This window comes from Podarcis vaucheri, assembly GCF_965113315.1.
Source record: "Podarcis vaucheri genome assembly, chromosome: 13".
Lineage (NCBI taxonomy): Eukaryota > Metazoa > Chordata > Lepidosauria > Squamata > Lacertidae > Podarcis > Podarcis vaucheri.
This window is the reverse complement of record NC_138751.1, coordinates 31303150-31364097: the sequence shown is the minus strand read 5'-3', so window position 1 is coordinate 31364097 and position 60948 is coordinate 31303150. Positions and strand designations below refer to the sequence as shown.

At 48.4% G+C, this 60948-nt stretch overlaps 3 protein-coding genes across 4 annotated transcripts; all 3 read right to left on the bottom strand.

Annotated features, from left to right (window-relative positions):
• Positions 1-13849: 13849 nt before the first annotated feature.
• P3H4 (prolyl 3-hydroxylase family member 4 (inactive)) lies at positions 13850-30711 on the bottom strand. The gene is made up of 8 exons (XM_082197285.1): positions 29618-30711; positions 22137-22286; positions 21156-21327; positions 20173-20301; positions 18627-18772; positions 17004-17087; positions 15243-15387; positions 13850-14712 (listed from the first exon to the last, which is right to left on the bottom strand). Exons 1-8 carry the CDS (start codon positions 30560-30562, stop codon positions 14693-14695), a joined length of 1791 nt encoding a protein of 596 aa, XP_082053411.1. The 5' UTR covers positions 30563-30711; the 3' UTR covers positions 13850-14692.
• Positions 30712-48911: 18200 nt separating this feature from the next.
• LOC309517843 (uncharacterized protein) lies at positions 48912-52917 on the bottom strand. 2 transcript variants are annotated; one of them, XM_082197432.1, is made up of 3 exons: positions 52748-52917; positions 50449-50697; positions 48912-49143 (listed from the first exon to the last, which is right to left on the bottom strand). In XM_082197432.1, exons 2-3 carry the CDS (start codon positions 50687-50689, stop codon positions 49049-49051), a joined length of 336 nt encoding a protein of 111 aa, XP_082053558.1. In that variant the 5' UTR covers positions 50690-50697; positions 52748-52917; the 3' UTR covers positions 48912-49048. The 2 variants fall into 2 exon arrangements, with proteins under 2 accessions (XP_082053558.1, XP_082053559.1); XM_082197433.1 differs by lacking the exon at positions 52748-52917 and adding an exon at positions 51529-51697.
• A 4574-nt stretch (positions 52918-57491) lies between these two features.
• Positions 57492-60549, bottom strand: EIF1 (eukaryotic translation initiation factor 1). Its single transcript, XM_082196823.1, has 4 exons — positions 60206-60549; positions 58765-58928; positions 58477-58578; positions 57492-58203 (listed from the first exon to the last, which is right to left on the bottom strand). The coding sequence occupies exons 1-4, from the start codon at positions 60234-60236 to the stop codon at positions 58159-58161; spliced, it is 342 nt and encodes a 113-aa protein (XP_082052949.1). The 5' UTR covers positions 60237-60549; the 3' UTR covers positions 57492-58158.
• Between the last annotated feature and the right edge of the window lie 399 nt (positions 60550-60948).

The window sequence follows — 60948 nt, the reverse complement described above, 5'->3', positions numbered from 1 at the left end:
GAGTAGGGGTCAGCAAGGTTTATCTTGCCTGGGCTGGATTGGTCCATGGAGGTGCCTCCGTGGGCTGGATCGCGCGTGTGTGTGCACGTGCACCTGTGATTTTCGGCATCTGTGCAGACGCAATTTCTGGTGCCATGGAAGTGAGTCCCTGTGCCGCCCTCCACTGGTTTAGTGCAGTGTGCAAGCAGGCGGCTCGGTTCACGGGGCCGGTCCTTCACTGGCCACTTCTGACCCATGGGCTTTAGGTTGGTGACCCCTGCTCCAGAGCCTACCACAATTGTGTCTTGGGGGTAGATTTATTTCTATACTAGCCTTGTGTTGCCTGTGAATTCTAAGAAAGAAAGAAAGAGAGAGAGAGAGAGAGAGAGAGAGAGAGAGAGAGAGATCTTATCCAAAATTTCATTGAGTTATAGCCACACAAAGATGGAAACCTGTTCCTGGATGTCAGGAGCCACCACGCAAAATTTGGTGAAGGTTTACAAGAGGTTTATAAAAGCATAGCAAAGAGACTTTTTAAAAATTTAAAACATACTGGGCGATATCCGATTAAATAGATCTTCTTATGCAAAGACTTTGGGCTGTGCAAAGGACTTTCCTGTCCCGTACCCGGTGCACCCCCATACCCATTCCTCCTAAATCTTTTTTTTGGGGGGTGGGGTTCCTCCCAACCTTTGGAGCAGATTTGGGGAGGCTGCGTGAGGCACACGGGGAGAGGAAGAGGAAGCTGGTAGATCAGGTAGAATGCTGCTCCCAGCACGTTTGAACAAATTTAGGTACCACTTCATCATAAAAGATAATTAATGAAGTGGTGAATGACAAGGAAGGATAAAAGGCCTAGCGGAACTTGCTGCTTAGAGGGGGGCAAATACAAAGGGTCACGGACTTCCTGCACCTTTGGCAGTGAAGGAGGCATTTTCGGCAAGCATGGCTTCTCTTTCATTCCTCCATAATTAGTTTTGCATCCAACAACATCCTTTTCTGCACCCTTCTGGCCTCTACCTTTAGCCAACCTGATGCTGCTTTGGTTCCATTAATTCCAATAAATTAGTAAATTGTTCTTTTTGAGAATACCAGAAGTCTCAGTCTCTCTCTCTTTCTCTCTCTGTGCAAAGACTGTCCAAGAAGCTCATATTGTCGAACAAAGGAGGAAGCGGAACAGTATCTTAAGTGGAGCACGTTCACAATCGAAAGATGTGGCAGTAGCCACCCGATTGCATGGCTTTAAAAAGAAAGGGGGGGGAGTATTGGGCAAAGCTCAGGAAGAACATCTGTTTCCTCTAATAGTGAACTAAAGTGGTGAGTGCTGATGGGAATGGAACCAGCACAAGGCTGATGAGAAACAAGAGTCTCTATTAGCAGGTGGTGTGTGTGTGTCTGTGGACTGCTGGATCTGTAAGTGCTTTTTCAAAACACACACACACACACATGGGGGCCCCCCTAAGATGTGGCACCTCCCTTGGAGCCCAATGAGAACTGAGCATACTTGGTAGATGTTGAGAGTCGGCTGGAAAGAAGAATGGAAAACCTGAGGGTGGGGGAGCCCCAATGGAGCTGTGGATAGCTTGCAATAATACTAGTACTGTACATAGCAAGCTGGAAAGCTGAACACACTGCAACATTTTTTCGCAGGTCTCCATTCAGTTACATAATGAGTAGTATATCTGTATACCTGAAGAAGCGTCTCCACCCCCATCATCCAGCCTGGACACTGAGGTCCAGCTCCAAGGGCCTTCTGGCGGTTCCCTCGCTGCGAGAAGTGAAGTTACAGGCAACCAGGCAGAGGGCCTTCTCGGTAGTGGCGCCCGCCCTATGAAACACCCTCCCATCAGATGTCAAGGCAATAATCAACTATTTTACTTTTAAAAGACAACTGAAGGTGGACCTGTTTAGGGAAGTTTTTAATGTCTGGTGCTGTATTGTTTTTAATAATTCAGTTGGAACCCGCCCAGAGTGGCTGGGGAAACCCAGCCAGATGGGTGGGGTATAAATAACAAATTATTATTAGTATTGTAGTATCTGAATGGAATCTTTGTGTACACCTCTTTGAAGAAATCAGAGAGAGAGAGAGGAAGTCATCATCTTGATGGCCTTATTTTGAGCACCCAGCAGCTCACAAATGACAGAGGGTGAACTAGTTTAGGGGTGTGGAACCTGTAGCCCTTGGCCTAATGTCATGCAGGTGGCAAGGAGAGCAGAAGAAAAGTGGGCGGCCCTCCTCCTTGGGGCTGGTGCCCCTCCCTCCACTGGCATGTGGCTCCAGACAAATTGCATCGCTAAGAGAATGAGGTCCTTGGCAAAACAAAGAAACAAAATGTGTGTGTGTGTGTGAGCGCACACACGCCAGGTTCCCCACCCCTAGAGCGGAATCGTAAAATTGTAGAGTTGGAATGGACTCCAAGAATCATCTAGTCCAACTTTTATATTCTGATTTTGTCCTGTGAACTGCCCTGAGACCTTCGGGTATAGGGCGGTACATAAATTCAATTAAAACAACAACAACTCCCTGCAGCTAACAGAATCTGAAATATACTCGGAGTCGAGAGTGGATTTCATGCTCTTTATTCAGCTCATAGTGGTGAGGAGGAATGGAAGTTCCCCCAGAATGTCTGCTTTATATACATTATTTACACAATGCGCCCCACGTGATTGGCTAATAACGTGATTCTCCTGTAGGCCAATCAGGTTGGGGATTCACTTTCATCTGGAGCTGGATTGGGTGGCTCCTGTGGACCAATCAGACTGCTGCATTCTGGGTCCTATTGTTCTAGGACCAACCAGAGTGCTCCATTTTGGATCCTATTCAACTCAGTACTTAACAGAATCAGTAGATGGTCTGATTCAGCAAGAAAGCAGAAAAGTATTCTCAAAATCCCCCCACCCCCCTTTTATTGTTAAGTGGGCACCCAAATCTTTTTAGGGGGGGTTGGGCTTTGAGGACGCTCTCGCTTGTTTTCTTGCAACCAGTCCCTTCCCTTCCTAGTTTTGGCTTCTGATGCAGCAAGGCAATTCTTATATTTTTATGCGTACAGATACAGCTTTCGCGTAAGCGCTGGGCTTCTTTTTCCTTTCTTTTTTAAGAGCAAGCTGAGGTTCTCAGTAAGCTGATTTCTGCAGAATGCTGTAAGGATATAAAGGGAGACTGGTCAGGTCAGGTTAAAAGGTCTACCTAATCCAGCATCCTTTTCTCACAGTGGCCAAACAGAAGCCCAAAAGCAAGGCCTGAAATTCCTTTGGTCCTGGCAGAACCGCAGCATAAAACAGAGCACACTGTAGGATTGAGACTGGGGATCAAATCCCTGCTCAGCCACTCTCCCTTAGCTTCCTCCCTGAAGAATGAGAATAGCAACAATGCAAGTGTCCAAAATCACTGGGAATAAAAACAAAGCTATCTGTCAATCATTTTTACCTGTTAAAATGATGTAAAAGTAAGGGAAAGGAACCCCTGACCATTAGGTCCAGTCGCAGACGACTCTGGGGTTGCGGCGCTCATCTCACTCTATAGGCTGAGGGAGCTGGCGTTTGTCTGCACACAGCTTCTGGGTCATGTGGCTAGCATGACTAAGCCGCTTCTGGCGAACCAGAGCAGCGCATGGAAACACCGTTTACCTTCCCGCCGGAGCGGTACCTATTTATCTACTTGCACTTGAAGTGTTTTCAAACTGCTAGGTGGGCAGGAGCTGGGACAGAACAACAGGAGCTCACCCCATCGCGGGGATTCGAACTGCCAACCTTCCAGTCGGCAAGCCCTAGTCTCTGTGGTTTAGACCCGCGTCCCTTTTGATGTAAAAGTAAAACACCACAAAAGTCAATACAGTGGTACCTCGAGTTACATACGCTTCAGGTTACATACGCTTCAGGTTACAGCCTCTGCTAACCCAGAAATAGTGCTTCAGGTTAAGAACTTTGCTTCAGGGTGAGAACAGAAATCATGCTCCGGCGGCGCGGCAGCAGCAGGAGGCCCCATTTGCTAAAGTGGTGCCTCAGGTTAAGAACAGTTTCAGGTTAAGTACGGACCTTTGGAACAAATTAAGTACTTAACCCGAGGTACCACTGTACACACTCAACAGCCAGCGGTATACAATGTCCATTGCTACCACTGCAGAAAATCAACGCAAGGAAACATCACCAGTGCCAGATGTGGTTTATGGTCTTTGTCTTAGGTAGCATAAAAAAGGATTAGATAATTCTTCATTAGATTAGGCTAATCAACAGATTTTGGCTATGGAGCATCTAGATGCAGGGGCAGTCCAGCCCTGGATACGAGATGCTAGGGGTCAAAGAACAAGTTGCCTTCATGAGTTGCTTGTTGCAATCTACAACCAGCGGAGCTAATGGAAATGGGATCTTGGTCTGATCCAGCGCTGCAGTTCTGCTGGCACATGCATGCAAAAATTTCACATGTTGTTTTTATTAAGAAAAAATGCTGACTTTGATTCTGTATTCACCATCCCTAATAAGAAATATTCTCTTATCCACAAAATAATGAAAAGGAGCAGGACGAATGAAGAAAGAAACCCACCCAACACTATTTTAGTCCCATGGGGTGCAAGTACAGAGAGGCGTTTAAATTGCCTTAAATTGCTGCACTCAGCAACCTTGAGCGTGTACCCAGTGGCAACAGTGGCTGGATGGGGAGACCTACGCCTTTTTCTCCACTCCACAGCAAATATTTGGGATAAGGGTCTGTTTAGTCCAGACAGACCCCGGTGACACAAAGCCAAGGAAAAGATCCTTGATTTGGTAGTATCAAAACACCGACGCAGAAAATTCCTTTTCCCTCGGTTTCCAGCAAAGGAGCTACTGCCAGGGCAACAGAGAGCAGCCCGCCCCCTCGCACGAGAAAGAAAAACGCTGTCAAAATCTTTGCTGTATTATGTGTATGTCAAAACATAACCCTTTGCAGGTCAACGACGCTTCGCGGTATCTAAACCGATTTCCCAACGGGGGAGAAAACACAGAATTAAAATTCTGCTCACTATAAACATCATCGCTTCATCCAGTGCCCTCTTGCATTATTATTATTATTATTGAATCTGTTGTGCTGCCAAAGAGCCGCTGAATTTGGCTTGCTGGTGTATTGCAGGCTGGCTTTTCATCCGTGCTGGGGCTCAGCCTTGGAACCTGTTTTCCGTACCCGGGACATCTGACACGAGTAAAAGAAGTGGGCTTATAGTGAAGACGAGGGTATCCACAAGCATGGGCAGAGTGCTTTGTTCTCAGTGGTGTGTCATCACAGCACACATTCTCTCCCCCACCCCCACCTATTTAGGAAAGACTTTCAGGGCAGAAACGGTAGTTTTTGGCAGGTACTTCTCTTTCAAGTTGCAATTCAAGCAGTGGTGTAGTGTGGAAGGTGTTGCAGGGTGTGCCATGGCCCCGGGTGCAAAATTCTGAGGGGGCCCAACAAGGTGTCCCAAAGCAAGCGCTGGCTTCCATGGGGATCCCTGCCCCACCCAGCAGCACAGCTCAGGTCCACAGTGAGCAGGCACAGATGGAGGGAGGCGGGTAGGCAAAGGAGCGACCACGGCATGGCACTCTTTTCCATGGGCACCGAGGGGATTCACCTGCCAAGGGCCACATCAGCTGGCCAGGCCCCTCCCCCTGTGCGGGCACATGGTGTAGTGTAGCTCAGCATAGTCCTGCTTGGCTGTGTGTGTGTGTGTGTGTGTGTGTGTGGTCTGGTGGCGTCAGCAGCTTGCCCACCCCGGGCGCCAGCAACCCACGCTACACCACTGAATCCAATGAACAAGTGATTGGAAGTAAGTGGCAGTGAATTCAGTACCTCCGGAGTAGACAGGCATACAATTTCACTGTTAGTCAACTACAGGAGCGAGCTGATTTAATGGAGGAAATGGCTCTTCTACCTTTTGCAGTGGTGCCGGAGAGAGAATTTGGGCAGCTGTAACTTTTCATCTCCACAGGAAGGAAAACCCAGCATCTGCTGAAATAATGATTTGGAGAATAAGGGAGATAATCAAGGAAGGTTGCCACCCAGACAGAAATTGGTCTGGTCTGACCGGAATTATTTTTATTTTTTTTAATCTTCTGGGCCTGTTGCCAAAACCGGAGGATGAGCAATGTTAAGATGATGATGAAGAAAAAGCCAGCTGAGTCTGTGGCTGCCGTCGCAGCATGGGCACCTGTATGCTAAGGCAGTGTTTCCCAACCGGTGTTCCGCGGCACACTAGTGTGCCGTGAGACACCGGCTGGTGTGCCGTGGGAGGGAGGCGGGCGAGTCGGGCGGCGAGAGGCGGCGGCGGCGAGGATCCGCGTCGAGCCGGGGGCGGCTCCGCGGTGGTGGTGCCGAGCGGCGGGGCAGCGCGCGCAAAAGGGAGGAGCGCGAGACAGCGGAGGAGGAGGAGGCCGGCATGTCCGGGCAGCAGCAGCAACAGCAGCAGCAGCAACTCCCGGCGACGGCTCCTCCTCCGCCCGCTATCGCCGCCACCACCACAACAGCCGCCGCTGCCTCAGCTGCCGCCGTCCCTCAGTCCCTCGCTCTGCTGCCTCCTCCCACCCCGGCAAGGGGAAGGGAAAAAACGTTCACTTTTGTGCGTCCCTCCCGGCGTGGCGCTGCGCGCTGACGTCACGGGGCGGGGCTTTAATGGTGGTGTGCCGCGAGATTTTTTTCCGGTAAACAGGTGTGCCGTTGCCCAAAAACGTTTGGGAAACACTGTGCTAAGGTGTCACCCTGGAGCGATGGGCTGCATTTGTGTTGGAGTTGCCGGGTGTCATCCCATCCCAGGTCGCCCAAAAGCAGCACGACATCAGTCGACACAATTGTAGGCATGTAGGCTGGAGAAGAGGGAGGGTGCTAAATCCCACGACGCAGAAGAGCCATGTCGGATCCAGCAAGGGCCATTCCATCGTCACAAAGAAAAGATGTTCTGCACATGCTCAGAGGCACTTGGCTTGTGGGACACACACACGTATATACCGTATTTTTCGCTCTATAACACGCACCTGACCATAACACGCGCATAGTTTTTAGAGGAGGAAAACAAGAAAAAAAATATTCTAAACGAAACAGTGGATGTATGATTTTTGTGGTTCATGCTGTGGCCACAGACATGTGATCTGACAGTGAGTTTGAGGTAGCCCAATGCAAAAATCCTGAGGATCCATGTGAATCCGTGCTTTGTAACCATGTTTTAAGTGGGGAGGGAAGGAAAAGCACTCAAGGGACAAGGAGCATGTGTGGGGTGTGTGGAGAAGGATGCTGCTAATAATGCAGAAGAGGGGTATAAGGGGAGAAGGCTCCTCTCCTCTCCCGCTTTGCTTCTTTAAAACAAGCAGGCTCTGCTTCTCTCCCTCCTCCCCGGCTTAGAGAGCTGAAAAGTTTTGCTGCTATTTAGCGAGCTGAGTGGGGAGGAGAGAGGGACAGAGAGCACAGTTTAAAGCAGCCAACCAGACAGGAGCCGCTTACACCTGTGTAAGCGGCTCCTCTCCCGCTTTGCTGTTTCAAAGCGAGCCACGGAGGAGGGAAGGAAGGGGAACCATGGATCCTCTGCTCATGACTGCAGCAGATCCCCCCCACCACCACCCATAGGCATTCGCTCCATAACACGCACAGACATTTCCCCTTACTTTCTAGGAGGAAAAAAGTGAGTGTTATGGTGCAAAAAATACGGTAGTTCCTCTTTTCTTGCTGGCACTCTGCACATGCTAGGAGGCACACAGCCCTAGGTGTCAAGCCTACTAATTATAGGCATGTTGCCTTTGGTATGTTCCAGATACTGCTGGCTCCCATTGTCAAAGGCAACTGTGGTTTCTGGGAATTGCAACTGGAGAGGGCTGGTGCGCTCATGCCTTGCCTATGAGCCTCCCACAGGCATCTGTTTGGCCGCTGTGAAAACAGGATGCTGCCTTTGGCTTGCCCCAGCAGGGCTTGTGCATTCCAGACCCACCCCAAGTGTCCCTATTTTCCAGGGACAGTCCCAGACTTACAGAAGCCGTCCCAGTTTCTGATTTGATCTCAGAATGTCCCGCTTTTCCTTAGGATGTTCCTGTTTTCACTGGAGAAATGTTGGAGGGTATTGAGTTATGCAACCCCGAAGCCAAGGAGATGCAGTAGTACCTCGGGTTACAGACGCTTCAGGTTACAGACTCCGCTAATCCAGAAATAGTACCTCTGGTTAAGAACTTTGCTTCAGGATGAGAACAGAAATCGTGCTCTGGCGGCGCGGCAGCAGTGGGAGGCCCCATTAGCTAAAGTGGTGCTTCAGGTTAAGAACAGTTGCAGGTTAAGAACAGACCTCCAGAACGAATTAAGTTCTTAACCCGAGGTACCACTGTGTAAGTAACTCTACAACTTTTAGAAGGCATCTGGAGGCAGCCCTGTATGGGGAAGTTTTTTGTTTTTTTTTTTTAAAAAAACACGTTTTATGATGTTTCTATGCAGTGCTTTTTTTCCCTTAAAAAATGTTTAGGGGTACAGTACTCTCATTTTGACTCAAGAAAATCACCATTTCATAGTTCAAATCAGACGCGGGTGGCGCTGTGGGCTAAAAGCCTCAACGCCTAGGGCTTGCCGATCGAAAGGTCGGCGGTTCGAATCCCCGCGGCGGGGTGCGCTCCCGCTGTTCGGTCCCAGCGCCTGCCCACCTAGCAGTTCGAAAGCACCCCCGGGTGCAAGTAGATAAATAGGTACCGCTTACCAGCGGGAAGGTAAACGGCGTTCCGTGTGCGGCTCTGGCTCGCCAGAGCAGCGATGTCACGCTGGCCACGTGACCCGGAAGTGTCCCCGGACAGCGCTGGCCCCCGGCCAATAAATGTGAGATGGGCGCACAAACCCCACAGTCTGTCAAGACTGGCCCGTTCGGGCAGGGGTACCTTTACCTTTACCTTTACCTATGCAGTGCTTTTTTTCCCTTAAAAAATGTTTAGGGGTACAGTACTCTCATTTTGACTCAAGAAAATCACCATTTCATAGTTCAAATCAGGGAAAATAAATACAGTAAATGGACAAAAGGACAAAAATTCACAAAATGTTTAGGGGCATGCGTACCCCCTACGTCCCCCCAGAGAAAAAGCACTGTTTCTATATATGTTGGATGCTGCCCAGAGTGGCTGCGGCAACCCACTCAGATAGGCGGGGTATAAATATTGTTATTATTAGTATTAGTATTATGGAATAGAACGCCCCTATTTTCATTGGAGAAATGTTGGAGAGTATGGGACCCCCGATTGCCTTTGCAGCCTGAAGATCAGGGGTCAGCAAACCTTTTCAGCAGGGGGCCGGTCTACTGTCCCTCAGACCTTGTGGGGAGCCGGACTATATTTTGGGGGGAGAAATGAACGAATTCCTATGCCCCACAAATAACCCAGAGACACATTTTAAATAAAAGCACACATTCTACTCATGTAAAAACACCCTGCTTCCCAGACCATTTAGAAGGCGATTGGGCCGGATCCGGCCCCCGGACCTTAGTTTGCCTACCCATGCTGAAGATGCACCACTTTGCTGAAGTGCTGAAACAATGAACACTGACTTCACTTCCTTCCTCAGGCTGCTGACCACAGCCACCTGTCCACCTTTTTCCAGATACTGCCGGCTCCCATTATGAGGACGCAAGGAGCTATGCTGGGAGGTGTGGGAGCCGAAAACCATCTAAAAAATGATTTCATGGCTGGTGCTAGATGAAGTCATCAGCCCTCAGGAGAGGCCGGGATGTCGCAGGACGTAATGAGAACCCTGGGATGGTTATCCTCAGTGTACTTGAACCTGCGGAATGCTCATAAACCCGTTGCCAGGGAGTGGCGCACGGTTGCTAGGCGGGTGCTGGCCGCAGGTGGAGCCCCGCTGTCATGTGACTGGCGGTGAATAAGCCCAGCTTTTGTGCCAAAGGGCTTCAGGGAAGAGTTGAGCTGGGTGGGGCATCTGCTAGAAGAAACTGGAAGGGGGAAAGAGGAAGGAGGAGCTCACAATACTCAACATTACTCAGTGGAAATCTGGGAGGGGAGCACCCTGCAGATTTTATACCTTGCGCAGCAATCCAAGATGTGGCAGGGGCGGGGAGGCACAGAATTTACCCTTGCGTTACAGGGCTCACCCACAGTGGAGTTGAATGTGCATTTGAAGCCGACTGTGTCTCTTGTTGTTGTTGCATCCACTTCCCCCCTGCCAAATTTGGGTTTTCCCAATCCACAGATAATCGGTAAGGGAAAAAAAACATCCCACATAAAACCACACATGACCCAACTGTGGCTGTGCTGAAGTGCTGCATTGCGTGGGCATCGGGGCTTGTTCTTACAACTGTAATAACATTTCGCTGGGTGCTATATCTATTGCATCCCTTATCCTCCAAGGTGTACATTTTGTTCCCATCAGCCAAAAGGATGCAGCCTGCCTTTTTTGTACTGGCTGCTGCCAAAAGCACATCCATGGTATTTTCATTTTAAAAAACACTCCTTTGCACAGAACTCTTGGGCAAAGTGGCTAGTTCGAAATCTAAAATTTGGTCTTGCAGGTATAGGAGGAGGAGGAGAAGGAGAAGGAGAAGGAGGAAAAAGGAAGCAGCAACCTTTCATGTGCGCGGCTCCAAATCATTGCCCAGCTTTTAAAATTATTTTTGACTGCGCTTTTGTGCATGTCTGGTAGACTGAAAAATTTGTAGTTTGTTAAAAAAAATGTTAAAAGGTGCACAGGTAAACAAACACCTACCCACATGTAACAGGTTTCTGGCTCGTAAAAGACTCCTGGACGGTTAAGTCAAGTCAAAGGCAACTATGGGTTGCGGTGCTCATCTTGTTTTCCGGTCAAGGGAGCCGGCGTTTGTCCACAGACAGCTTTCCGGGTCATGTGGCCAGCATGACTAAACCGCTTCTGGCGCAATGGAACACCGTAATGGAAACCAGAGCGCACAGACACGCCGTTTACCTTCCCGCCACAGCGGTACCTATTTATCTACTTGCACTGGCATGCTTTCGAACTGCTGGGTTGGCAGGAGCTGGGACAGAGCAACGGGAGCTGACCCTGTCACAGGGATTCAAACTGCCGACCTTCTGATCAGTAAGCCCAAGAGGCTCAGTGGTTTAGACCACAGCGCCACCCTGTGGGGAAGGATAGCCCATACAGCACAAATAAATCCCAACAAGCACCGCCCACTAGTGTGGATGGGAAACACTGAGGCAGATTTCAAAGGCATAAAAAGCAGACCAAAGCACACAAAGGAACAGCAACCCACGTTTGCATTAGCGCCTTATGTGGACACAGTCAAAAGGTCAGGGGCAGATATTGGTCAATCCTCTTCCACAGTGTGGTTGCAGGCTTCATTATTGACAGCTGGATGTGCGAGCAGCCTCAAGGGAAAAGCAGTTTTTTGGGGGGAGGGGCATCCCTTTATACATGGGGAGGCAAGGTGAAATGAAATGCTGTGAGGGCAACTTCCATTCACACAAGCAAATTGCACCATTAAGCAATGAACGCACAGGTATGAATCAGCTCTGAGTTTCCCATTTGCATGGGTTTCTAGTACTGATACAAGCTTTTATTCACAAAACTATATGGTTGTGGCTTGGATCCAAAGTTAACTTAATGAAGTACACGAGAAGAAAGGTTTCAGTCTGCTCATCCCACCCATTATTGTTCTGTGAGGGCCCTCTGGAGAGGACGGGAAACCGTTTTCCTGTGAGTTCCCTTAAGGATCAAGCCATTGTATTCACCCTCAAAATGTCCCAGTAAGGTAATCCCACATCAAAGGCATGACTGAGGCTGAAATTTTAAAAAAGGAGAGAGATCTACCTGGGAATTTCATGATGAATAAGGATTTGAACCCAGAACTCCCTGGTTTAAACGTTCTATCCACTGAATAAAGAATATGCCTGGCTCACACCAAACAGTCTGAGACTCCTTCTTGCGCTCAAGTTGAAGGTCACCCACAAATGCAAAACTGGACCCTGTTCATCTAACAGCTGGGTGGTTTTAAGAGGTGGCACAAATATTTCGTAACAAGAACCACACAAACCTCTCTCTCAATCCTTGCAATTCCACCCTATTCACACAGAAGTCTGTAGTAAAGATCGTGGGGAGAGCATTTTGCTCCGAACTTGCCGGATACCTAGTGGAGAAACGTTTATCTCTCCACCATTACATACTGGAATAACACAATAATAAAATGTTTTGTTAAAAACAGTGCGCACAAGGACTGCTTCCAGAGCTGGTTTGCTCAAAGCTCAAAACTGCCACCTGGTGGAAAGCTGAAAGATTATGTTTCACCAGAGACAATGGCAGATCCTCTATTAAAACAGCTGATGGGGATTCAGCTGGGGTGCGAATGGGGTAATAGCTATACCTTTCTGGTTCAGGAGCAGACAGAAACCTGTCCAATGCATTTCCCATTTTTGAATGAAACCTGACAATCCTTTAATTTCTGAAAAGCACAACCACTCTTCTTCCTCCGGTTGTTGGTGTCTCCGCCCCACTCCAAGAGAAAGCTGGGCCTGTTATTTTGCCTTGCCCATTACAGCCGAAACATATCTGATAGCACTTGTTTTGTGGCACAGACCATTGATGCTTAGAGCCCTCCTACTGAAACAACAGGTAAACACTTTGTTACACATGCATGCATGACCTGACCCAAAGCCCACAACCAAATACAATGGTACGTCGGGTTACATACGATTCAGGTTACAGACGCTTCAGGTTACAGACTCCGCTAACCCAGAAATAGTACCTCAGGTTAAGAACTTTACCTCAGGATGAGAACAGAAATCGTGCTCTGGCGGTGTAGCAGCAGTGGGAGGCCCCATTAGCTAAAGTGGTACCTCAGGTTAAGAACAGTTTCAGGTTAAGAATGGACCTCCAGAACGAATTAAGTTCTTAACCCAAGGTACCACTGTAACAGAAGAAAATAACACAAATCCTTAGGGCTGGTTCACAAGTGTTAGTACATACCGGGGTCAGTATGTGGCCTTTTCGAGCAGTTGTTGGAAGCCATGGCCCAGTGCCCTGGCAGAGTCCACCACTGGGCGGATGTCATGCTCTGAAAATTGCCATTCGAATTTCCCACAATGCCCTGGAAACGGCGGCTGGGACATTAGGGGAAATATAATTGGCAGCTCTAACCTCCAAGCCATCCCGACTCCACCAGGTGAGGGTAGCTGATAGGTCTCAAAGCTTTGGTGAGTTAGTGACTTCACCTGCATGCAAAGACAGCCTCTGGTGGATTGAGTGGACTAGACCAATAGTGGGTCCAACAGTCAAGAACGCGGGTTCTGCAAGTGCCATAGAGGTGAGGGGCAGATGGGGCTCGTCAACCTGGGAAAGGAGCCCATCTAGGAGAAGGAAAACTCTGATCCTAAACCTCCAGCCATAAAGAAGGTTGATCGCCGAAAAATTGATGCTTTTGAATTATGGTGTTGGAGGAGACTCTTGAGAGTCCCATGGACTGCAAGAAGATCAAACCTCTCCATTCTTAAGGAAATCAGCCCTGAGTGCTCACTGGAAGGACAGATCCTGAAGCTGAGGCTCCAATACTTTGGCCACCTCATGAGAAGAGAAGACTCCCTGGAAAAGACCCTGATGTTGGGAAAGATGGAGGGCACAAGGAGAAGGGGACGACAGAGGACGAGATGGTTGGACAGTGTTCTTGAAGCTACCAGCATGAATTTGACCAAACTGTGGGAGGCAGTGAAAGACAGGAGTGCCTGCCGTGCTCTGGTCCATGGGGTCACGAAGAGTCGGACACGACTAAACGCCTAAACAACAACAACAACAAACCTCCACTGCCTTGCCACACAAAATAATTACAGAGGAAGCTCTTATCTAAGCCGTAAGACGGTAAAGGGTTGCAGATCTTGGATAACAGGTCTTTAAAAAAGAAAAAGAACCAACACACTCAGAAGACAGTCATAAAAGAACTGGGAGGTATTTTATTAAAATCCAGCTAAAATTGTAACAAATCTGTACAATGCAAGAAAAAAACAAAACAAATTAAATTAACTGACAACAACATTACAAAGGCAACTCTGTGAGGTTTAAAAAGGCACTTGACAAGCCAATTTGAACGTACCTATCGCTCTGTTTTAGAACCATGTCAGAAGGGAGCCAGCGCCTGCTGAGGTCTAGCGCACCATCTGAACAGTCAGTACCTGGCAAAACCAGAGCAATGCATGCTGGGAGCCTGGTTTTTAAGAGAGCCAATGTTCTGTGAGGAAAGGGTCAATGGCTTAAATTTGGTCCCATTGGGAAATCAGCGCACTAAAAACCCCAGTTGAATAGCTCACTATCGTGTGTGTGTGTGTGTGTTTGCCTGAATAGCCAAAGTCACTGGCTCCCAGCATATCTGAGGTCACACTGGCAGAGCCCAGGGTGAAATCAGAAGCAGACGCAGTGCCGGTCACCTCTCCCACTTTTGCATGGAGGTTTGTTACGAAGCAGGGCTCTCCTAGAAGCGAAGTACCATGGGGGGAAAACACAGCACCTTGGATTGGCTCAGAGGCACCCCATGCTCAGCCAATTGCATTTGGGGTGGACTGGAAAATTCTATGCAGGAGGTACTGGGAGGTAGAAGACCCCCAGCCTTGGAAGAATCTTAAACAAGGGCCAGGAGGGTGAGGTTCCCAAGGCAGGGATCTTGTTGGATCACCATCAGGGGCGCATCTGCCGGTTCCAGACAGCCCACTTCAACCCTGGTGGGTGCAAGGAATCAGAGCACACACCCCTCACCTACAGAGGATGCAGGGACCACACCGCTCATTCGAGCCCCTCTGTCTCTGTGAACAAAGAACACAGTGCATTAAAGGAGTCCGTCCTCAGCCTTCGCAGGTGCAGGTCTACTTGCCAAAATGCTGCTTGCACTCTCCAGAGAAGTCATGCCATGATGCGCGTGCTACCTGCTGCCCCCTCCAGGATCCATGCAGCATGCACAAGAGTCCACCTGCCAGCTTCGGAACTCGGAAGCAAGAGGAAGGGGCCCGCGGGGCATGCAGGAGAATTGGCACAAACCCACCGGGGAGCCACGACAGCTCTCTCCTTTCCTATCCTACTAATGCTCTTTGCAATGCCTTCTGGGAGCTGCCCGGGCTCCGGAGCCAAGCTTAGCGTCGTCGGCAGGCGAACGGCTGGACAGACACACATGGATGGGAGCAGAGGCGGCACATTGGAGACACAGAGAGGAGGGGAGGCACAATGCCAAACAGGAAGGGGTGTGAAGGAATCCAGGAGGGAGGGTAGGAGTGTGGACACAGGACCAAGCCACACAGTAGGGAGAAAGGTCCGGCCTTTCAACGTTGCTATTAATAACCTTGGTCGGCCTTGTCGCCTTTCGATTTCGGCTCCTGCCACCACTGGGACAAAAACCCTTCTTCATAGTCACCCATGCCCTCGAACTCGGCATCCGATGGCAGAGCCGGATCCTTCGCTCTCTCCTCACCATCGCTCACCTCCGCCTGAGGGAGGAAAGGAGAACATGTCACACAAAAGCAGAACAGTTTGAGAGGGCAGAGTGTGTGCTGCTTCCACAGAACGAGGAAACTGGGCGTGGAATCCCATATCAAAAGATTACCAAGTTTCCAGTCCACATGACTGTCAAAATGTCATCAAATCACATGGATAATGCCTGATGTAATCTCAAGAAGCTGTGGCAAGGTGGAGGTCGATTGGAACTGAGCTGACGCCTCCTAGTACAGTCGTACCTTGGATCCCGAACGCCTTGCGAGTTGAACGTTTTGGCTCCTGAATGCCGAAAACCCGGAAGTGAGTGTTCCGGTTTGCGAACGTTCTTTGGAACCCGAACGTCTGACGAGGCTTCTGATTGGCTGCAGGAGCTTCCTGCAACCAATCAGAAGCCACACCTTTGTTTCCGAACATTTTGGAAGTCGAATGGACTTCTGGAACGGATTCCGTTCGACTTCCAAGGTACCACTGTATAGGTGAGCGGTGTGATATATTTTTAGCAAAGCATTATCTACGAATCAAGGTTGCCAACCTTTTTCTTTCTTTTTTTTAGAAAAAAAGGTAGCATCGTACCAAGCTATGATCAATTAGAAAACAAAATGATGTTCCTACCATTTCCTGTATGTAAAGTAAGAACTCCATAAATCACCTAAGATCGTTTACAGATGTTTGTGAGATGAGCAAGACACAAAGGAACTCAAAGGAGTCGGCTTCTCTGGATGCTCGGGCAGTGAAATCATGATTGCGTCTGTATCCTTTATGCTAATAGTGAACTCATTCTCCAAGTGCTGATACTCAGGTGGCCATCAAGCCTCAAGAGAGGTATCAGCTGCCTTTGGAAAACCCCAATTAGAAGAAACATGGAGAATTTGTGTGTGAGAGAGAAGAAGAAGAGAAGGAGGAGAAAGGGAATAACTTAGAAAAGGCATGGCTGTCTTCCTGAACGGTACTTCACACTATGACATTCTGTTGCAGGCCACATTAGTTTTGTATGTATATTCCCACGTGTAAATAATATCCAACACCCTGGTAGATCTGATGGGACCATTGCCACAATAAATCTGCAAACTTTGCTGGTGCTGCAGGACTTGTTTTTGCTATGCCTTCTCCCGTTTAGGAATAAGATAACTGAATGCCTGCTTCTATTTCACGTTTTATAGTGCTGGGCTAGATTCTGCATGATTTCAAACCATATTTAATTTTATTTTTTGATAGACCACCTGAATGAAGCTCATGGACCCCTAGTGGTCTGCGAACCGTAGCTCAGGAATGCCTGGCCTATCACCTTCCTATCCCCACTGCTCTTCCTGTGGCGTAGGTTAGGTCAGTTGATCGGCGGTTCCTGCAGCTACCTTTTTGACCCAGCCTTTACCTGCCTCTCGCCTCTGACAGGTAGGTGTGGTTTGGTCAAAATAGCCTGGAGGGTAAAATGGGGAGGCCCTAAGGGCTGGAGGTTGCCCTTCCGTGGGTTCGCATTAGAGGGAGACCAAGTGTGTGTGTGTTTCTGGCCCCAAGCCACCCAGGAAGCCAGGATATGAGCTTGGGCCTCTCTCATAAAGCATTCTGGCAGCCGCCACGTCATCCTGCCTCTGGCCTCATGGCCTCTCACCTCATCGTCTGGCTGGAGATACTGCCTGGCAAACTCCAACAGTTTCTTCTGCGCAGATGTCTGGTTGTGGTAGCGCAAGGCCTCCTGTGAATGAGACAGAAGTCAGTCGCTGGAGGACGGTAGGGTAGGAAGGGAGGCCCACCAAGGAGATAAGCTCCATAGGCAGAGCATGAGATCTCAGGGCTGTGGGTTCGAGTCCGACTCTGGGGAAAAGATCCCTGTGCTGGAAGGGGTTCCCATCCAACTCTACAATTCTAAGTATGAAAACACTTTCCCAGCTGCTCTGTTGATCCAGCTCTGGGCACTGCAAATCTGAGCACAGAACCCCGGATCTTAGCTTTCATTTTAAAAGGAAGGAAGCTTCAAGACTGAATGGCTTGAAAGTCTGGAGACGACAGCTGCTGAAATCTCCAAAGGGGCTTGCGAGGTTTCCAGTGGTCATGGGGCTGATCTTTGGCCCTCCCCGTGACAAGAGGAAGCAGGAAAAAAATGGGCAGAATGTGTGTAAGATGCACAATGAGATACTCTGCACAATAGGTTGCACAATTTCTAATTTAATATAGGATCATAATTTTATTATTTATACCCCGTCCATCTGGCTGGGTTGCCTCAACCACTCTGTATTTTTAATGCCAAGGGACAGCGTTCTCTGGGATGTTGGAAACTTAATGTACCGTATTTTTCGCTCTATAAGACGCGCTTTCCCCCTCCTAAAAAGTAAGGGGAAATGTGTGTGTCTTATGGAGCGAATGCAGCCTGAGGCACTGCTTAGCGCTCCCTTTAAAGAGTCACGTGGAGCGTGTGTGCAGCTCTTGGGGGCTTTACCCTGAAGAGGGAGAAGGGCAGCCCCTCAGTCCCTTCTCACTCCTTGGGGAAAAGCCCCCAAGAGCCACACACACTCTCCATGCACTCTTTAAAGGGAGCACAGCTCTTGGGGGAGCCTTCTGCCTTAGCTGCGCGCAGCCTCTTCTAGGCAGGGGAAGCCTTTATCCCGCTGCCCGGGAGAGGCTGCACACGGCTATCCCATAAGCCAGGACAGCAAGAGGCTATCCCAGAAGCCAGATCCCTCTTGTTGTTCTGGCTTCTGGGATTCAGGATATTTTTTTTCTTGTTTTCCTCCTCATAAAACTAGGTGCGTCTTATGGTCTGGTGCGTCTTATAGAGCGAAAAATACGGTACATTTGGTTTTGCTGCAATGTTGTTGTTTAGTCATTTAGTCGTGTCCGACTCTTCGTGACCCCATGGACCAGAGCACGCCAGGCACTCCTGTCTTCCACTGCCTCCCGCAGTTTCGTCAAACTCATGTTAGTAGCTTCGAGAACACTGTCCAACCATCTCGCCCTCTGTTGTCCCCTTCTCCTTGTGCCCTTCATCTTTCCCAACATCAGTGTCTTTTCCAGGGAGTCTTCTCTTCTCATGAGGTGGCCAAAGTATTGGAGCCTCAGCTTCAGGATCTGTCCTTCCAGTGAGCACTCAGGGCTGATTTCCTTCAGAATGGAGAGGTTTGATCTTCTTGCAGTCCATGGGACTCTCAAGAGTCTCCTCCAGCACCATAATTCAAAAGCATCAATTCTTTGCAGCAATAGGCTACTCCTTAAGCCAGCCCCCTAGTCACGCCCTTACCAGCCGTGGGTTGAAGTCGCCTTCCTCCAGGTGCCAGCGCTCCCGATAGAAGCGGTAATAGACCAGGTTCTGCTGCATGACCTCATCCCCGGGGTCAAAGAGCATATAGCTGGCCACACTCTGTACGGCATTCTTGATATCATTCACTGTGCAGAGAGAGAGAGAGACACACACACACACACCAAATTAGTGGGAGAAGCACTTCATTCACCCATTGTCTGTTGGCGAGAGCATGAACGCAGCTCCCACCTTCATATCAAGGATGACTGATGGGCAACATTTGGTGATTTTGCTATATTATATTGTTTTGATTGGTTTGCTTTTTTTTTGCAGAAATGTGCTGGTCTTTGGGGGGTTTTGGCCCAAAACGCAGTTTATAAATAAGTCATAATGTAACATACACATCGTTTGGGAGCGAGGTAAAAGGGGGTAAGGGAGAAGAGAAAGACAGGGATAAAAATGTCCTCTAGGCCAGCTGGCATGTTGTGAGCCAGATCTAGCCCCCAAAGTAATTTTAGCCCCACCTGGCCCTACTGACAGGTTACTCTGGGTGTTCTAATCTCGCCCACCCCACCCCCTGACACCATCTCAGTCTATGACGTCACCTAGATGCAACTGTGGATATATCGGCAACATACGTTTAAAGCACTATTATACCACTTTAACAGCCAAAACCTTCTGGGAACTGGAGTTTGTTAACGGTGCTGAGAGCTGTCAGGAGAACCTATTTCTATCACAAGAACTACACTTCCCAGAGTTCCATGGATACAGGGATCGACTGTCAAACCACTCTGGGAATTGCAAAAACATCAGAGAGATTGGGATGCCATAATGAGTGGAGGAATAGAAAACTCTAATTCTCTTAAGATGTTAGGAATCTGATAAACCTGGTGGACTATTTTTATCTTCTGTTATGCTGGTGGCATTCTGCAGCTTGGGTGATTTTTCATTTTTTCTTAAACATTTTTTTTTAAAAAAAATATGCTGCTTGATTGCAGTAAAGCCTCTAAGCAGCTTACAAGAAAGATTACAATAATAAAAAGCCAGTTAATGCGACAGAAGGAATTCTCATATAAGCATTTAATGTAGGTGAAAATATTTTCTTGATTGTTTCTTGTTGTTTTTGTTTTGATGGAAAAATCACTTAAAAAAATAAAAGCCAGGTTTTAAATATATATATTTAAAAATACATTTAAAGATAAGCTTAATTAACAGTAAAAAAGAAAGAAAAGAAACACGCATGTCAACATCTAAGGCACAGTGAAGGTGTCAAGTGGCAGGGAGTTCCACAGTGTAGATGCTGCCACACTGAAAAGATCGATTACTTACAAGTGCAGAATGAGCATTTTGGTACTTGGAACAGTGCCAGTTCCGCAGATTGAAATGGAGTGTGTGGGGCACAGGACAAGAAAGCTCTGCCCTGGGATAGGGGCGAGGAGAAGAGGGAATGCTGGCCAGATCCTAAACTAGAGAATTCCACAATAATCTGCTAGTTACCCAACCAACCCTCCCCAAAGCAACATTCCTCCCCACCCTGAGGACTCACACTTGTAATACGCAAACTGAAGGTAGTGATACATCGTGGCCACAAACTTCTCCACAAAGTAGCCGCCTACATTTGGGATCAAGTCAGTTTCGCAGTCTACTTTGCACTGCAGGACATCGACAAAGTGATCTGGAGGGAGGGTGGGTAGAGGAAGGAAGGAATCCACAAGGTTAAACATATATATCAACTGATGGTTGCCAGGTAGCTCCAGAGATTTTATCACCTTTTAACCATTTATGGAATTGTCTTCTGCAGCTAACTTTTAATTTGCTCAACAGGCAAATGTATGCAGCTGTAACAGCCTCCCCACTTTTCCAGAAACCCAGGTATACTTCCCCATACCTACCCCCAAAGTTTCCACTTTCCTTGGATATGTCTGGGTTTGGCTCCCATTTAGCTCTCTCAAAGGAGTGAGCCAAGTTGAGACCTTGGACCAAGTCATAGTTTACCATGACAAGAATGGATGATCACACATAAGTTTGTGGATGCCTGTAAAAGGTAAAGGACCCCTGGATGGTTAAGTCCAGTCAAAGGCGACTATGGGGTTGCGGCGCTCATCTCACTTTCAGGCCGAGGGACTAAACAGCTTCTGGTGCAACAGAACATCATGACGGAAACCAGAGTGCATGGAAACGCCGTTTACCTTCCCGCCACAGCAGTACCTATTTATCTACTTGCACTGGTGTGCTTTCGAATTGCTAGGTTGGCAGGAGCTGGGACAGAGCAATGGGAGCTCACCCGGTTGCGGGGATTCGAACCGCCAACCTTCCAATCAGCAAGCCCAAGAGGCTCAGTGGTTTAGACCACCGCACCACACTGGACACCACCAGAAACAACCACCAGGCTAATGAGAGCTCAGAATAGATCAAGGACAGACTGCCATGCCTACCTGAGTTGACCTTCCCTCAGTGGCCTTCCTTTGTTGTGATGGCAGCCATCACTGCCCTTACCTTTAATGGCTGCCCCTTCCCCAGTGCCCTCACCTGCAATGGCGGGGTAGAAATCCTTAAATTCACGGAGTTCGTAGCTGCCTTCGCAGCCAGTCAAGCAGTTCTCGTAGGTCTTGTAGTACTGGGACAGGGCGTGCTCCATGTCGGCAATGCTGCTCCGGAAATCTCCAGCGTTGTAAAGTTTCACCGCTCGCACAAAAACAGTCTGAAAACAGGGAGGAGGGAGACTGGCAGGTCAGGTTGAACAAAGAAGCCCACAGACCTGGAACTTAACAAGGAATGGCCATAAAAGGGTGAAGCCCCATTGAGCCTTCTTTTTCTTCTCTTAATTTAAAACAGGTTTAGGCTGTCATTTTTAAGTCCAAAGGCCTTCCAAGGCGGACTGCACAAGATAAAAACATACATATATATTATTATTCTTTATTCATTCATTGACTTTGTATGCAACACAGTTTTTGACCAAACTGAATAAACACAGCCAAGTCCACTATCATATTAAACTGGGAGAGGAATCCATTTATTGAATGAACCATCATTTTCCAATATCAAATTGCCTTCCTGAGGTTCTGCCACTTGTTGGCGGAGGGGAAATGTTCTCTTGGTTCTTTACACACCCAACTCTATCCAGCTCCCTATTTTGTTCATTTTCCAGCCAGATAAGCACTACAGATTGGTTCAGTTTTCTTTTTGGCCCACAGAGGCTTGCAGAAACCAGCAGGCCCACCCTCCACAACAATGGACACCTTTCGCCTGCCACAAAAACCCTGATTCTTTGCCCCCTTGTACATCCAAGCCCTTGAAGGCAGGGATGGGGAATAAGAGGCCATCTGGACGTTGTTGGGACTCCAGTTCCCATCAGCCTCAGCCAGCGTGGCCAATGGCCAGGGATGATGGCAGCTGGAGTCCAGGAGACTTTCAGAGCTCTCCTATAAGGCTTCCGACTGTGGTCCCACTCCAGGAAATCAGCTCCCTCTTTCCCCAGCCACCCCTGAAAACCTCCCTTGCTCCATTCACCTCATAGGGCTGTGCTTCCAAGTCTATGAGGTACTCGTCCACATCGACCATAGTTTTGTAATAGTTCATGTACTTTTGGGTCATCTCGTGCTTGGGGTTCTTCTGAAGGAACGTATGAGCGGCTGACACGGCTTTTTCAATCTTATTTGCCTAGGGAAAACAATGGAAAGTAGTTCAAGCAGAGGGTTTCATGCTTTCCAGACCCAGGGCCCTAGCCTGCATTTGGTGGGTCCACTTCCAAATTTATTTTACCATATATGGCAATGCTGCTGTTTAATTGGCTATTTCTGCATATATTTGGCTATTTCTGCATTCTCCCACTCTTCTACTATTGGCAATTGTTGTTGTTTCCAGTTCGACAACAGGGCGATGAAACATTCCAAAAAGAATGGGAAAAATTTATGTTATACATAGGATAAGGTGAAATCGTGAAATCAGTAGAATGGAAATAAATCTCATAATGGGAACTTAGAAGAAACTTTATTGGATGTTAAATGACAATATGAATTAAAATGTAAAATAAAATCAAGGTAACGAATTGTATCTGTAAATGAATATAGACAAACAACAAGACATGTATATACAGAAAGATTTATTTGTATATAGACACTGTACGGATAAAGTTGAAAGAAGAAGAACAACAATATACAAAATCGATAAAGACAATGCGAAAAACTTAGAGACGACTATAAAAAAGCCAGAAGAAGGAAGGAGGGGGGTCAACTCTTAGGAGTAAATGTAAATGAAAAGTAATGTGTATATGTATAATATGTAATCACAAAATCAATAAAGATTATCTTTAAAAAAAAATGCTGCTGTTGCGATCAGGATTAGATCAGGTCGTCATTCAGTGAGAGGTGCTAACCTACCACCTGAAGACATATGCAGTGGTGCCTCGCAAGACGAAACTAATTCATTCCGCGAGTTTTGTCGTCTTGCGATTTTTTTCGTCTTGCGAAGCACGGTGTCGGGAAAGTTTTGGAAAAGCTTCAAAAATCACCAAAGTCTTTAAAAACCTCAAAAAAGGCTATGAGTTGCTCCTCCAAGTCAAGTCGCAACTGTATTAGCAGTGTTAAGAAAAAGGAAACAAACTTGCAAGACGTTTCCGTCTTGCGAAGCAAGCCCATAGGGAAAATCGTCTTGCGAAGCAGCTCAAAAAACAAAAAACCCTTTCGTCTAGCGAGTTTTTTGTCTTGCGAGGCATTCGTCTTGCGAAGTACCACTGTGGTTTAAGGCCCTCCAGATGTTATTGGGCTCCAGTTCCCATCAGCCCCTGCTGGCAGGACCTATGCAAAGGCAATTGCAGTTCTTAAGACTGGGGACTGGAACAAAGTTTTGAAAATTTTCACTAAATATTACGCAGTTTGCACCCTCTTTGAAACAAGCGCAGACTGCAAGGGATTGTGTGTGCACTTGTGGGATTGCATTGCCCCAGATCCTTAATTTTCTGAAATTGACCTAAATGTTTTCGAAACAATTGGTCCCCTTTTTATTTTTTCCATACAAAATACTGTCGCTAGCTTCAGAACACAACTAATCTCCATTCCTTTCTGAAGGGGAGGTTGGGCTGTTTTTGGTCTAGAAGCAAATACAGTTGTACCTTGGAAATTGAACAGAATCTATTCCGGAAGTCCATTTGACTTCTGAAACGTTCGGAAACCAAAGTGCAGCTTCTGATTGGAAACTCCTGCAGCCAACTGGAAGCTGCGGAAGCACTGTCAGACATTTGGCTTCCAAAAGAACGTTCGCAAACACTCACTTCCGGGTTTGCGGTATTTGGGAGCCAGAATATTTGACTCCCAAGGTCTTCAGGAGCTGAGGTAGGCCTGTACCAAGCAATGGCTTTGTTTGCATCTTACGGCTTAGAAATGGGCTCTTTCCTTCTTGGGCAGGGGAAGAGGAAAAAAAGAAAGAAAGAATGTCATGCTCTTCATGAAATACTAATGGAGTGTGATCCCATAGCAGAGCCATTATCTGGAACGAAAGTGTCCCCTCTGAGATCATGCAGGCGAATAAAAGGACGGTGAAACCTGAGAGACAACATAAAAAAATAAGTTATAGAAAAAGAGATAATGGCTTGCATACCTATGTGCTCAGAGGAAAGCAATCCCTACAAACTGGGAGTTTTAAAAAGCAGACTTCCGTACCCATTAAACTAAAAGCCCCTGAGTCAGCAGCACAGAACTGCCAGGCTGCCATCCAGTGCCAACATTTGAAGTTAAAAAACACATTTGCCACCAACAATGGCATTCTCTCTCTCTCTCTCTCTCATCTGAAAAGTTCCACGAAGTTCATGCCTGCTGTTCTCATCAGGGTGTCAAATGCCAGGATGGTGACGTGGGAAGGAAGGCTCACCACTGGGAGCATCTCATCTGTTCCAGAGGGAAGAAAGGAGCTACTGTATTCAGGGTGTGGGATAGTACAGGGACTACCTACTATCTCTGGTTTTCTTGGATTCTCCTCCAGGCCATTTGGTGGCACCGGGAAGAGACATGCAGATTTTCAAAACCTTTTTCTTTTCTTTTGCCCTCACCTGTCTAAAACAGCCCTCTCTTTAGCCAATTCTGCCCTCGCATTTTTTTAAAAAAATGTATCTCTGCAAATTTTCCGGGGCAAGATTATTTGTTTTTGTTTTTTTTGAGAAAAAGTTTCTAATGAGGTCTGGAAACTGGGTTGTTGTTTTTTTTAAAGTAAAGTATTAAAAACCTAAGTTATTTCCAATAGTAGTAAACCTGGCTTTACAAAGGCCATATACGACTTGGTTTTAAAAAGTCCCATTTGTGCCTGCATGTACTTCTTGACAATACAGCCGTACCTTGGTTTTCAAACAGCTTAGTTCTCGAACATTTTGGCTCCTGAACGCTGCAAACCTGGAAGTGACTGTTTGGGTTAGCGAACTATTTTTGGAAGTCGAACGTCCTATGGGGCTTCCGACTGGCTGCGGGAGCTTCCTGCAGCCAATCAGAAGCTGCGCTTTTGGAAGTTGAATGGACTTCTGGAATGGATTCCATTTGACTTCCAAGGTACGACTGTACTGGCAATGAGGCTGGGAATACAATGGAGAAGGGGCCCCACCCACAGTACCCTGCCCTTCCACCAGAAACGGAACCCAGGACCTTCTGCATGCAAATCTCTATCCCTGAGCTACAGTCCTTCCCAAAGGCAGCAAAGAGGCGAGAGCAGTGCTAGAAACTCAGATATATAAGCTAATTGCCAAATGGCACCTTAAACATAGGTTGCCTTCCTTCGGTTCCTTCGAAGGAATTGAAAAGACTGTTTATGTGCACTACTAGAGCTGCAAGGATCTGCCTGCCCGGAGTTGGAAAGGTGACAAGATGCCTATGAAGATGGACTGGCAGATGAAATTAATGGACTATGCAGAGGTGGCAAGACTGAACGGGAAAATCAGAAATCGGGAGGATCAAAACTTCAGCAGAGAATGGGACAAATATAGATTGTATTTAAAAGAACACTGTAAACACTTTAACTCTTTGGCAGGCTTTAAATAACCCTTGCAATGTTACAAAGACTTTGGACACAATGGGAGATTGCAATTTGGATGAATTTATAATATGCTGTTGACAAAGGTATTGAAAGAACCCATGGAATGGAGGGGGGAAGCCCTAAGATTCAGAAGAATCTTGTTTTAATTTTAATATCCACAAGAATTTCAGTTGTGTGAATGAATTTGTAAAACCAAATAAAAATTATTTTAAAAAATGAATAAACCTAGGTTGCGGTCGCCACAGCAGAATGCCTAGGCGCCTTTTTTGCATTGCGATGATGATGATGATTTTCTATACCACTTTATATTTTAAAGGAAAAAAATCTCAAAGCAGTTTACAACACATTAAAACCTCAAATAAAACAATCCAGAATAAAACAAATTCAAGCTTCAAAGAAAAAAATAATTCAGAGCCTTCTCCTTTTGCTTACTCCATATTTATTCTCACCTACTTACTTTATATAGCTGCCCCATAGCAGAACTACTCTAGGAAGCCAGTGTGGTGTAGTGGTTGGAGTGTCAGACCAGAACCTAGGAGATCAGGGTTCAAATCCCCACTTCAGTCATGAAGCTCACTGGGTAAGCTTGGGCCAGTCACTGCCTCTTAGCTTCTTAACCTACCTCACAGGTTGTTGTATGAATTAACTGGGGGGGTGGTGTAAACTATGTACTCCATGGAGAAAAGGGTGGGATATAAATGCAATAAATAAGCTCTTCTGCTTACTTGCTTAAGAGAGCTGGAGAAGCCAGCTAGATGGAGATGTCAATTGCTAACCTGGCATCCAAAGATTTCCACAGGGTTGCAACTGGACCTGCGCCAGTCACTAGTTTCTAATACCAGGCAAGAGAAACACAATTCAACACCCACCCGCCCCGTCTGTGTGCTTTCCAGCAGGTGCTGGAGAACCTGGATAGGAGAGACAGTGTGGAACCCCCCCCCAGCAACCCACAATGAGGCCTACTGCCCTCCTGAAACCAGCCCACCACATCTTCAGGCTCCTCTAGACCAGGCTTCTTCAACCTCGGCCCTCCAGATGTTTTTGGCCTACAACTCCCATGATCCCTAGTTAGCAGGACCAGTGGTCAGGGATGATGGGAATTGTAGTCTCAAAACATCTGGAGGGCTGAGGTTGAGGAAGCCTGCTCTAGACCATGGGTAGGCAAACTAAGGCCCAGGGGCTGGATCTGGCCCAATCGCCTTCTAAATCCGGCCCACGGGCGGTCGGGGAATCAGCATGTTTTTACATGAGTAGAATGTGTGCTTTTATTTAAAATGCATCTCTGGGTTATTTGTGGGGCATAGGAATTAGTTCACCCCCCCAAAAAAAATATATAGTCTGCCCCCCCCCCACAAGGTCTGAAGGAGAGTGGATCGGCCCCCTGCTGAAAAAGTTTGCTGACCCCTGCTCTGTTTCATGTGATGTACATTGCAGAGCACACCCCCAGGCCCAAAAGTGCACCAAAATCTGGCATCTTCCCAAAAGTCTAGCCGCTTTCCCAGCATGATTTTGGTACACGGACAAAGGGTTAAACAGCCTGGAAACTCCAGCCAAGGAACAACAAGTCCCGGGAAGATCAGAAGTGAATCTGATCATCTCTCGGAAACTGTGTCCACCTCATCCAGGAGTCTGAAAGCTGTGGGACGTGGCATCTGAAATGCCTCTGGTCCAGGAAAGCCAGGGGAGGCTACCTCATTGGTGAAGGAGATTTGCGGGGTGGGGGGAGAAAGAGAAGGGGAGGAGAGACCAGAAGCTGCTGGCAAAAGGCACTGCTTTGCTCATCCAACGCTCCTCCTGGAGGCCCAGATTTAAAGAGCCAGGCTGTCTGGATTAAGCTACTTAAAAGGGAAAGGGGGGGGGGGAGAAGGAAAAAGAGGCAAAGCAAAGGAGGAAGTGAACAGTTTCCTCACTCTCAATGTAGCACCTTTCAGGTTTGGAAAGGCAGGGATGGGGAATAAGATGCAAGCAGCACACTGTTCAACAGTTCACAAAAATCCCAGCACGGAAAGCGCATAGGAATGAGCACAAACTCCTCATCTGCAGATTGTCACGTCCGAGGCTGTTGCGAAGCCTCCCAAATAGAAGGCTGTCAGGGGAGGTGACTGTTTCACGCTAATACCAAGTGACGGGGGCTTTGAACGGGATACATGTGAAACTTGAACGAAGGATGACTTGGGAGTGCTGAGAGCAGTGGGGCTGGTGGGGGGGGGGCTTGCTTGAGGCAGGTCTGTCTCCCGCTCTTGACTTGCTCAAAGGGCCCCAAGCAAAGGAATGTCTTCAGAGGGAAACAGCACAGATCTTGAACTTCCATATTAGAAATACTGAACCTTGGTTCTCGAACTTAATCTGTTCCAGGAGTCTGTTCGACTCCTGAAATGGTTCGAAAACCAAGGCGCGGCTTCTGATTGGCTGCAGGAGCTTCCTGCATTCAAGCGGAAGTTGGAGGTTTGGCTTCCGAAAAACGTTTGCACACCAGAACACCTACTTCTGGGTTTGCAGTGTTCGGGAGCCGATTTGCTCAACCACTAAGCCGTTCGGGAACCAAGGTACCACTGTACTGTGTGCCTGTACTGTTTCATTGTAACACATGATCATTCATTTGGCAGTGTGTGTACACGTGTTGAGGAATCATAGCCTGCGAAGACCATGAAGTGTGGTGCTCTGGGAGGGGAATCTACATGAAACTAATCACACAAGTGGGTTTTTCATTCAGGGGACAGGAACTGGCTATGGTTCCTTTACACAGTAACCTTTCCACATGTAGGATTCAGTATCACTGCAGAGCAGAAAGCACCTTCCCTGAAAGCTGGATAGCTCAGTTGGTTGGAGTGCGGGAAGGAAGGCCATAATACGAGAAGCAACCCATAGATAAGGTCCCCTGATGTGCATTGAAGGGGCCAGCAGAAGTAACACGCCTTGGGTGTTTTCTACTGGTGACTCTGATCCCCAGATCTGAAGAAGCTATGGAAACATTAGCTGAGAAAGAGGCTCCGGTGCAAACCTAGGGGGCGAACAGGAGCTTATTTTGCTCTTAGAAATATTGAAGGGGTTCTGGGAACACAAGAGTACTGAGAAGGCCCTTAGATCCTCTGTGGTGGCATCTTTTAATGAAATGCACAGTCTCCAGAGGAAGAGATGTGAAAACCCACCTCTGGAAAGAAATCCCTTTGTCTAGAAACTTTTTCTGCCTAATATCTGATGGTTGGGAATTCTCTGTAGCCAACAGGGAAAGAAAAGCGCATTGTTTCATCTCAGGACTATTCCAATCAGTTCTTCTTTCCTGTATTTCAGGGATAAGATCTGCCCACTGAAAACAGATGTCCTGCCTCTGCTTTTACTAAAACACACCGGACAGTCAACCACCTCTGGGGACCATCAATACTTCTTACAACGCTTACAGCAGGGGTCAGCAAACTTTTTCAGCAGGGGGCCGGTCCACTGTCCCTTAGACCTTGTGGGGGGCCGGACTATGTTTTGAAAAAAATAAATAAAATGAATGAATTCCTACGCCGCACAAATAACCCAGAGATGCATCTTAAATAAAAGGACACATTCTACTCATGTAAAAACATGATGATTCCCGGACCGTCCGTGGGCCTGACTTAGAAGGCAATTGGGCCAGAACCGGCCCCTAGTTTGCCTACCCATGGCTTACAATATTTAGATCTTAAAATTGTATGGCTGGAAGGGATCTTGGGGATCATCTAGTGAGTCCAACCCTCTGCAATGCAGGAATATACAGCTGTCCCATAGGGGAGGATCGAAACTGCAACCATGGCATTATCAGCCCTGTGCCCAAACCAACTGAGCTACCCAGACTGTCTACCATATGCTTTGAATATTATTTTTGTATGTCGCTTAGATGTTGTTTAGAAGTGATTTTAATTAACTAATTGATTGAAACGCAATTAATTGACATGGTTTCCGAGGAAGCCTCGAGACGCCCCCCCCCCTGCGCGCGCTCCCCATTTGCTCACCTTGAAGAGCGCGTAGTGCAGGTACTGGTAAGGGGTGCGGCGCTGGAAGTCGCGCAGGGTATCTGCGGGCGGGTAGCTGAGCTGGAAGGCGGGCAGGCTGCGCTTGCACCTCCGCAGGCACGAGGCGCGCTGCAGGACGAGCCCGAAAAGCTCCATCTCCCGGCGCCACTCATCCGCCGCGCCCCCGGCCGGCTCTCCAAACTCCGCGCCGGGCCGTGCGCCCTCGCCGAGCGCAGCGGTGGCGGCGCCTTTCGCATCTTCTTCATGCGCCGGGGCGCCCTGGACGCCCTCTGCAGGCTCTCCAAAAACGGCACCCTCTCCAAACTTCTCGCTGGCGGCGCACTCCTTGTGGCAGTGCGCCTCGCTGTCCCGGAGCAGGCGATGGAGGCGCAGGCTCGCCTCCAGGTAGCGGACGCTCTCCCGCCAGTTCTCGGCCTCGTACTGCTCCAGCGCGTAAGCGTAGGCGCTCTGCAGAGGCATCAGCTCGGCTTCGGGGAAGCCGCGGAAGCTGTACTTCTCATACTGCGCGCCGCCTTCAGGCGCCGCCGTGGCCAGGAGCACGAAAGCCAGCAGGAGCCCCCGGCTTCGCCGCTCCATGCCGCCCGCACAGCCGGCGGCTCGGTGCTCGAGAGCTGCTGCCCAGCCGCTTGGAGGCCCATCGGGAGTCTCCGGGAAGCAGGGGGAAGGAAGGAAGGCGGCGCGGGACAGCCCAGGCGGATTCCGCAGGGTCTTAGCGCGGCCCGGGATAAGTTGGGGGCTCCGCCCACCAGTTTCTTCCTCCATGAGTAGGGCTGGAGTTCTGGAAAAAGTGAGGCCGATCAACACTATATGATCCCGCGCCCTGAACTGAGGCATCCCAGAAGCTACCGAGTTGACGTTGCTTGTTGTGGGAGAGACCAAGGTTCTCTTCTCCCAAGACCTTATCTTGCTGCCTGCTGGCATCATTCATGACGGATCGATAGATCATATTTGTACCCCAATCCATTCAGAACAATGTGTATGAATGACAAAAAAGAAATGCAATGCAAAGTTACATCACAGCCTAACACAACAAGCAAGCTAAAAACAGTCAGGGAAAAGCAGGTCAACAGCAATGTTGTCAACCCAAAGTCTAAAGGAAGAGGCCTACAAACAGATAAAGAACTATATGACTTTGAGAAGCCCTGTAGGAAGCCCTGTATAGGGAAGTTTTTAATGTTTGATGTTTTATTGTGTTTTTATGTTTTACTGGAAGCTGCCCAGAGTGGCTGGGGAAAACCCAGTCAGATGGGCGACATATATTTAAACAAAATGGTAGCAGCTCTGTGAGGGGAAAACTGCAGTTCCCAGGGTTCTTGGGGGGAGTCGGGCACACTGAATGCACTTTAAATGTATGGTGTGGATGTGCCCAGCGGCGTAGCGTGAGTTGTCAGCACCCGGGGCAACACAAGTAATTTGCGCCCCCTAACCCGGGGCAAGGCAAGTAATTTGCGCCCCCCAACCCCTAACCTGCGAGTTGCCGCTGGCGCTGCCGCGCAAACAACGCTGCTTGCCCGGAGGAGGATGGAGGCAGAAGCAGCCGCCGCCTGTGGCTGGGCCGAGGGGATGGCGGCGGCGGCAGGGTGCAGAGGCTGCCCGTGCCCGGCCAGGCGTCGGTGGCGGCGTCGGTGCTGCTGCAGCGGCTGCTCCTCCTGCGAGCAGTGAGCGGAGCGCAGCCACAGCGACGGCGGGGGGCGCGCGCGCTAGGGCGCAAGGCTGGCGGTGGCGGCGGGGAGCCCGGCGGAGGAAGGAACTTGTCCCTTCCCTCTGGACTCGCGCCCCCCAGATGTTGCGCCCGGTGCGGCTGGCACCCCTGGCACCCCCCACGCTACGCCACTGGATGTGCCCTGCGATTGGTGGGGCAGTGCCCCTTTTTGCACAATTGACTAGCCCCCACTGCACCCCATAGGCAAGCCAGGCACTTCCAAACTGTGGCTGTTTTGCAGGTGGGATTCACTCGCAAACCCAGGCTGCACCAGTAAACTGGACCTAGTGCTCTTCTGCACCACAGACACAGCAAGCAACTAATAAAAGAAGAATGATGTGTGGGTGGTATAATAATCATCATCATCATAATAGTAATAGTAATAATTTATACCCATCTGGGCAGTATACCACTCTGGATGGCTTCCAACAATATATTAGAAATACATTAAATACATTCATATACATCTGCAACTAATGCACTATGATTGATCCATGATGTGTTGCAAAACATATCTGCCCCTGTTAACGGAAAATCAAGGGTCCTCTTGGGCAAATGAAGACACCGACCAGAGCAAGTCAGAGCAAAACAGCAGCCAGTAGGCTCGGTCTTTATTCAAGAAAGACTGTCGCGACAGGACTCCCACCGCCCACGATGTGAAGCAAGATGGAAGCCCCGAACAAAGGGAGACCCTAACTTTTATTAGTTGCTAATCCCCTTAGCTACACCCTCAGAATTACATCATATTTACATCATGATTATATTAAAAATAGGAGGAGTTGGGGAGGAGCTGCACAGGTAACTCGAGTGTCCTGACACCTGGCCGGAGCCTCCTTCCCCCTCCCTACATGAGTCATATTCAAGAACAAAGGGAAAGGGTGAAGTTTCCTGCCCCCTGAGGGGAATCCGGTCACAGTCCTTTGTAAGAGTCCGCGCGGAATACACTATGATATGCAGTTCATTATGTCCCTGATAGCCTTCTGTCTGAGCCCATCACCGATGGCTATCAAGGTTGTCACGTACACTAGGAAGGAACACAGAGTACGTGACTGCTCGGTAAAGGGATTATGGCCGCTTGATATCAGGCCACCCCCCTTTGATAGTCCTTGCAGTATGCAGTAGAATAAAAGTGGTCCGGTGAAAATCCGAAGTACGGTTGATTTTTAGTGGATTTATAAAGAATATTGTCCTTGAAGTTCAAAGCACTTTCGCCTTCAGGAAGTGGCTTGCTACATTTTGATTAAATCAGTCACGGTCAATTGAACCCGGAAACTTTGTATTAAGAGCTGTCAAAGGTAGGGAAGAGAGCGGCAGTAGCCTGCAGTACCTGCGTGGCCGCCGCAAGAGGCGCTGTTCGGTAACACTGATTGGCTGAGGCGGCCGCCGATTGACAGCAGAGCTCGGTCGGCCGGTCTACTCGCAATAAAAATAGGGCTATGTGGAGCGCCATGGCGGGAAGCTGTCAAGCCAGCGCTTCCTTATCTACGGAAGGCTTTAGGGATGGCCCTCTAAAAGGGACATCTCCAGGGTCAGGGAGGGGAGTTGTGTGCGTGTGTGAGTGTGGTGCTTGTGTAACACGTGTCAGTGAGTTGGGGGGGGGGTTTCCGGCGACAGTTCCCCCCTTCGGAGATAAGATTGCGAAGGTAGGGAAACCACGCAATCCTTTTCTCCGCATAATCAATAGAGGCTTGACATGTCATACCTAGAGTCCAGGGTCCGGAGGTGGTGCAAGGGTCCCATCTCGATGGGAGTGGACTGGATTTCTGATGTCGGTGGTCGGTAGATGGTGGTCGATCGCGGACGTAGGATAGAAAGACAAGAGCCGCAGGTTTGACAGCACATCGGGAAACAGTGGATCATGCAGCAGAAGAAAATAACGCAGATGGCAACAGTGATCAATATTAAGAGACCGTTCCCCAGAAGTTGTTTTATCCAAGTCGACCCAGGTAGCCAGTTCCAGAATTGAGTGTCCGACAGACCTTCATGTTGGATTTCCCTAAGTTTATCGGTCAGTTTGTAGATGTTATTAAGGTGTCCTGTGATGTTCAAGGTCTGGTCAGTGACGTGCGTGCAGCATTCGGTTCCTATGAGGGCACAAACCCCTCCAGTTGAGGCGAGTACGTAGTCCAAAGCAAGGCGGTTCTGGATCGAATTCTGCCTGACCTCCGTTAATTCAGTTAAGATGGATTGGGTAGCTGCGTTGGATTCTTCCATAAAGTTTAGCAGTATGTCGGTCAGCTTGAGGATATCGACGTGGTTGGAGCCAGCCCCATATGCGGGAAAGAGGGCCCGGCCGTAAGTTTCCCCGTTGGCTGCAACATCGGAGAGTTCTGCCAAATTTTTCGCTCTCTTGTTGCGCCTCTTTCCGGGGGGGAGTTCTCGGGTAACGCGGACCCCAGGTAAAATTAGTCCGAGGTAACAGGTGCCACGGGAGTGGGGGCTGGCCCATGTATAGCCGCGGTGGCCGCAAATCCAGAACAGCCCCTGCAGGCACGAGTCTATGCGCCCAGTATGGAAGGTGCGGAAGAAACACTGGGAAATCGGGGAAGGGTCCCAGGGGTCAGGCAAGTTCATCACACGTTTCCATGCGGACAATAGGGTAGGGTGGGTGGAGGGTTTGCTTTGGTGCCATAGGGTAATCCTGCCGCTTAAGGTAATATCAAGGGTGTACTTACAGGTGCTCTCGCCGATGACTTTGTCGTTGCCACTGAATTTCCGGCAGAGGTCGCCTGTTGTGGGTCCGGTCAGGTAGATGTACTGGTGGGTTAAGTTCACAGCGGTCAGGTTCCAGGACCGTACATCAGCGGAGAGGTGTTGTTCTAAAGTGAGGGGCACTCCGAGGAATGGTATGCCACTGTGGAGGTGTGAAGGAGCGTTGGCGCAGATCCAGCATTCGTTGGCGGTTGTTCGTTTTGCAATTTGGGAGATCAGTTTTACATAGGTGTTGGAATGCCAGGTGGACAAGAGGTAGTTGTTGTTGGGGTCTTGGGATGTTGACAGTTCCCCCCTTTGTCGAGGTGCAGTGCCCGCCGGATGAAGGGGGTCTTGGCGCAACAGGTAGGTTAAGTTTGTGGCAAGGCCTCCACATCTCTGGGGGCCGGTGGTGTCCCATTTTGTTGTTGGAGGTACGGAATAATGCCATCCTTCTAGGTATGCCTTGCCGTCCCAATTGGAGGCTAATCCAATATCCCAGACGCAGCAGTACCTTCGGAGGCAGATGCCTTGTAAAATGGTTTGGCGGGGGGTGGAATCTACCCTTTGGCAGTAAAATCCGTGGATCAACCGATCCGTGGGGTGGTTCTGGTCAGTATAAACTGACTCTCCGCCACCGTTGTCGAGGACAGTCCAGTTCAGTGTTTGTTGAGGTGTACCGTCAGAAAAAAGCACGTAAGAGCCATTGAGGCAATGAGCACGGTTCCAGGGGCCGTCTCTGGTGAGGACGAGTTTCCCTAGAGGTGTGAAAGATGGTGAGCGAACAAAAAGTTCCCAGGTTTGGTGTGTGGCGAGGATAGGTGAGATGGAGTGTCGAAGGAGCACGCGGGTCTCTGGCAGGCAGAATTCAAAATCTCCAAGGCGGTCTAATGTTCCTTGTTTCACCATGTCGACAATCCCATAGTCTAGGTGTTTGTATTCAGTTTGTAATCCAGGGCAATAGGAATGTGTGATCGTAGCGTTCTGGGAAAATACGGCGGTGAGTTGAAGGAGGAGCAGGGTCGGTACGGCGGTGGCCATCGCCCAATGGGGAGTGATGAGATAGTGTGGAGCTGTCAAGCCGCAGGGCTGTCAAATGGGGAGCGATGAGATGGTGTGGAGCTGTCAAGCCGCTGAGCTGTCAAATGGGGAGCGATGAGATGGTGTGGAGCTGTCAAACTGCAGAGCTGTCAAATGGGGAGCGATGAGATGGTGTGGAGCTGTCAAGTCGCAGAGCTGTCAAATGGGGAGCGATGAGATGGTGTGGAGCTGTCAAACTGCAGAGCTGTCAAATGGGGAGCGATGAGATGGTGTGGAGCTGTCAAACTGCAGAGCTGTCAAATGGGGAGCGATGAGATGGTGTGGAGCTGTCAAGCCGCAGAGCTGTCAAATGGGGAGCGATGAGATGGTGTAGCTTTCCGGAGTTTCAGACGGATGGGGGGTTGACCTTTTGGATTTGTTGCAGTGATGAGTTCGGAGGACCAAAGCGTTGACGTGTGAGGTGAGTCAGGTCCGGTCTGTTGGGCCCGATTCGTGCCCCGATCTGGTCCGGTCTGTTGGGCCCGATTCGTGCCCCGATCTGGTCCGGTCTGTTGGGCCCGATTCGTGCCCCGATCTGGTCCGGTCTGTTGTTTCTGGTCGTTGTAGCTGTCGTCGTCTGCTGGTTGGCGTGGGACGTGGTAGGGTGACTCGTCTGGTGTGTGTTCGGGTGGTAAAGCCGGCTTGCAGCGGGTATGATGCAACCAGGCAGTCTTTTCTGCTACCTTAACAGAAGTTGGAGTGGTTAAAAGTACTTGGTAGGGGCCCTCCCAGGTGGGCTGTAGGGGTACTTTGTGGTATGTTTTTGCTAATATCCAGTCCCCTGGTTGGTACGAGTGAATGTTTTCATCTAGAGGGATGTTTTGGCTTGAGGCAGCATATCTGTGGAGATGAATGAGTTGCCTCTGTAGGTGTATCACATATTGTGTCAATTCTGACTCGCCTACCTCTAACTCGGAAGTTGGAAATTGGGTATTATATACCGGGGAGGGTCTACCAAAGAGTATTTCATAGGGGGATAGGTTTAAGTTTCCCCGGGGACAGGCCCTGAGATTATGTAGAACTAAAGGGAGAGCGTTAATCCACTTGATTCCGGTGTCTTTGCAGAGCTTCCCTAGTTGTGACTTCAGCTGTTGATTCATTCTTTCAACCTGGCCTGAGGATGGGGGATGGTATGGGGTGTGCAGTTTCCATTTGATCCCTAGGGCTTTGGCGACTTGTTGAACTATCTCTGAGGTGAAGTGGGAGCCCCTGTCGCTGTCTATATGTCTCGGTACCCCGAAGCGTGGTATTATTTCGTGCAATAGAGTCTTTGCAACTGTTTGGGCATTAGCTCGGCGAGCTGGGAGGCATTCCACCCATCCGGTCAATTGATCAATGATGACAAGGGCATGCTTGTAACCTTGACAGGGGGGCAAGTCTATGAAATCTACTTGAAGACTTTCAAAAGGTACAAAAGCCCATGGTCTGGCCCCGGGTGGGCTTCTGGCAGTATGCTTGGGATTAAATGTTTGACAAGTGTGACAGTTCTTAACTGCCGTCTTCGCGGCAAGGGCTAGTCCAGGGGCATACCAGCAGCGCTGTACTGAGTCTATAAGCTTGTCCCTTCCCCAGTGGGTACACCGATGCAAAATTCTTACGTGTTTGGGCACCCATAATCTGGGCATTATAAGTCTCTTGTCGGGAAGGTACCAGATGCCATTCTCAAGGACGGCTCCGTGTTCTTCCCACCGTTTCCTTTCTTCAGGGGTGGCGGTTTTATACATCAGGTCAAAATCTACGTCAGATGGAACTTGGGGTCCCTGGAATTCATTATCTGAAGACAGTGGTTGGAGGGCTGCTTCCTGTGCCATGTGGTCTGCGCATCGGTTCCCTGTGGATATTGGGTCTTTCCCCTTGGTGTGAGCTTTACAGTGGACTACCGCTATTTCCTCAGGGAGGTGTATGGAGTCCATCAGGCGCTGTACTAGGGGTGCATGGGCGATCTTAGTGCCCGCAGCAGTTAGAAAGCCTCTCTGCAGCCAGATTTGTCCCGTGGCATGAACTAAACCGAAACAGTATTTGGAGTCTGTGTAGATTGTGACTCTTTTTCCTGCCGCTAACTCGCATGCTCGAATTAAAGCGATGAGTTCGGCTGCTTGTGCACTATACTTGGCGTGAACAGGACGCGCTTCCAAGATATCTGTGTCACTAACAACCGCATATCCGCTCTTTCGCTCTCCTCCTACTATTTTTGAACTTCCATCCGTGTACAGTACTAAGTGGGGGTTATCTAAAGGGACATAGTCGAGGTCTTCTCGTGGTTTCTCTGCATGTCGTACTACTTGGCTACAGTCATGGTGTGGGGTGCCGTCATCAGGGAGGGGAAGGAGTGTTGCGGGATTTAAGGAATTCACCCTCTTTATGGTAACATTAGACGGACTGAGGAGGATGGCTTCGTATTTGTTGAGTCGTTGTATCGTGAAGCGTTGGCACCCTTGCAAGCTGAGAAGGGTAGCGACAGCGTGGGGGACGTTTAAGGTTAACTCATGTCCAAGTACAGTTTCTTGAGCCTTTTCTAGGAGTAGTGCTGCAGCTGCCACGGCTCTAAGGCATCCAACAGTCCCCATTATGGTGGTGTCTAGTTGAAGGCTGTAGTACGCCACGGGTCTATTCCTTCCCTGAAAAGGTTGTGTAAGGACGCCTGAGGCTATCCCTTTATTTTCGTGGACAAACAAAGAGAAGGGCAGCCTATAGTCTGGGAGTCCAAGAGCGGGCGAAGACCTTAATTCCCGTTTGATGCATTCAAAGGCTTCGAGTGCCTCTGCAGTCCATTGCAATTGATCTGGGGCGCTATCATGCGTCATTGCAGTGAGGGGCCGAGTGAACTCGCCATAACGGGGGATCCATGCTCGGCAAAATCCACTCATTCCAATGAAACCCCTGAGTTGTCTTTTGGTTTTTGGAAGGGGCAATCTTGTTATGGCCTCGATCCTATCGGTGGTGAGGGCACGGGTACCTTGTCCGAGGATGTGGCCAAGATATTTTACCTCCTTTTGGCAGTATTGTATCTTCTTTGGGGATACTTTGTGGCCTTTATGTGCTAATATTGTCAGGAGAGCTATAGTATCTGATTTACAGGATTCCAGATCTCGCCCGCAGAGTAAGATATCATCTACGTAAAGTCTGATGGCGGAGCCACCCGGAAGGTTCACATCAAGGAGATCTTGGTGTAATATGGAGGAGAAAATTGCTGGGGACTCTACATATCCCTGGGGTAACCGGGTCCACGTTAATTGGCCTGTTTGCCAGGTAAAGGCGAAGAGAAACTGACTTTCTGGATCCACGGGGATACTGAAGAAAGCGGAGCACAGGTCTATTACGGAATAAACTACAGTTCCCTCTGGGATGGTGCTTAAAAGGTGGTGTGGGTTCGCCACCACGGCGTGTCTGGGAATAACGAAGGAATTAATCAGTCGAAGGTCTTGCACTAAGCGCCATTTTACGGGGTTGGTATTCGGCTTTTTGACTGGAAGTAGGGGGGTATTACATGGTGAGGCACAGGGAACTAGAACTCCCATTTTTAGAAATTCATCGATCATCGGAGTGAGACCGTCGATTGCTTCGGGGGGTAGGGGATATTGTTTAGTACAGGGAAAGGGCAGGTCTTTCCTATAGTTGACTTTTACTGGGGTTGCAGACTTTAGAAGTCCAACGGAGGTCGATTCAGTTCCCCATAGCCAAGAAGGGACACTATTCAGAAGTTCAGGAGGAAGATCAATGGGTGTGTTGTTAGCTTCTTGCAGGACTCCTTGGAAGTTGAATATGGAATCATTTGGCATATGTAAGTAAATTCCTTCCTGGCCGCATTGAATAGTAGCATTTAGTTTACATAGCAGATCCCTACCGAGAAGGTTGACTGGGCTGGAGGTCAATAGGAAAGTATGTTTAACTGATAACGGTCCGACGGAGACCTTTGCAGGTTTGGATAAAGGGCAATTTCGGGGGATCCCATCGAGCCCCATTACGGTTTTGGTTTCCTCTCCTGGGGTTAAATGGCTGTTAGTGAGGGTGGAGTAAGTGGCTCCAGTGTCCAAGAGACAGTCATAGGACTGTCCATCGATTTGCATAGTGCATATGGGGTCTGTTGAGGATAATTGCAAAACTGGGCAGAGAAATGAGAAAGAGGCGGGATCTGCTTTTAATTGTCAATGTTCTTGATATTCTTCCATCACCATTTCGTGGGTTGGGTTTGTAGGATGGTTCCCTTGGCTAAAGGGGTTGGTGGCGCCGTAGGGTAGGTTTCGGGGCTGCGGTTGCGGAGGTCCCGCACGGGGTTGCATTTGGGCTGGGGGTCGGTTCGCATCGTAGGAAGAGATAGGTTCTCTACTCCTAGGATATGCACCTTCTTTGTATTCTGGCCTGTATGGTTTAGGATTTTTATATTCAGACCTCTTGGTCAGAAGGGGACAGTATCTTTTTATGTGCCCGACTTCCTCACAGTGGAAACAGACGCGTTCGTCCTGTAATTCCGGTACGCCTGATTTAAATTTTTCTTTGAAGGTGGGAACGGCGGCCGCATAAGCTAATACTCGGGGAGGGTCTGGTTTTTGGTCTTTCTTCTTCCTCTCATCTCTCGAGTTAAAAACGGACTTTGCGATGGAAAGAATTTCGTTTATGGTTTTACCATCGTATCCGAGATGTGAATTTAATGCCTTTCGGATGTCGGCGGTGGCTTGATCTTTGAAAAAACCTTTGACTATCACTTCGTGCTGTGGGCTCTCCGGGTCTATTCCACCCCAGGTCTTAATAGCGGAGACTAGCCGTGAATAGTAGTCAGAGGGATGTTCGTCAGGTCCCTGAAGGACCGCTTGGACTTTGGTCCAGTTTACAGTTCGCTGTCCTGCAGCTTTAATACCATCTAGGATGGCCTTCTTGAAAATTTTTAGACCCCATTGGCCATCGGTAGTGTTATAGTTCCAGTCAGGGTCGTTAAGTAACGTCTGAGTGGTCAGTGGGGTCATTGAGGCGGGACAGTTTGGCTGGTATCCTTCCCGGTTGAGGGCTTCTCCCGCCTTTGCTAAGATCTCCCTCTTCTCTGCCTCATTAAAGAGGGCTCCCAACAACATGTGCACATCCGCCCATGTGGGGTTGTGGGTGGAGAAGATGGTAGCCACTTGGCGGTGGCATTTGTCTGGGTCGTCTCGTAGAGAGGGCATCTTATCGGACCAGTTCATTAGGTCAGAGGTAAGGAAGGGCTGGTGGGTAAAAACCATACGGGGAGGGTCTCCTGCTCTGACGGGAGGTATAGGTAATGCACGTAGTGGAAAGGCACCTTCTATTTCTCCGTTTAGCAGATTGTCCCTGTTTCTGGTCCTACTGGAAACAGGTCCCTCTCTTCCTTCAGTTAGGAGCTGCCCACTGAGCAAAGGCCCAAGGTCCACGTCTGCCTGGTTCTCTGCCGAGTTCGATGCGCTTGAGGAAGGATCGGACGGCAGTGTGTTAGGTGTGCTTGGGGGAGGGGCAGTGGCTGTGGCTGGTGGGTTCGTTACATTCTCCCTTGGTCCTGCGCCTGGTGGGTTTGCTGTGTCCCCCCTTGGTCCTGTGCCTGGTGGGTTTGCTGTGCCTCCCCCTCCGGCTCCTGTCCTGCCTCCTGCACCGGGCCCTGGCTGTCGGGGTGCTTCGGGTTCAGGGTAGTAGAAGGGGACGAGGGTTCGATCCAATTGTTCCTCCTGAGCTCTAATCTCATCGTATGGGGGGGGTCCATTTGTTTTTAAAACAGCCATTTGGCGGACAATTTGGGCTTGCTGCCGTTGAAATAATTCACGGGCTTCGGCAAAGGCGTTTAGGTAGTACAGTTGTCGGGGCCTCTCGTCAGCCAGGTAAGTTTTAAGTGCTTGCATTTTTTGAAGATTGAAAGAGCCGTGGCATGGCCATCTAGAAGCTGGCTCTAGGTGGTGGGTAAAGGCAACCCACGAGATGTTACAAAGGTCCCTCAGCTTGGACTTTGAGAGCCCCTTTCTCCCTTTCAGTTCCTTCCAGTTTAAGAGGACGAATTGAAGAGGGGTATCAGAGTCCTCCCTGTGGCGGAAAGGCTCCGCGGAAGCCTTGTCGCCGGGAGGAGTCCAGTCTGAGTGTTTGGAAGCTTGGGCTCCCATTCTCTCTTCTCTATCAGGTTGTTGTTTCGCTAGCGAAGAACGCTAAAGGCAGAAAGGGATGAACGTACACACACAAGGGAAGAGGGAAGAGGGTTTGGGAAGAAAGGGGTAGAAAGAGATCCTTTCAGTATTTTGGAATGTCCTTATCTTAGTGGAATCTCTACTTATTTCTGAACCACAAACTATTTGATTAAAACCTCGAGCCTGAACGGAAATTTAAACCACGGGTCGCTGCCCGGAAACCTAAACCACGGGTCTCTGCCCGGAAACCTAAACCACGGGTCCCTGCCCGGAAACCTAAACCACGGGTCTCTGCCCGGAAACCTAAACCACGGGTCTCTGCCCGGAAACCTAAACCACGGGTCTCTGCCCGGAAACCTAAACCACGGGTCTCTGCCCGGAAACCTAAACCACGGGTCTCTGCCCGGAAACCTAAACCACGGGTCTCTGCCCGGAAACCTAAACCACGGGTCTCTGCCCGGAAACCTAAACCACGGGTCTCTGCCCGGAAACCTAAACCACGGGTCTCTGCCCGGAAACCTAAACCACAGTACTGTTTCAATGCTAATCCTAGTGTGGGGCCCCAATTGTGAACCTCCCCTCTATCCTCCACAACAGCCCCCTGCCTAGCCTTTAAACTAAATTCGGCTTCCCTACTGGACGCCTGCGCGGTGCAGTGCCAGATCGGGTTCCGAGAAAACAAAGGTTTGAAAGGAAGCAAATGACCTTGCGTTCTCACGTACCCGGGTCATCCCTAACAAAGGTCGCCGGGCAGGAGGGGCGGCTTCATTTGCACAGGCAGATAAGGTGGAGAGAGATTTGTAAGGACACCCCTGGACGACTCCGAAAGGGGTGTCAGAGAAATAACAGGCACCGCGCTTCCCTGGCCACACTTCCGAAAGGGAAAACGGGGGAGAAAAGGAGAGGGAGAGATTTGTAAAGGACGCCTTTGGCCGACTCCGAAAAAGGACGTCAGAGAAACAATAAGCACCACGTTTTCCTGGCCATACTTCCGAAAGGGAAAACGGGGAGAAAAAGGGAAAGGAGGTTCAAGATTTGCAGATGCAACGTTGGAAATAAAGGAGAAAGATTTGGCTGTTGTGGAGACGTTATTTTCCACCCTCCTCCCAATGTACTTTCTTCAGAACCATACTCACGTCCGTTGATGTCCCTCGCAGATCCCGGGATCTTTCCTTAGCCGGCTTTACCTCGCCTTTGCTCTCTCTGGTTGGGCTTCTGGTGACGGTTGATTACCGCCCGCAAAGAGGAGGCAGGGAGAGGAAGAAAAGGATCCCCGGGCTAAAGTGGCCGGTGGCGCCCGATCCCCTCTATCTCCCCTCTCACCTTTACAGGAGAACCAAGTGTCCCTGAGTCGCGGTCGCCAACTGTTAACGGAAAATCAAGGGTCCTCTTGGGCAAATGAAGACACCGACCAGAGCAAGTCAGAGCAAAACAGCAGCCAGTAGGCTCGGTCTTTATTCAAGAAAGACTGTCGCGACAGGACTCCCACCGCCCACGATGTGAAGCAAGATGGAAGCCCCGAACAAAGGGAGACCCTAACTTTTATTAGTTGCTAATCCCCTTAGCTACACCCTCAGAATTACATCATATTTACATCATGATTATATTAAAAATAGGAGGAGTTGGGGAGGAGCTGCACAGGTAACTCGAGTGTCCTGACACCTGGCCGGAGCCTCCTTCCCCCTCCCTACATGAGTCATATTCAAGAACAAAGGGAAAGGGTGAAGTTTCCTGCCCCCTGAGGGGAATCCGGTCACAGTCCTTTGTAAGAGTCCGCGCGGAATACACTATGATATGCAGTTCATTATGTCCCTGATAGCCTTCTGTCTGAGCCCATCACCGATGGCTATCAAGGTTGTCACGTACACTAGGAAGGAACACAGAGTACGTGACTGCTCGGTAAAGGGATTATGGCCGCTTGATATCAGGCCACCCCCCTTTGATAGTCCTTGCAGTATGCAGTAGAATAAAAGTGGTCCGGTGAAAATCCGAAGTACGGTTGATTTTTAGTGGATTTATAAAGAATATTGTCCTTGAAGTTCAAAGCACTTTCGCCTTCAGGAAGTGGCTTGCTACATTTTGATTAAATCAGTCACGGTCAATTGAACCCGGAAACTTTGTATTAAGAGCTGTCAAAGGTAGGGAAGAGAGCGGCAGTAGCCTGCAGTACCTGCGTGGCCGCCGCAAGAGGCGCTGTTCGGTAACACTGATTGGCTGAGGCGGCCGCCGATTGACAGCAGAGCTCGGTCGGCCGGTCTACTCGCAATAAAAATAGGGCTATGTGGAGCGCCATGGCGGGAAGCTGTCAAGCCAGCGCTTCCTTATCTACGGAAGGCTTTAGGGATGGCCCTCTAAAAGGGACATCTCCAGGGTCAGGGAGGGGAGTTGTGTGCGTGTGTGAGTGTGGTGCTTGTGTAACACGTGTCAGTGAGTTGGGGGGGGGGTTTTCCGGCGACACCCCCAAACACCAGTCTGGATAGACCTCAAGCAGTCCAGTTCGTGCCAATCGCTTGCATATTTATTTTATTTCTAAAAAAGTATTACCGTGGTGCATAACAGCCTGTAGAGAGCTTCCTGGAGAGAAAGAGCACCTTCATTTGGGGCTCATTAGAAAATTGGTCCAAAAGAAAACTGCTGTGTAAGGGGCAAGTGGCCGTTCCGGCACTAGGACCTGAAGGAAATAGGATTCTTCTTGCCAGGAGCTTTTGTGCATTGGAAACCATTTCATTTGCTGTTTTTCAGACATATTTCATGCTTTTAAAGTTTTTACAAACTGTAGGCTGTTGTTCCAGCTCAGTGGATGGGGTTGTAAAAACTTGTTTGCGAGCTCAAAAAGCTGCTGCCATATTCAAGATGGACAGCTCCACAAACAACTGCTTGGAGGGGGGATGGAGAAGTTTGGACAAATCATAACAAAGATTTGAGCACCTGGAATACTTTGGGTCAGGGTATCTAGTGTGGTGACCGCCATGTCTGACCACTGGCTCTCCTGGCTGGGACTTATGGCAGAGTTGGCATCCCAACATTCCAACACTATTGGCACCACATCGTGTTTTTAATATTCTGTTGGGAGCCGCCCAGGGTGGCTGGGGAAACCCTGTTGGATTTACTAACAAGCCCAGCCAGATGGGCAGGGTATAAAATAACAACAACAACCACAACCCTCTGAAAGACACACACACACACACACACGTGCGCACGCACGCATGCACACACACACACACACACACACACACACACACATTGGTTCGCTGCCTCCAGAGAAGTCTGTGAATTGCATCTTCTTTGCTTTCTGCATCAGCCATCCAAATATGTGGCTGTAGCGTTGCCTTGATCTCGCTTTTTAATAGTTTCTGGATGGGAAAAAAAATGTCAGTTTGAAAAATGCACTGATCCTAAAGTCCAGGAAAGAGATGGACGACGTCCTCTGCTGTACTCTTAATAGGAACTTGAAAACTAGGTCAGAGAGTTTCTATTGTCTGAGGGCAAAGCGTGGTTCCAGTTCCTGGCATGATGTACAGAGCTCCCATCTGTCCCTTATTTTAAGGTATGGTAGGCAGCATAGGTTTTTTTTAGCCCCTTCCTGCTTGAAAGCCACAGCCCGGTGGAGCGTATTTCAATAGTCTCTTATTCTTTCCAATTTAAGATCTGGCAGGCAGAATACAAAACAGCTTTCCTTGCAAACACTGTCTCCTCCTGCAGAAATCCTGCTTTAAATTGCTTTTATCAAGCCCTTCCATTATAGGGGGTTTAAAATCATCCTGACTTCTCTGACTGCCTTTGCTGCAGGCACAGGTCACAGCACTCTTGAGCGCTTGTAACATATGCATCCCAGTTCTATGCAGGTTTACTTAGAAGTAAGTCCCACTGACTTGGTTTTGATTTTTTAGAATATTTTGATAATTTGCTGTGAAATAACATTGATCAAGTCCAACAAAATCTGTAGATTATCGCGTGCTTATATCAATCACTTGTAAAGAGAAGATTTGAGTGGGGAGACTGTCAGATACCTGGACTATTGAACACATCATCAAGGCCACAAATGGGTGGGGCCCCTCCTTCACCTCTTAGATAGATAGAAGGACAAAGCCTAAGTTGAGTTTGCAGGAATGTGACCTGGAAGCAAAGCAGCAAGCAGGAGAGTCTGGTTGAAGAGAGATCTTCATTGGCTCCCAGTACGTTTCCGAGCACAATTCAAAGTGTTGGTGCTGACCTTTAAAACCCTAAATGGCTTCGGTCCTGTATACCTGAAGGAGCGTCTCCACCCCCATCGTTCACCCTGGACACTGAGATCCAGTGCCAAGGGCCTTCTGGCGGTTCCCTCATTGTGAGAAGTGAGGTTACAGGGAACCAGGCAGAGGGCCTTCTCGGTAGTGGCGCCCTCCCATCAGATGTCAAGGAAATAAGCAGCTATCCTATGGAACGCCCTCCCATCAGATGTCAAGGAAATAAGCAGCTATCCTATTTTTAAAAGACATCTGAAGGCAGCCCTGTTTAGGGAAGTTTTTAATATTTAATGCTGTATTGTTTTTAACACTTGATTGGGAGACACCCAGAGTGGCTGGAGAAACTCAGCCAGATAGGCGGGGTATAAATAATAAATTATTATTATTATTATTATTATTATTAATGATTATTTATACTGTGAACTCCTCCATCATAGGCTCAGGTTGTATATAAGTAAACCATATATCCTAATGACACCACAGCCTCCTCCGTGTCTTAATCCCAGAAGGAAACACGAATCCTAGGTAAGCAGCAGGAACCCCTGACATCTGTCACTGCGTGCAACCGTGCAATGAATTTTATTTAAACGAATAGTGTGGATCTGCCCTCTCTCCGACACACACACTTCCTCCATCTTACTGCCACTGTGGAAGATGACTTGACAGCCTTTCTCATTGACGAGGCAGGCTTTCCCTTCATGAGTTGGCCTCTTCTCATTCAGGCTGCAGTCCTCAGAAAGTCTTGACATGGGCAGTTGGAAAGGAGCCGGGTGGAGCGGAAGGGCTGTGGAAGTTGCTCTCTGGGTTGAATAATGAACCTCGCCACAGGGAGCGGGAGAAGAAGTGTGTCTGGGACCCGTTCAGCACCCACAAGCCACCCCAAAGATGCCCAAGAGTCTGTTTATGAGCTGAGTCTGAGCCCCTCTCACCACCATGCCTCCTGCAGTCCATAAACAGCACCTGAGGATCAAATGTTGTACACATTTACCATTGAATTTAGTGAGGTTCAGTTCTGAGTAGACTGGTATAGGATTATATACCTGAAGGAGCATCTCCACCCATATTGTTTAGCCCAGACACTGAGGTCCAGCTCCAAGGGGCTTCTGGTGGTTCCCTCACTGCGAGAAGTGAAGCTACAGGGAGCCAGGCAGAGGGGCTTCTCGGTAGTGGCACCTGCCCTGTGGAACGCCCTCCCATCAGATGTCAAGGAAATAAACAACTACCTGACTTTTAGAAAACATCTGAAGGCAGTTCTGTTTAGGGAAGTTTTTAATGTTTGATGTTTTATCATGTTTTTAATATTCTGTTGGGACCTGCCCAGAGTGGCTGGGATGGCCTGGCCAGATGAGCGGGGTATAAGTAATTAGTATTATTATTTTGTTCCTGTTTTCCAGATACAGTTCCTAATTTCTGGCACTGGTACCTCATAAATCACTGCCCACATCTTGCCTTTGTGGAAGGTTTTGGTGGTTGCCTTTTCAATTATCTTTGTCAAGGAGCACTTCCTGTGCCTGCAATTATCATTTCTGATAGTCAACCCCCTCCTTATGTTTCTAGATGGGGTAGCTTAGTTGGTAAGACTCTTCATCTCAGAGTTGCAGGTTCGAGCCCCACGTTGGGCAAAAGATTCTTGCATTGCAGGGGGTTGGACTAGATGACCCTCGTGGTCCCTTCCAACTCGATGGTTCTATGAGTCTCTCAGGGGGAGGGCTGATGTGTCTTGGCTTGAGCCCACCTAGAAGCAAAGAGTGGGCTTATCTGTGGAAGGCTGCACAAAGACCCTTATGGGATGCCAACGGAACACAGACAAAAATGGTTGTGGTTTTGTGTAGGTGGAGTTGAATTTTGTGGGAAACTGAGGGTCAAGTCATGAAGCAAACAGAGTGAACTTGGGCAACTGGTCAGACTGGGTTTTCTCTCTTCTCATCTCATATACAGAGGGGTACCTAGGCTCCCCTGCACCCTTGGCAAGGAGATGTATCAGTGCCCCCTGCTCACAAGAAAATAACAGTGGTATTTGACTCCTACTAAGCTGGCAAAAGGACGCGGGTGGCGCTGTGGGTAAAAGCTTCAGCGCCTAGGGCTTGCCGATCGAGAGGTCGGCGGTTCGAATCCCCGCAGCGGGGTGCGCTCCCGCTGCTCGGTCCCAGCGCCTGCCAACCTAGCAGTTCGAAAGCACCCCCGGGTGCAAGTAGATAAATAGGTACCGCTTACCAGCGGGAAGGTAAACGGCGTTCCGTGTGCTGCGCTGGCTCGCCAGATGCAGCTTTGTCACGCTGGCCATGTGACCCGGAAGTGTCTCCGGACAGCGCTGGCCCCTGGCCTATAGAGTGAGATGGGCGCACAAACCCCAGAGTCTGTCAAGACTGGCCCGTTCGGGCAGGGGTACCTTTACCTTTACCTTTAAGCTGGCAAAAATGTATAGCACAAATGTCTGTTGGAAATGTAAAGAAAAAGAAGGTACTTTTTATCATATGTGGTGGACTTGTAAGGTGGTAAAAGCTTTTTGGGAAACGATATACAGTGGTACCTCGGGTTAAGTACTTAATTTGTTCCGGAGGTCTGTTCTTTACCTGAAACTGTTCTTAACCTGAAGCACCATTTTAGCTAATAGGGCCTCCTGCTGCTGCCACGCTGCCGGAGCACGATTTCTGTTCTCAACTTGAAGCAAAGTTCTTAACCTGAAGCACTATTTCTGGGTTAACGGAGTCTGTAACCTGAAGCGTATGTAACCTGAAGTGTATGTAACCCGAGGTACCAGTGTACAATGAAATGAAAAAAAAATGTCTAAAATAACCTTTGTTAAAAAAACCCCAGAAGCTTTCTTATTAGGAATTACAGGTACCGATATCCCAAAGGACCAGAAAAAGACTTTTTATGTATGGAACAACAGCTGTTTAGATGCTACTAGCCCAGAGATGGAAAGAAGACAAAGTCCCTACCAGAGAAGAATGGCAAACTAAGCTGATGGACCATGATAAAATGGCAAAGCTGACTAGAAAACTCAGGAATCAAGAGGATAAAAACTTTACAAAAGAATGGGGAAAATGTATAAGCTATTTAAAAGACCACTCTGTAAGCTGATGGAAACATTGGCAGGATTTTGATTTCACTTGTAGTGTAACAATTACCATGGAAAATATAGATTGATATAATACTTACAGTTTGGAAGAAGATGCAGTTTTAAATGATTAAAACGGGACTCGGGGGGGGGGAGTCCGGTTATATTTTTGAATTTTTTATAATTTTGTATTGTAAAATCAAATAAAAATGATTTCAAAAAAGAAAAGGACAAAGTTCAATAACCACCAATGACTCTTAAACTGGGCATTTAACAGCACCATCCTATAAATGTCTAGTCTAGCCCTCCAGGACTTCCGACTGGGACATTACCAATTTGCTCCGCTGGTTCTGCCCTCTTCCCCAGTTTGTGGAATCACGAGCTGCTCAGGCAGAGATAGCAGTGGCACAGCTTTATTGGCACAGACACGCAAGAGGAACGGGTCTGGACATTTACAAAATGCTCAAAACCTATTTAGAATCTGCATCGCTGCCTCTTCCTTCCCCGCCTGGATTGGCCTGGGAAATGGGTCCCTTAGGCCTCTCCTTCCAAGTCCTCGGAGCTTCGCCGTCCAAAGTCCATCCAGCTGGGGTAATGAGCCTCTGGGTCCTGCACCCTGCCAGCAAATTCTGCAGTTGGGGAAGAGACACGGTGCGATTAACTTGAAGGCAGGTGGTGGATTGGCAAAACCTGTCCTCAATCTCAGTCCTGCCAGCCCACTCTCTGTAGATCATCAAGAGCTGGTGGGGTCTACTGGAGTTTTCCTCCTAGGGCTAATAGCAGCTTCAGGGCAAGGGATTTACCGTATTTTTTGCACCATAACACTCACTTTTTTCCTCCTAAAAAGTAAGAGGAAATGTCTGTGCGTGTTATGGAGGGAATGCCTACGGGTGGCATGCCTACGGATTTTCCTCCTCTAAAAACTACGTGCGTGTTATGGTTGGGTGCGTGTTATAGAGCGAAAAATATGGTACATCAAGACCCTGGCAGGGCGGGGAGATGGCTGGGGAAAAAAACCCCTCCCTGTCTCTGCCTCCAGCATCCCCAGTTCTGACTGCCTACCCTCTGCTGTCATTTTAAAACGAAGCGAGTTAGTCACATTCAGTTCATTAATACAATGTACCGTTTTCTCTCTCGCAATTTGGAGGCAATTCCACTACCAATGGAGACCACAAAGTACTTCTTTGGCATCCCGAGTTTCCAAAAGTTAGAGGTTTTAAATTGTGCTCTCAGAGCAGTATGGAAACACTTGAAAACCACCCAGACAGTTTAAAGATTGAAGCCAGGGAGTGGTTTGCCTGTGACTCTCCAGATCTTTTTGGGAGTATGGTTCCCATCATCTCCCCATGTTGACTGAGGCTGATGGGAGTCCAAACAGCAGAGGACCACAGGTCTGTCACTCCTGGTCCAATCAATAGGGAGGCAGGTTTACATTCAGATTGGAGTGTCCCCACTTGGCTCACTTCAAATCTGCCTTCCCTGTCCAGGGTTGAGGACTGGGGGGGGGGGGAATGGCAGGGCAAATTTGAATCAGAAGCTCTCTGCTGATTGCACAGTACTGATTGGCAGCACCCTCTAAACCGAGAAACCTCTTCCTTCATCCTGTAGCGGGTTTTGCATTTAACACTTTAAGCCCCCCCCTTAAAACTAATGCTGGGTGAGTGAATGCATGAATATTCATAACATACTTGCAAGTATTAAATACCATGCATGTGGGGAGGAGCAAGACGGAGGGCTGAGCAAATATTTTATTTAATGCTTCGCCTGTCGTTTCATTTGCACGGCCAGCTTGGCGGAGGGAGATGCACACCTGTTAGTTCTCTTCACACTTTGGGAGTGCCTCTCTCACTCTGAAGGAGCCCAGCCTTCCACTAAGATCATCTGGAAAGGTCTTACTGAGAATGCAAGAAGCATGTGTGTGTAGTTTCTCCTACCTGTACGGAGGTAAGGCAGGAACTGAGCGACCAAATCCTTCTGGTCCTCAGACAGATGTCCTGGCCACTCCCTGCGGATGGGACCGCCACTGCTGCTCCTCTGCATCTTCTCCTGTTGTGGTCCAGCCTTGGCTTGCCTGCTGAGCCTGCCACCCCCCTGATAGGATGTGGACACAGATCTTAAGAGGCTTGTGGCTATGAAGGTGGTCAGCAGCAGGCTGGTAAGTACCTTGGTGTGCATGCCTGGAACTTGGAAGATAGTAAGAAGAGGACTTTAGGGGGGGCGTTGCCCAGCATCAAATAAATTACAGAGCTGATTAAGTTCTATTGCATAGCCTGGGTTGCTGTTTACCTACCTTTCGTTAACCTAATGTACACATTCACGCCATCATGCATTTGCTAGCCTTTAAAGTCTAAACTAGTGGTTCCCAATTGGTGGTCTAAGGACCCACCAGTTGTAGCGCCAGCCAACCAGATGCCTGCAAGCAATTCAGGAGTGCAGCAGCGCTCTCTCTACTTGGCAGCCCCAGAAATTGGTGTTAAGAGGCACTGCCTTCAATACCGGAGGCAGCACACCTCTGCCATGATTCTAGTAGCCATTAGAATCATAGAATTGTTGGAAGGGACCCCAAGAGTTATTTAGTCCAAGCCCCTGCAATGCAGGAATCTCAACTAGAGCATCCATGGCAGATGGTCATCCAACCTCTGCTTAAACACCTCCAAGGAAGGAGAGTCCACAACCTTCCGATGGAGACGGTTCCATCGTCAAATAGTTCTTATTTGCCTTATTTCCATGTAGTTCCTCCAACCCCTTTTTAAAGCCACGTTGATGGCCATCAGAACAGATCTCCCAGTTTCAGCCTGCTCTCTGTGGAAGCATGCCCTTTTGCCTGTCCTGAATCTTTTAGATCTAGCATCTAAAAAACCCAATCTACTCACGAGTAGACTTCCCCAACTGGACGTCCTCCAGATGTCTTAGACTACAACTCCCATCAATCTCAGTGGATAGGTGTTAGAGTCCCAAACACCTGGATGGAACGTGGTTGGGGAAGGCATGACTCAAGGATTCCTTCTCCTTACCTGTCGGGAGTCCTCCGTCAGTGCTCTGCTTCTGTCTCAACAGGATTCTCTCTTCTTCTCCAAAGCAGCGAGGTGCCTTCTTAAAGGTTTGTTGGCTTGCTCCTCCTTCTTATGGAGAGAGCTCCTCCTACTCTCTTTTACATCAGCGGTACAGGATCAATTCCTGCGAGGGGGAGGGGATATCTTTCTGCCCATTCCTTCCCTATCTTTTATTGGCCACCAGTGAAAACTACTTTCCTGCAGCCGCTTAAAACTCAGATAAGCCGTTTTATTGAAACCCAGCATTCTGAGGACTGTTCAGCCTTCCCCAACGCAGTGCTCTCCAGATGTTGTTGGACTCCAGCTACCATCATCCCTTGCTGGCACTGCCAATGGTCAGGGATGATGGGAGTTGTATTCCAAACCATCTGGAGAGCACTGGGTGGGGAAGGCTGGTGTAAGGCAACTCAACAGGAGCTAGATTTCTTGGGGATCTGTTTTAAGGGGACACTGGGAGGTGGTAGCATAGGTCAAGCCCCTGTCTATCTTCTTAGAGTGATCATCCCCCAAGCCTCCTCAAATCTGTTTTTTTCCTTGGGTAGCTTTAAAAGAGGATATGCCTTTGAATACCAGTTGCTGTGAATCACAGGTCAACACACACCACAATTGCCTCATTACGTAAATCATGTTCAGAATACCACAACACAATACATTAAAGCAGTGAATCAAACAGTCCAGAATAAAACAAATTCAAGCTTCAAGGAAAATATTTCAAACCCTCCAGCTTGCAGGATTTCCACAGGTAAAAAGGTAAAGGACCCTTGGATGCTTAAGTCCAGTCAAAGGCAACGATGGAGTTGCGGTGCTCATCTTGTTTTCAGGCCGAGGGAGCTGGAATTTGTCCAGACAGCTTTCCGGGTCATGTGGCCAGCATGAGTAAATCGCTTCTGGCACAACAGAACATGGTGACGGAAACCAGAGTGCACAAAAATGCTGTTTACCTTCCTGCCACAGTGGTACCTATTAATCTACCTGCACTGGCATGCTTTCGAACTGCTAGGTTGGCAGGAGCTGGGGCAGATCAACAGGAGCTCACCCCGTCACAGGGTTTGAACCGGGGATTGATTGGCAAGCCCAAGAGGGTCAGTGGTTTAGACCACAGCACCACCTGCATCCCGTTTCCACAGACACCTGGCTGGCCACTTTGAGAACAGGATGCTGGACTATATGGGCCACTGACCTGATCCAGCCGTCTCATGTTATGTCCTTATGTGGAAAAAGTCCTGCAGCTGTATAGCTTTCTGAGCACATACAGATACATATGAACCAGTTTTGACAGAGAGGTAAACCTGACCTAGCAACTGTCTGAACATCACAACGAAGTCTTGGTGTTTGAGGAGGGAAGGAGACAGAATTTAAAAGGAAACCAAGGGTACTTGACAACAAAACACGCATTAAAATAGTTTATTATATAGAGCACATCAGCCATCACAATGCCACCGGAGGAGGTGGAGAACAATCTAACAGCGACGGAAAAGAAACCACACTCCACTAAAAGCATCTTTGAAGTCTTAAGTGGCAAGGAAGGACCTCAGCTGCAAATGCTCTCTGTGTAAAGATGAAGTTTGTTTTTCAGATGCAATCCTTTGATCATCCTCTTGCTGTTTCCTCCCATCTTCTTTGTGGAGCAAAAATACTTTGATGATGCATAGATAGATCATCTTAAAAAGTGTCAACTTCCTACCATAAGAGCTGTTAAGAAAGTGGGACTGTAAACATAGCCTCATAACATCTATCATGTAAGGCAATAAATTTGTATTTTGTTACCTTTTCCCCGCTACCCGCTGCCTGCCATTCTGGTTTCCTGAAATAGCATGTTGAGCTAAAGCTCCCCAGATTGCTGCCATCCCCAAACTCTCATCTTTCAATGCCAGAAAAGAAAAAAGAGGAAAAAGGAAGCTTTAGGCCTACATAAATGCATTGAATTCCTACCATAAGACACCAGCCTCACACAAACCAAAGCTGTTTTGAAGATCTAGGAGGCTGCCAGTCCAATAAGAAATAACCTCAGGTACGTTGATCAAAATAACACAACACAAAGCCATTTTCAAACACGGCAAAAGGCTGATGGGATGTACAACTGACTTGTGGTTCCTTAGCTTGCACTTCTCCATCTTTTTCCAAAACCATGGGAATTGGAAAGAAAAATATACAAAACACAAGAAAATAGCTCCCTCTCTGGTCTTTGTTTACCGCCATGCATCCAGAACAGGTAAGAAAACTGGTCAAACTAGGATATCCATTCAGCTGAAACAGTATAGTTTGCACGTAAGGATGTTGTATTATAAATAAGAATTGCCAATGCTTTAAAAAAACAAAACCAAGCAGAATTTATCCACAGAGCAAACAGAGCCTGGCATCATCTTGGAGTGAAAATGGCAGGCACCGAGGCAGTGTCAGTCAGTGTCAGTGTCGTTGGCTGAAAATGCTAAGGGCTCCAGCCTGGCTGAATTAGAGAGATGCCCAGGTGGGGTTCATCTTAGCTATGAGAAAGTCATGTCTTAGGTTTGCAGAGTCTCTAGGCCAGGGGCAGCAAACACGGTGACCCCCCACCCAAGATGCAGACTACATTTCCCATAATCCCTCACCACTGGCTACATCGGCTGGGTCCGATGGGAGTTGTAGGACTACCTGGAGAACACTATTTTGGCTATGCCTGCTCTAGGTCCACACCGTTAGTAGCCTGCTGGAGTCGAGAGACTCTTTACCCACTCCTCAAAATAGACCACATGGGCACCGGAGTAACTTTACAAGAGGAAGGTTTGGTCTTGAGTTACCAATCCCTCTGCTGCAGTCACCACAAAGTTGCATAGATTCACTTGCGATTTTCATCCCCTCCCGTCTCCTCTGACATCTCTCCTTCCTGTAGCATCTTGCATAAGATGGATGCACCAGCCCATGAGGCTGTTGTTTAAACAAACCCTTTTCTTGGGAATAATAGCAAGGGAAAAGGGCAATTAAATGGGAAAGTAACCGATTCAACACTCCCTTCTGAGAGGAACACAAACAATTTATTCTACCATTAGTGGAAGATTAGGAAGACGTGCTTTCCTGCTAAGACCATGCTACCTATTTGCGCTTGATTTATGACTTTCCAGTTGGACATCCTGTCTAGTTTAAACAGTGTCAGATGTGGAGGTAGGGCTGCTACTGATTTCCCTGCCCAGCCGCTCCACATCTCTGGACAGAGGCTATGACTCTAAAGGGGCAGAATAACAGGCAATTCTAGTAGGGAAGCTTTGCATCAGTGTATTCTACCACAACTAGATTTTTTTGCTGAATAAAATGTGATCAAGTATCAATTTGCATGTGCCACAGATGGGGAGAAAGCAGCCCCAATAGAATTTTTGCATGCTATGCTGCTAAAGTTAGCATCTCACAGAAAAACTATGTGGATCTATGGAACACATTTCATTAGAACTCAAGATTTAAAAACAAAACAAACAGGACGGTCAGTGCTCTATGCACTTGAAGATCCACAGCAGCTTACAAAATACCTGGAAATATTTCATGCCAGTATGAACCATCTCGAACTTTATGGGCAAGAGGTTCCTGAATTTTGTTGCCCCCACCAAGGATCACAATTGGATTTTGATTGCTCTATACGGCCTATAATGGTGGGTGGGTGTATGTGTGTGTATACATATATATATGGCCTTCATGTGGAGAGGGTGCTCAAAACATTCCTTATCTTATTTTCCTATGATCCAAGTCTTCCCATTTGCCTTTATTAATTTCCCTTGTTTGAAGTTTCTGTTGCCCACACCTGCTCAGACAACTTGCTACTCAGTGAAATCTCAAAATAGCAGTTTGCCTCTTCACTACATAGTGAAAATTTCTACTGTTCATATTTTTCTTACATTATTTTCAACATGGTCTTTGGGATCACAAGGGAATACTGGTGGTCCCCAGAACGCAGTCCAAGAAACTTTGCCATAGTTGAATTCCCTGCAACAACCAGGAGAATTCTGTGCGATTCAAGCAGTAAGCAAGGAGTTCCCTCTTGTGTTTGACCATTGGCACTGCAATTATTTCATGTGCACATCCACATTAATGTCTTTCCAAAGTGTGCACTGAAAATTGCAAGGCGGCCAAGATTGAACAAACTCCTACACTTCTGAACAAGCTTACTAAGTGGGTGTTAGGAAGCCTCCACTTCGCTAAAAATGATCCTTCTATTTTCTCTTATCTGGAAGCAAAGTACTTATGCAGTACATTTTACCTTTCTTGTTCAGTTGTAAGATGGCTAGAATGTAGACATGTCATTGTATATAAAACGATCAACATGAGCAAAATAAACTGTGGGCACACAGTAGCTGCTTGCCGTCACGTTACTTGACTATCTCTCTCTTGAAAGAGTACAATTTTTCAAGTTGATAAATGGGCATGGAAATCCACTCCATCAACCAGTCAAGTTCAAACTCAATAGCCAGGAGCTTATTTGCCACTAATGTATCAGAACCAAATTGGCTCTCTTAACACTCACATAAAAAAGGAAAGAGACTAATAGACTCTTGACTTTTAATAGATGAGAAAAGGATTGATAGGAAAGTATTAACAAGGAGTCACTCAGTGGAAAGTCACATCCACAGGATAAAGTGTTGACAAGCCAAGTGCGTATATGGTAGATACTGTGGAATGGAGACAGCCCATTTTAAAAAATCAATTCCATCGCTACACAATATACAGTGCCAACTGTTTCAGATTGCATACTGGCTAAATATTTGAGGAACTTAAGGAAAACTTACATAATCTTTTTAACATTCACAAGACTTGTGTATGCATGCTTAGTATTTCTGTACATAACCATCACCTGAATAAGCACAAGTTATTAGTGTTACTGATTTATGTTCTAGTAGACTGGCTTTGCCCATCAGCCTGCAAGATACGTTCCACTAGATTTTAGCTCCTGATACACACACAATATATGCCCCATACCAGCTACTAAGTTTTTGAACTGTGCTTAGATTTTAAATGCTCCCAGCTCTATCTTCCCTGCAAATACAGTGACTAGGCTAGAAAACTGGGGCACTTCCTGCAAGTGTTAGTTACATAATTGTTTACCTCAGTCATTTCCCTATTTGGAATTAAGTTTTAGCACCATAAATGCAACCTTTGGGCCACTAAATGAAACATTTGGCACCAACAAATGATTTAGAACCATCACGTATACAGTGGGATAGGCCCCTTTGTTGTAAGGACTTTTGTCACACCCCAAAAAGAAAAATTCCATGTGGAGCTCAAAATGCCTAAACTTGAAAGAATTTAAGTGTTTTGTGTGGAAACTGACCCCTTAGTGGAATCTACAAGCACTACCCAGGGCCAGATCTCTTTAGTTTTCTTAGTGTATCAGGACCACCTCTAGCTATTCTTGTTATTACTATTGCAGGAATGCACCAATGAGCTTCTTCACCCTACCTATCTTTTACCAATGGCACAAGCAGAACTTCCTATCTGTAAAGCCCAACTGAAGCACTTTACATATTAAGCTCACTAAACTTTGGTACTCATTTAAAATAACTCTCAGCCCTCAGTCTCTTTAGGCTGCATTAACACAAACATTCCCAAGTACACTGCTACACAGTCTAACCAATATAATGATGCAGTATATTACAGTGATCATCCCTCAGCATTGTGATGCAACTCCAAGGTCAGCAGGCCAATTATGTTGGGGATACCAGGGCATGGTGTTGCTTTGTACTTTTCCTGCCCCTTCCACCTAAACTCAGAATTTATCTCCTGAACCTCTACTTTGGACAGTGCTTAAAAGTCTGTTTATAGTCAGAACATCACCTTCCTCTGGAGATGCCTACAACTTTAGGCCAGTGGCACAGATCAAATGTAGTTTGTGAACTGCGACTTCAGCTGACAAAAAAACATATAGGTGTATCCTTTAGCAGGGTATTGAAATGACAAGGAAACGGTTTCTGAAAATCATTTTTATTTAAATAAGTGTTTAAATACATTTCACAGAACATCAGGACTTGAACCAAGAAAGCTGTTGCTTCACAGGGTCATTAGTTGTTAAAAGCAGCACTCCACAATGACAAACCTATTTTAAAACTGCTCCCTTAACTTTAAGCCACAGATTGAGTTTGCTATTGATTGGTCTGGGAATGGGGACTTTGGTTTCCACATCCCCCAATACCTTTGAAGGAAGATTCCTTCAGATGTACAAAGGCAATTCAGACCCCAGCTCTGCACTCTGCCACTTAAGTGTCACAGTTCGTTCCAGACAAGCACCTCTAGTTATTAGCCTCAATTTCTATGACATAGTGGCCTGAAAGTTTTTTAGAAAGTCCCCAACACAGCCAAAACATTCATGGCCTCTTATCAGAAGTGTCTTGTGTAGAATAAGCTTCTGGCTTTACACCATAACTGGGCCTGGTTTAAATGAGGAACAGCAAGACGACACAACGTGGGCTCTTGTCAGTTTATTACATTGCTGAGTTACACTAGTCCAGACTAAGGGGAACCTGATGCGATTACATTATGCAAGCTGGCTTGTTTTTAAACTAGTGATGCGGGGCACAAGGAATTTCTCATCTCAGGGAAGTCTGCCCCCTTGAGACTTTGGCGAGCCACAGGCACTTAAAACCCATGGACTTTCAGCTGGTCGTCTTTAGCCAGTCCAATCTGCAGAAAGAAAGAGAGAAAGGTGATTGTGGCTTCAAACACCAACTCATGAATGCAGTCTGTACAATAGGGTGTCTTTAAAAACTCACCAGCTCGATAGCCACCACACACACCAACACAAGCTAAATCCAGTTACTTTACAGGCTGTGTGATTGTCTTAATTCAGTTGCTGCGATCCATCATAAACCTATTCAACCCTATGCCAATCTTAAAATGCAAGAACAGAAGCAATAAGCCAAACAGGAGCTTTAAGGACTCCCTTGAAATGCTCACCTCAACGAGGAACTGACATATGTTCTTCCGCTGGTCCCCTTGAAGCTGAATCACCTCTCCATACTCTGGGTGCTCAATCACAGTACCATTGCAGGCAAATTTCTACAGACATAAAAATCACGTATTAAATATAAATCTCAGAGCATTTTATTTGGGGGGGGGGGAGGAGCTTTGCCACAATATACACTGAGATGCCCAAGAAACAGATAGCCTATCAACCAAAGCACAAGCCTCTTTTGACACACCTCCAAGTTCTCTCTGGGAAACATCGAAGCTTCTCCTACTCACCTTCTTGAAGGCTTTCACCAGTTTCTTTTTATCATAATCATCGGCGATGCCCTGGACTGTGGTGAGGGTTTTTCTGCCGTTTCTCTGCTGGATCCTTATATGGATGTAGTCCTCAGTCCCAGCAGGAAGTAAGTCATCACCCTTACTTGCATCAGCAAAGGGGTCTGGAAAGAGAAAGAAAGTGTTAAAAGCTACACAAAGGAGATGGCACCCTTGCTAAAAACGCAAAGGTGCTTATTTTTGTTGCTGGGTAAGCTTAAAATGCCTCCTTCTCAACATCATCCACAACACTTTATATTCTTGTTCGAAAGCCCAAGAGCTATGAACTATGCACCAAACAAAGTGCCACCCATGAGCTGCTCAGCCACAAGGAAAGGAGTTGGCATGAGAGCCACAGTGTTACTCCACCACTGATGCGGGCCTCTTCCTTGTCACCCGGTTACACAGTACTTTGCTCTCTTCCTCTTGCAGGCCCTGAAAACAGGCCCTTTCCTCTCGGGCCACGTGACACCCGTCGAGCCGCCTCTCCCTGTCCCGAAGCCCCTCCCTCGTCTCCGGCTGACGCAACCGCCAAGAATTAGCAACTGCGTCAGTGAAGCGGGGAGGGGGGGGTAGAGAGAGAAGAGAAGGGAAGATGGCAGAGACTGCTCAGCAAACGCCACATCCCGGGGCCTCACCGAGACACATAGAAAGAAACAAGCATACTGACCCCCCCCCAAAAAAAATCTGCCTTTGCCGCAGCCCCCGTGGCCGATCAATCCTCTTAACAGAAAAACACCCCTCCCCACTAGAAAAAAACCCATTACTTGCGCTAAGCCCCCCCCCCAATTCCTACCAAACGCACTTCCCTCCCCCCCATCGCTTCCAATACCCCAAAAGCCCCCGCAACTCAGGCTAAGGATATGCGACCCCCGCCCCGCTTTCCACCCTATCGAAAAGTGTCCCCCCCCCAATTATTCTGGCTTCATGCCAACCTCGATCTAAGTTCTTTATCCTCCATTACGCATCTCTCCGCCCCACAAAAAACCCCCAACAACACCGCGGTCAAGCGGCTCCTCTCCATTTACCCCCCTCTCCCCCCATTGTCCCCCCTCCCCACGCGGAAACAGGCTCCGCCCCCTCTACCGCAGCCATGGCTCCGCCCCCAGACTCTTCGCCCCCCCGTCCCTTTTCGAAAAATGCCCCCCTCCCTCACCCGCAGTTTCCAGTCAGTCTCTTCTCTCTCGCCCTAGTTCCGGCCCCGCTCGGGCCTCGCCCTTTGTCCCGACATTAGAGGCCTGTTCGCCTCCTCCGAGGCCTTCCCTCGCTTAAGGACCAACCGACGACACCCCCCCCCCAACGGTTTCCCCTCAGGCTCGTTTTTGACCCCCCCTTCTGCCCGCCCCACAGAAACCTGAGGCTTCCTGCCTATTTGCCCCCCCCCTCCGGCCGGTGTCCTCACCGAAGGAGTGGAGGTTCTGGATAGCGGACATACGACGCGCTTCGCTTCGCTTTTTCCCGGGTCGAAGGCAACTGCAGCGACGGCGAAAGGCGGACGCGACGAAGTAAACGGCTCTTCAACCTCTGCGAGGGGGCACCAAAAAAAGGAAAAGGCAGCAGGAAGGGCGGGGCCACACGGCCGGCCGTTTATATAGTGGGTAGGCTTTTGTGACGTCAGCGCGCACCGGGAGGCGAGGGAAGGGATTGGCTAGAAAGGGGAACGGGGTGTGTTGTGAGAAGCGGGGGGGGCTAACGCGCACAACCCCGCTGGAGGGGGATGGGAGGAATCAAGGCTGCGGCTGTGCAGCCGTCACGCTCAGGCCCTGTCCTCCTTCTCCACCCCTGCCCCGCCCGTAGCCGCGTATTTGTGCAGCCCCAGCACGCTTGCGCAGTGGAGCGAGGGAGGCGACGGGAAACTGGACACGACTGGATTTCCCCCCCTTGTGACGTCGTCGCGCGCTAGGGCTTGAGGGGGATTGGACGACAAAGAACGTAGCGCGGGGAGGGGGGGGGCTGCGCACTTTCTAAGGGGAGAGGGGAAAGGCAGGCGGGAAGGGAAAAATAGGGGAGGCGGAGAGAAACGAATGTTTGGCGCATGCGCGTTGTTTCGTGAGGCATTTTTTTCCCCCAGGGTGTGAGTTTGTGTGTGCTTTGTTTGCTTTTTATTTGCGTTTGGTTGTCATGATCATCTCCAGTGTCATCATT

Excerpts from the sequence above, each read along its gene's own strand:
- P3H4 (XM_082197285.1), bottom strand. The coding sequence starts at position 30,562 with ATGATGCCAGCAGGCAGCAAGATAAGGTCTTGGGAGAAGAGAACCTTG. Across the intron at positions 17,088-18,626 it reads GCGACTTCAACCCACGGCTG|GAGGCCTTGCGCTACCACAA; the intron begins GTAAGGGCGTGA and ends TCTCATTCACAG. Across the intron at positions 15,388-17,003 it reads ATCTCCAGCCAGACGATGAG|GCGGAGGTGAGCGATGGTGA; the intron begins GTGAGAGGCCAT and ends TTCCTCCCTCAG.
- LOC309517843 (XM_082197432.1), bottom strand. The coding sequence starts at position 50,689 with ATGCACACCAAGGTACTTACCAGCCTGCTGCTGACCACCTTCATAGCC. Across the intron at positions 49,144-50,448 it reads CCTGCCTTACCTCCGTACAG|AATTTGCTGGCAGGGTGCAG; the intron begins GTAGGAGAAACT and ends CCCCAACTGCAG.
- EIF1 (XM_082196823.1), bottom strand. The coding sequence starts at position 60,236 with ATGTCCGCTATCCAGAACCTCCACTCCTTCG. Across the intron at positions 58,579-58,764 it reads TGGTGAAAGCCTTCAAGAAG|AAATTTGCCTGCAATGGTAC; the intron begins GTGAGTAGGAGA and ends TTATGTCTGTAG. Across the intron at positions 58,204-58,476 it reads TATGTCAGTTCCTCGTTGAG|ATTGGACTGGCTAAAGACGA; the intron begins GTGAGCATTTCA and ends TTCTTTCTGCAG.